This window comes from Cervus elaphus, chromosome 30 (genome assembly GCF_910594005.1).
Source record: "Cervus elaphus chromosome 30, mCerEla1.1, whole genome shotgun sequence".
Taxonomy (NCBI): domain Eukaryota; kingdom Metazoa; phylum Chordata; class Mammalia; order Artiodactyla; family Cervidae; genus Cervus; species Cervus elaphus.
The window spans coordinates 18,586,230-18,658,318 of record NC_057844.1 but is presented as its reverse complement, the minus strand read 5'-3'; the positions used below and the strand labels follow the sequence as shown (position 1 = coordinate 18,658,318).

Below are 72,089 nucleotides of genomic sequence, written 5' to 3'. Positions count from 1 at the left end.
CTACTGTAGTACTTGAAAACTCATCTTGGGTGGAGGTATCCCAGGGTACAGCCTATTTCAGGAACAATGACTTTGGCCTGGAACAAGGGCACTTGCCAGAGCTTCTCTTGAGGGCAGAGACTTTCCATTTCCTTTGCGCTCTATATCCACACCTTACTTCTACTGATGGAAGTATAACGTGTGTACCACTATTTTTGCTCACCCATTTCCCTTCCTTTTTAACATTTTTATCTGTTTATTTGACTGTGTTGGGTCGTCTTTGTGGCACAAAAGATCTTGAGTTGTGAACTCTTAGTTGTGGCAGGTGGGAGCTAGTTCCCTGACCAGGGATCAAACCCCAGGCCTCCTGCACCAGGAGCTTGGAGTCTTGGCCACTGGACCACCAGGCGAGTGCCCCATTTCCTTCCATACTACAACTGTAGTAACAGGAAATTCATTCCTACTTTTAACAAACATATTTCGGGAACTTGCTATCTGCTTGAGATAGTGCTGGGCCCTGGGGTTAACAGGATGCAGCCTGTCCATCCAGGTTTCAATCGAGAGATAAAACCTTAGAGAGAGCTAGTCTTAAGTTTTCTCTTAAGTGAGTGAGTGACTGTTTATTAGACTGTACCCTGGGCTAAACCCTAATCAGTGTTTCTCTGCCATCCCTTCCATCTCCTTGTCTTAACTGAAATCTGACTCTTCCTTAGGTCAGCACTTTCCCAGCCAAGGTCACAGTGAACCTGGAGGGTGCATTTGGCAGACCTGAAAGCCATGCCTTTTGGGCTGATACAGTCCACTGGGTCACAGTTTAGGGAATGATTCTTCTCATGTGTCCCTTTGCCTAGATTAAATGTTGGCTGTTTATGCCTTATACTCCACTGGCCTCAGGAACCAGCATTCCCAGTGCTAAAGAATCCACCTGCCAATGCAGGAGACACCAGCTCAATCCCTGGTTCTATCCCTGGAGAACGAAATGGCACCCCTCTCCAGGTCTCTTGCCTGGAGAATCCCATGGACAGAGGAGCCTGGTGGGCTACAGTTCATGGGGTCGCAAAGAGTTGGACCCACTGAGTGACTAAATTTCTGTCTGTCTTCTGTTCACTGCCTCTTCCAGACCATTACTCCCTCACTCTCCTGCAAAAAAAATTTCTCCTTTACTAAGGTTCATGCCTTTTGATCTGCTCTCCCATCTGTCTTCAAGTCCCTGTCATATGCCCACCTTGTAGTTGTACTCTGTCATTCAATGAAGACTTTGATGCTCAACTCACAGCCTTCTCTACCACATGTGCCATCACCCTCCATGGATGACCCTCCAAGACTCTGGCTTCCTCATTTTCAGTGGCCTTTTCTCCATTTATGTCACAAGCTCCTATAGCCACACCCCAAATCTTACCATCGTTTGAAACTATTTCGAAAGTAACAAATTTAAGCACTGATAAATGTGTGTATGCTAAGTCACTTCAGTTGTGTCCGATACCAGGCTCCTCTGTCCATGGGATTCTCCAGGCAAGAATACTGGAGTGGGTTGCCATGCCCTCCTCCAGGGGATCTTCCTGACCCAGGGATTGAACTTGGGTTTCCTGCGAATCCTGTCTTGCAGGCAGATTCTTTACCACTGAGCCACCAGTGAAGCCCCCTGATAAATGTGTAAGGACCTGTAATTGTGTCCTTCCCTCTTCAACAGCCTAGTCAGGCTCAACACTGGGGAGAAGAAACCTGGGAGTGGGTATTGTGTGGGCTGAGGTCTGGGGCTTATGCTCATGGTTGACAGAGAAGCAAAATCGAAGCTAAATAAGTACAACTCTTAACCACTTTATTGATGTCTTGGCTCTCTGCCTCGTTTTCATGCTGTTTCCTCTAGTATTGTTTCATTATCTCTTAGTGACTATGTTTTGTGGAAGAGGTTCTATGTTTGGAGGATGTGATCAAGGGTAGCTCCCCCATCCCACTGTCTTCCAGGTCTGCCCCATCCTTCCTTCCAGCCTTCTGTTCAACCACTCTCACTGTAGTTGTTCTTCTTCCTCCTTGGGACCTCTGGTCCACTGACACCCCTCCCCCTTTCTAATCCACCAGGCTTCTCTTCTTGGATTCTGTGGTTCCTTAGTTCCGTAACATTCTTAACATTATACTAAATTCCTTTCACCCACTCGCACTTTCTCATCTCCACGTGGCAAAAACCCAACCTGGAGTGAAACCAACTGTATGCTGTCTCTGTCGTTGCCCCTGAGCCTCCATGTCTGCTGGAGAAGATGCCACAATAGGCAGCCTGTTGTCAGTGTCTAGTCACCATCGCCTCTTTCAGATGGGTTCTTCTTAACACAGCCCAGCCATCCTGAGGCTTCTCACTTGACTTGCTTTCCTACAGTCCATGATGAAAACTTCAGACCCTCTCCAGTCTCTTCAGATCTCTGACTTTCTCACCTTCTGCCTTTTTTTTTTTTTTTTCCAGTAGACAACTGTGACTCCTCTCCCTCAGAAAATCCAAGCTTTTGGATCAAACCTCATTCAGTTTTCTGGTACAAAACCTGCCACCCTGCTACTTCCGTATCCACTCTCAATGTTCTCTCTTGTGGCTTCAGAAGAGGCCAGTCCCTCCACGAGGGTTGTAAGATACCCTTTCCAGAAGTGTGATGTTATTTAATTGTCTTCTCTCCTGTATATTATTTAACCTCTTTCACTCAGCTGAATTGTTCCCATCCAATCTAAATATATTCACATCTTTTCCATCTAAAACCACACACACAAATATGAACAGAACATAAAAGACAAATAGTCTAGATCACGGTCCTTTTTAACTGCTCTCATTAAACTGTGCTCCTCATCTTCAAAGCACACATTTTAGTTTCAGTTATTTATTCATTACTGTGGGTATTTAGCTCATGCCTGCTCCTCCAACAGAGTATAAGCCGTATGAGAGGTGATGCCATGTTAATTTTTTGCTCTCCATTGTCTTCCCAGGTGCCCAGATCCACAGCTGCTTGAACAGAGTTGACATTCAATCAATAGTTATTTTGTGTTGAATTCCTTCATCCATTCAACACTTAATTTTTGACTAGCTGCCAGGCACTGAATGAAGCACCAAAGATAAAAATTTGCCTTGCCCCAAAGAATTCAAGTGCAGTGAGGAAAAAAGATCAAACCCTTGAGTGATTTCAGTATAATGTGATATGTACCATGAAAAGTCATACACAGCACAGCAGCTTCAGCTTCAGCCTGGGTGGGAGTGGAGAGGGAGAAAAGGCAGGTAAAGGCAGTTGAGAAAGGGCTCCAAGAAGAGGTACCCACTCTACTGAGTTCTAAGGGCCAATGAGGAGGCAGTTGCCCAGTGAGTGATGAGTAGGACAGGGAACAGCATGTACACTGGCCCCGGTGCCATGACCTTTAATTGCAAAATACCTCTAACTGTAAGTAGTTCAGTGAGTCTCCAGAGTGTGTAAGAATGTGGAAGGAGCTGGGAGATGAAAAGGTTTGGAATGCCAAGGAACCACTGGTGGTCTTTATACTTGGAAACACAACCACACCCATAAAGCTTTTGTGATGCTGTATTTGCTGTATTTGGGCTTCCCAGGTGGCTCGGTGGTAAGGAGTCTGCCTACCAAGCAGATTCAATCCCTGGGTTGGGAAGATCCCCTGGAGAGTGAAATGGCAACCCGCTTCAGTATTCTTGCCTGGGAAATCCCATGGACAGAGGAGCTTGTTGGGCTACAGTCCATGGCTTCAAAAAAGAGTCAGGATGGACTGAAGAGTGACTGGGAGAATCTAGAGACACCTCTCGGGTTCCTCTTCCTTTTAAATTTATTTATGTATGTGACTGTGCCGGGTCTTAGCTGGTTGTGACATGAGAACTCAGTTGTGGCCTGTTCAATCTCTTAATCATTCCTTGACCAGGGATGGAACGCGGGTCCCCTGCTTTGGGAGCATGGAGTCTTAGCCACTGGACCACCAGGGAAGCCCTAAGTTGATCTTTAACTGGCAACATCAGACTAGCTTCTTTCAGGGTCACAGTTAAATCTTCAGCTTGCCATCTTTTAAAATTTATTAAAACCTTAAATGAGAGATAAATGATGTTCCAGGTCAAGAGATAAAAAGACCTATATTCAGTTCACCTCCTAATCCAGGCTCCAAAGTATATCTCTGTACTAGTCTGAGTATTTACATTATCAATGTATTATTCTCCCCACCTCTCCAATGTCTACTTATTTTTTGTTCTATTTTGTTTTTATTTCTTAAGCTAAATTGACCTTTGAATTGAGGGCTACATGAAACAGCTCTATGGGAGTATTAACACTATACTTACTTTAGTTCAGTTCAGTTCAGTTCAGTCACTCAGTTGTGTCCCACTTTTTGCAACCGAATGGACTGCAGCATGCCAAGCCTCCCTGTCCATCATCAACTCCCAGAGTTTACTCAGACTCATGTCCGTTGAGTTGATGATGCCATCCAACCATCTCATCCTCTGTTGTCCCCTTGTCCTCCTGCCTTCAATCTTTCCCAACATAAGGATCTTTTCAAATGAGTCAGTTCTTTGCATCAGGTGGCCAAAGTATTGGAGTTTCAGCTTCAGCATCAGTCCTTCCAGTGAATACTCAGGACTGATTTCTGTTTGGATGGAGTGGTTGGATCTCCTTGCAGTCCAAGGGACTCTCAAGAGCCTTCTCCAACTCCACAGTTCAAAAGCATCAATTCTTCGGCACTCAGCTTTCTTTATAGTCCAACTCTCACATCCATACATGACTCCTGGAAAAACTAGCCTTGACCAGACGGACCTTTGTTGGCAAAGTAATGTCTCTGCTTTTTAATATGCTGTCTAGGTTGGTCATAACTTTCCTTCCAAGGAGTAAGCATCTTTTATTTTTATTTATTTTTTATTTTTTTTATTAGTTGGAGGCTAATTACTTCACAACATTTCAGTGGGTTTTGTCATACATTGATATGAATCAGCCATAGAGTTACACGTATTCCGCATCCCGATCCCCCCTCCTACCTCCCTCTCCACCCGATTCCTCTGGGTCTTCCCAGTGCACCAGGCCCGAGCACTTGTCTCATGCATCCCACCTGGGCTGGTGATCTGTTTCACCATAGATAATATACATGCTGTTCTTTCAAAACATCCCACCCTCACCTACTCCCACAGAGTTCAAAAGTCTGTTCTGTACTTCTGTGTCTCTTTTTCTGTTTTGTAAGCGTCTTTTAATTTCATGGCTGCAGTCACCATCTGCAGTGATTTTGGAGCCCCCCAAAATAAAGTCTGTCACTATTTGCATAGATTCCCCATCTATTTGCCATGAAGTGATGGGACCAGATGCCTTGATCTTAGTTTCCTGAATGTTGAGCTTTAAGCCAACTTTTTCACCCTCCTCTTTCACTTTCATCAAGAGGCTCTTTAGTTCTTCTTCGCTTTCTGCCATAAGGGTGGTTTCATCTGCACATCCGAGGTTATTGATATTTCTCCCAGAAATCTTGATTCCACCTTGCGCTTCATCCAGCCCAGCATTTCTCATGATGTACTCTGCATAGAAGTTAAATAAGCAGGGTGACAATATACAGCCTTTCCCTATTTCGCTCATACTATATACTCCTATTCATCTATATACTCCTTTCCCTATTTCAAACCAGTCTGTTGTTCCATGTCTAGTTCTAACTGTTGCTTCCTGACCTGCATACAGATTTCTCAGGAGGCAGGTCAGGTGGTCTGGTATTCCCATCTGTTGAAGAACTTCCCACAGTTTGTGGTGGTCCACACAGTCAAAGGCTTTGGCATAATCAATAAAGCAGAAATAGATGTTTTTCTGGAACTCTCTTGCTTTTTCGATGATGCAACAGATGTTGGCAATTTGATCTCTGGTTCCTCTGCCTTTTCTAAATCCAGCTTGAACATCTGGAAGTTCATGGTTCATGTACTGTTGAAGCCTAGCTTGAAGAATTTTGAGCATTACTTTACTAGCGTGTGAGATGAGTGCAACTGTGTGGTAGTTTGAGCATTCTTTGGCATTGCCTTTCTTTGGGATTAGAATGAAAACTGACCTTTACCAGTCCTGTGGCCACTGCTGAGTTTTTCCAAATTTGCTGGTATATTGAGTGCAGCACTTTCACAGCATCATCTTTCAGGATTTGAAATAGCTCAACTGGAATTCCATCACCTCCACTGGCTTTGTAGTGATGCTTCCTAAGGCCCACTTGACTTCGCATTCCAGGATGTCTGTCTCTGGGTGAGTGATCACACCATCATGATTATCTGGGTTGTGAAAATCTATTTTGTATAGTTCTTCTGTGTATTCTTGCCACCTCTTCTTAATATCTTTTGCTTCTGTTAGGTCCATACCATTTCTGTCCTTTACTGAGCCCATCTTTGCATGAAATGTTCCCTTGGTATCTCCAATTTTCTTGAGGAGATCTCTAGTCTTTCCCATTCTGTTGTTTTCCTCTTATTTCTTTGCACTGATCGCTGAGGAAGGCTTTCTTATCTCTCCTGGCTATTCTTTGGAACTCTGCATTCAAATGTGAATATCTTTCCTTTTCTCCTGTGCCTTTCGCTTCTCTGCTTTTCACAGCTATTTGTAAGGCCTCCTCAGACAGCCATTTTGCTTTTTTTTACTTACTCTAAGGATATTGTAAAAAATGATTTTCAGAAACAAGCAACAACCAACCCCCACTTCACACACACATACACACCAAACTCATAGAAAAAGAGATCAGTTTTGTGATTTTCAGACGTGAGCAGTGGGATAGGGCCGGGGTAGGGGGGATTGGAGGAAGGTGGTTGAAAGCTACAAACTTCCAGTTAATGTTAAATAAGTACTAGGGCTGTAATACACAATATGATGACTATAGTTAACCCTGCTATATGGTATATCGGAAAGTCATTAAGAGGGTAGATCTTAAGGGTTCTCATTACAGGGAGTGTTTTTTCTTTTTATGGTATCTATATGAGATGATGGATGTTAGCTAGACCTTTTGTGATATCATTTCACAATATATGTAAATCAAACCATCATGCTCTACACTTAAACTTATACAGTGATTTATATCTATTTCTCAGTAGAACTGAAAAAATATGTTTTCCAATATGTCCCATGTGACCTTACAGTGATCCCTGTAAGAAACTCTTGCCTGATCTTAATACCAGATATAAAGGCCCTGAGCAATGGCCTATTTATGTATCTGCAATCAAATTACATAACTCACTAGTTGCCTACAGAAAGGCTTATGGATCTGGTTTGGGTCCATTCTTAATAGGTAGTATTATTGCCAACATACTTTCAGTGCTGTTCCTGACCCAAATGTTGACCTCTCCACTCCTCTTCTTACATTTCACTTGAAGGTGAGAGAGTGAGTCGGGCAGCTTATGGGTGGAGAGCACTCTCAGCGGAAGGAATGACAACTGTCTAAAGCTCCAGGCGGAAACAAGCCTGATGTGTTTCAGGAAGAGCGTGGAGGCTGGCATGCTTGGAGTGGAAGAAACAGGGGAGAGTAACAGGAGATTCAGTCTTAGTGGTTAGTAGGTCTGGACCATGGCTTTGCAGGCCATTTCGAAGAACTCTGGCTTTTACTCTAAGATGCGCAAAGTGGCATCATCTAACTTGTATTTTAATAGGACCAGTTTGGCTGCTGAGAACAAGGGTGGAGCTGGGTTATTAGTTAAGAGGCTGTTGCAGTAATGCAGGTAAGAGATGATGGTGACTTAGACAACAGTGGTAGTTCTTTTTTTAATTTTAGCTATTTGTCTGTGCTGGGTCTTTGTGGCTGCATTGACTTTTCTCTAGTTGCAGCAAGTGGGGGATACTCTCTAGTCGCGGTGTGCAGACTCCTCACTGTGGTGGTGCTTTGTGGCCAAGCACAGACTCTCAAGTAGTTGGGCTTCAGTAGCTGTGGCACTATGGACTCAGTAGTTGCGGCCCCCTGGGCTCTAAAGTGTAGGCTCAGTCGCTGTGGTTCACGGGCTTAGTTGCCCCATGGCATGTGGAATCTTCCTGGGCTGGGGGTTGAACCTGTGTCTCCTGCATTGGCAGGTAGATTCTTTATCACTTGACCCCAGAGAAGCCCAACAGTGGTATTAATGGAAGGACTGAGAAGTGGTGGGATTCTCGATGTATTTCAAAGCGGGGAGTCAACAGAATTTGCTGATGGATTGGATATGCAAGAAAATGTGGGATGTGAGCAACTAGAAAAGTATACTTGACATTAACTTTCAGGAGGAGCAGGCTTGGGAAAGAAACCCAGGAGTTAAGTTTTGAATGTGGCAAATGCTACATAACTTGGTGAACCAGTACTTTTTTTCAAATGGTCAATACATGCTGATACAAAATCATGCATAGGTATTCATTCAACATTCACAATAGATCAGTGGATTTCAAAATAACAGGCTGAGAAATTTACTGATACAGTTTCAGATTCTACATTACAGCACATCATTAAGCAACTATCATCCTTTGAGTTTCAAGGTAGTTTTAAAGGCAAATATCCATAATTATTTGAAAATAATAAAAATAACAAAATACTCCCCTCCTTCCCCAATTACATATCTGTACATATTTTCTTCATACACTTGAACCAAAACACATATTGCAGTAGATTGAATCCAGAAATACATATGAGAATCTTACTGTTTAACATCTACTGTTAAGCCATACATTAAAGAGATTTGCAAAAATGTAAAACATTGCCACTCTTCTCATTAATGCTTTTTGTTTTGGAAATAATTATTTTTCATAAAAGTATACTATTTATGTTAATATGTGATAGGTTATTTTAGTTATTTTTAAAGTAAATAAATCTAAATTTTCTCAATCCAAATTAAGATGGTACAGAACATTGAGAGATAAAACCACACAAACAAAAATTCTTTGGGATCCTCAACAAGTCTCAGGGTATAAAAGCATTTTGAGATCAGACAGTTTGAGAACTGCTGGTTTTGTCTGCTTTGCATAGCTAGCCTAGATTCTTATAATGATTGTAAACTTACCTCCTTTGGAATTCTTAGTCCTCATCAGGACCAGAGCCAAAGAGTTAGGGTTCACACCAGCTGGCTCTGTTACTATTCATAGGCGACAGAGTGGACGCCAGAGACTTTTCCTCCCCTTCCGTATCCTTCATTTAGGGTGCAATGGAGCGAAGAATACAATAGCACTTGATCATGTCCAAGAGCCAAAGGGAAGCCGTTCTTCATGTTTATGAGATGGATTTCAAATCTTCAAACTATTTGGAATTGTCTTATGAAGCAATTTTAGATAAAGTTTCCTAAACAAAATTAATTTAAAGGCTCATTTAGAATAGGATATATGTACAATTTTAATATCCTATACTCCATTGAGAGTTAAGTAAACCTCTTTTGTTCACTTTTCAACTGAGTTGTCTTTTTCTTTTAGTGCATTAGTTACCTATAATATTTGTAATTGTCACGTAAGTACCTTTATAGTTTGTAATATAAATGTGTTAATGTTTCTACAGGTCAATCTACATAATTAAAGTTAAATTTAAGGTCTGAATGGATTTATTTTCAAATGCTGGCTGATATCAGCTGTACAGGAGACAATTCATTTATCAAGTTAGATACAACCTCAGAAAAGTAACACAGGAGATGCAACAATTAATGCAGGCATATACTATCTTGTGTAGATTTGTCATAGAAATGATACTTCTGTTTCATTTGATGCATAAATTCTATGATCAGTTCTTGAGCAATATATAGGATGGCTGCAAACCATTTCTTATCAGTTTTTCACAATGCTTGGATCACACGCTGAAATACTTTGTTTATAATACACCTGCCCAAGATTTTGTAATTCCATGCTAAAAGTGAAAGTTGCTCAGTCATGTCTGACTCTTTGATCCCATGGACTATACAGTCCATGGAATGCTCCAGGCCAGAATGCTGGAGTGGGTAGCCTTTCCCTTCTCCAGGGGATCTTCCCAACCCAGGGATCGAACCCAGGTCTCCCGCATTGCAGGCAGATTCTTTACCAGCTGAGCCACAAGGTAAACCTAAGAATACTGGCGTGGGTAGAACCGGCATCTCCTGCATTGCAGGCAGATTTTTCACCAGCTGAGCTATCAGGTCAACATCCCCATGCCGAAATGTCCTGCTACTTACTAGAATAAGCTTTATAAACTTCTTGCTCAGATAATAAAAGGACAAGAAATTAAAATGACAAATTTCTGTTACCAGTTTCATGATAAAATTCTTAAACTCAAAATTGATATTTATGTTCAAATCAACAATCTGAAAATTACATGCAACCTGGCTAACCTGCTGTTTAGATTAATTTCATTAATTAAGTCACTGACTTATTCAGTGAACATTTATTGAGTGTCTAAAATATGTAATTGACAGTTAAAGGTCCTTTGTGCGGGCAGATGGGCTCAGTTGCTCAGTTGTGTCTGACTCTTCGCTACCCCACGGACTGTAGCCTGCCAAGTTCCTCTGTCCATGGGGTTTCCCAAACAAGAATACTGGAGTGGGTAGCCATTTCCTTCTCCAGGGGATCTTCCCAACCCAAGGATCGAACCTGTGTCTCCTGCTTGGCAGGCAGTTTCTTTACCACTGCACCACTTGAGAAGCCCTGTTAAAGGTCTGAAATGAAAAAGCGTAATGAAAAAGACAAAATTCTTATGCTTATATTCTATATTCTAAGTATAATCATGTAATTCCTAAGTGGGGTATTTATTTGGAAACTGAAGAACTATAAATGAGAATAATGACAACAGCAATAAGTAATATATTTTGAGAGCCATGTACCAGGCACTGTTCTAAATGCTATGTATTTCTGACAAGGAAATTCTTCTAACACATCACTGCACTCTCCTAGTTTCAGCCTCTTTCTAGAGTAACACCCTCATTAAATTAGGGTAGGGAATGGAGGAAAGACAGCAACTTCTTGCTGCTCTTGTTCAGTTGCTAAGCTGTATCTGAGTGTGACCCTGTGGACTTCTTGCTATGACTTCTGCCATTTACCGTGTGTGTGTGTGTGTGTGTGTGTGTGTGTGTGTGTGTGTGTGTGTGTGTGTGTGTGTGTGTGTGTGTGTGTGTGTGTGTGTGTGTGTGTGTGTTGGGCAGGGGTTGGAGAGGAGGGAGACTAGATTCCCTGTTTACTTTCTTCTTGGTAATTTTTGGTATTGTATGTTCTTCACCACGAACTCACATTTCTGGTTTTACTAGTCACCTGGTTCCTTGGGTTTCTCTATTACAGGAAACCCCAAATTAAATTGCTCTTAACACTGCCTAGGGGAAGGGCAAAGAGCTCTCAAGACAACCTGAGTAGAGTTGTTTGTAACAGGCAGCTCCACTTAATAACCAAACACAGAGAAACAACAGCATTGTTCAATCTTGTAGTATCCTGGTACCATACCAGTCTTCTGTTTTGGGGAAGGAACTAAAATATAATCAATTTTTCAATGAAAACCATCCTAACTAAAATAAATATGGATTCCAGAACTATTAACTTTATATTTTCTTTATGTTCCTTCACAATTTGGGCTAACATTTGTTGAGCACTTATTCCAGGCACTCTTTTAAGAACTTTTATACAATTTAACTCATTTTCTACGCATGATGACTTTAGTGTTGGTTTTGATGTACATCTATTTCAAAGGCAGAGAGATTGGACTTCCCTGGCAGTCCAGTGGTTAAGACTTCATGCTCCCATGCAGGACTCACAGGTTTAATTCCTGGTCAGGAAACTAGGATTCCACATGCAGCATGTGCAGAATAAGTGAATAAACAGTAGAGAAACTGAGGCATGAACAGTTGAAGAAATTTCTCAGAGTTACAGAGCAGGCAAATCGTACAGCCAGGATTTGGGTCCAGGCAGTCTAGCTCTACATCCCATCCTTTTACCCACCTGATAGATGCACTGTATAATTGTGTTCTTTTCACACGTGTAATTAATGCACTGACAAAAGGTGCATGTTCAGAAGACAAACTGAAGTTATCATGGAGTAATCACAGAGCAGGCAGACAAAAATGGAGTGGGGAGGCCAGTTCTTCCAGTTCACAAAGTCTTTGTTCTGTTCCCATTCTGCTGTTGAGCCTACCGCCGAACATCCTTATTTCAGTTACTGTATTTTTCATTCCTAAAGTTTCCATTTGGTTCCTCCTTATATCTCCAATGGTTTGCTGAGGGTTTTGATTTTTTTCATCTCTTTCAAGCATGTCTATAATTGCTCACTGAAGCATTTTTTATCATGGCCGCTTTAAAATCTTTGTCAGGTAATCTGATCTCGCTATCATCTCTGTGTTGGCATGTATTAATTGTCTTTTATTCATTCAGTTTGAGATTGTGTGGTTCTTCATAGAATGGATGCCTTCATATGGGTATCTGGACATTTTGTATGATGTTATGAGATTCTGGATTTTATTAAAACCTTCTGTTCAGCTGTTTTTTTGACACTGCTCTGTCAAGGAAAGGGGGTTGCTGCCTAGATACTGCCAGATAAAGGGAGAAGCCGAGGCTCTCATCTAGGCCCTCACTGACCCCCAAGGTGGGGAGCTCCTTATTATTGCTGGGTGGGAATGGGAGTACTGATTTCCACCAGCACCAGAGAGGAGGTGGTTTTGTTAGCACTCTACAAGGGTGAAAGTACTGGCTGTCTATCGGGTCTCTTCTGACGTCCCCCCAGTGGGGAAGGAGGGAAGAAGCTCGTTACTTCTGGGTTGGGGCAGAAGACCAGGTTCCCCAGATGATCTCCACTAAAATTGAGGGCTGAGGGGTCTCACTGTCAGTCAGTGAGAATAAGGTTCTGTGTTCTTTTCTGACACCACCCTTAGTGGGGTGCTGGGGCACCCAGCTATAGGTTGCAAGGATGGAATCCTCCCCCCCCCCCCCCCCCCCCATATTTATTTATTTAGTTGGCTGCACCAGGTGGGATCAAACCCAGGCCCCCTGCATTGGGAGCATGGTGGGGTCTTAGCCACTGGATGGCCAGGAAAGTCCCAAGGATGGAATCCTTGAAGCTCCACTCAGACTTTGTTGGCATTGGTGGATGTGGGGCCACAGTTTTTCTTGTGGTGTTTGGCCAGAGCAGAATGTTGTCTGAAAATTTTCTATCTTGTTAGGCTGTACATTGCCTTTTAGTTACAGGGAACAGATTTGATGGGGGTGCTTTTTTATTTTTGATCTGTACCCAATGGCATTTCTGGCTTGCTAGCTTCTTGAGCACCAATTTGGGATATACAGGACAGAGAAGAAAATCCAGGGAACTCACAGTCATGTTGTTCCTTGGTTCTAGAGATCCCTGGCTGGTTTGTCTCCTTCTCTCCTGCTATCAGAGTCTTGTTTTGATTGTTTTATATATAATGCCTACAGTTTTTAGTTGAACTAATTGGGAAGAATAGGAAAAGTACTCGCCCTCCATATTCCCCACTGTTATTTATTTTGTTGTTCAAATTGTCTCATAACTGGCTACTGGGAGACCCTTCAAACTGGCTTCTGTATATTTCTAATGCATTTCCATCATTCTTTGAATACACCCTAACTTTCTGGGCTAACAGAATATTCCAGGCTCATCATATACTTTCCCTGCTCAATCCTTAAGCAGCCATTTCTCTAAGAAATTAGAGTTCCTTCCAATGGAGAAGGGCAGTTATACATGGGCACTAGATGGGCTTGCTGTTACTGGTGGTTGCTGCTCCCAGGCCTTCTTGGTGGACACAGCACTCATACGTATTTATATCTGTGATGGTCAGTCTTATGTGTCAATTTGGCTGGGCAATGGTGCCCAGATACTTGGTCAACCACTATTCTAGATGTGTCTATGAGGGTGTTTTTGTATGAGATTTACATTTAACTCAGTGGACTTTGAGAAAAGCAGACTGTCCTCCATAGTGTGGGTGGGCCTTACCCCATCATCTAAAGGCGTGACTAGAACAAAAGACTCAACACTTACAAGAAAAAGGGAATTCTCCAACTTGATGGACTTTGGACTTGAATGAAACTATCTCTTTCATGTGTCTACTGTCTGATGGCCTTTGAACTTGAACCACCACATCAGCTCTTCCTAGGGTTTCCTGCCTCATGACTCACTCAGTAGATTCTGGTCAAATCCAGAATCTAGCTCCATTATTGAATGAGCCAGCTCCATTATTGAATGAGCTAGCTCAAATGGTAAAGAACCTGCCTTCAATGCGGGAGACCTGGGTTCTATTCCTGTGTTGGGAAGATCCCCTGGAGAAGGGAAAGGTTACCCACTTCAGTATTCTTGCCTAGAGAATTCCATGGACAGAGGAGACTGGTGGGCTGCAGTCCATGGGGTTGCAGAGTCAGACACGACTGAGTGACTGACATTTTCAATTTACCAAAATGAATCTCTCGCTCTATATTCATATCCTATTGGTTCTGTTTCTCTGGAGACTCCTAACACTATATCTTTGGCGACTCCTAACGCTATATACTCCTAACACAATATTTATACTTATTTATGTACCTATATATTGAAAATCATGAGTTTATGCTAACAATTAATTCCAATTGAGAGAAAACTCTTTCCTTCTATATTCTAACTTTCTTCTTTGATAGAGAAAAACCTGGATCCTGCTATTTTTAATATATTCACTTATTTGCTTAATTCCTCTTACAAGTCTTTGAGAGATGGCGGTATGTATTTTGTTAATTTTCCAACAGGCAGAAGCGAAGTGTCCTGAGGATGGGGTCACTTTGCTTTCTAATTCTGCAGGAGACTATAGACATGGGGTGATGCTGGTTCGACCTCCAGGGAAGATGTCCCAGGAGAGGGGCTGGGAGATTGCCAGGGGCACAGCACACATCCCTGGGGGTTTTAAAAGCCAAGTCATGGAAACTGGCAATAATTTACAGGTTGTACAATATTTGTGTAACATTTTAAAGGAACTTTCACATATTTATTTTTAGTTTGCTCCTAACTGCCTTTACCTTACATATTTTTTTTTTTACCTTACATGGCAAAAAGTACTTGGCCAATATGATTAAACTAGGGTTTTGAGATGAGATCATCCTGGACTGTGGTTGATTTTCAATGTACTTGTGTCCTTGTAAGAAAAGAGCGGAAGGAGATTTGACACGGATTGAAGAGAAGGAGGCAGAGGTTGAAGTCAAGTGGCTACAGGCTAAGGAGAGCTAGTATCCACAGGAAGCTGGAAAAGGGTTCAGAAAGCCCTGGCAGACTCTCCCAAATACTGAGAATATGATTCAGCTCCGTCTGCAGGGAGGCACCAGCCTGCCAGAGGTTCTCACCCTTGTGTTATCCCCGGAGTCAAGGATTCTCAGTCTCCCTCTAGTGCTCCTTGTTTCAGATTCCTGAATCTCTATGGGGGTAGAATTAAATTTTGGCCTGGAGATGATGGCCTTGGCAAGTACACAGCAAGGGGACCTTCCTTAAGGAACCACCAGAGAGTGTCTTTCTTTCCTTCTATGCTCGTCTCCATTTTCTTGGGGGGCAGGATCCTTCCAATTCCATTTCTGAGGCATCAACTTTCCCTGAGTCCTACTGGACTTTGAGGTAAAGTTCAGTATTTTGCAGTTCAAAACCTATCCTCTGCTGGTCTGCACTATCATGCTTTTCTTTAGATGATGAATACTTTTAGCTAAATGGTGTAAGTAGTAAAGGATTAAAGAAAATAGGAGGGTATAAATCCCAGTTGTTCTCTCAAATACTCATCCTGCCACTGAGAATTGGGTTTGAATATTGTGCTGGAACAGCTGAGTAAAAGCTGAGACACTGGGCAAGTTACTTATGGTTTCTGAGCCTCAATTTTCCCTTCTGTAAAATGCAGGATTTGTTGTGAGGATTAATGTGCAAATGTATGTATCTTGCTCTGTTGGCATTGCCATTCAAGGGTGGTCTAGATGAGTGTTCCTCCTTCTAACATTTCTGAGACTTCAAGAGAACTAAGAGAAACCTTGTATAAACATCCAACTGTCTCATGTTGTGTTACTGATCTTCCTTCATCCCCAGACTTTAGTTCAAGAGACTGTATGTATCTGGTTAGTTTCTTTCTCTTGCAGAGGCTGGACGGGTAAATTGGAGTAAGATGAAAACCAGAGAATTCTGGAAATGTCTCATGGCAAAATGAAGGATAGGAGAAAAAAGAAAAGAGAAAATATATAAAAGAATCTGGCATTAGGGACTTACCTGGTGATCCCATGGTTAAGATTCCATGCTAACACTGCAGGGGCCATGGGTTCCATCTCTGGTCAGGGAACAACAAAAGATCTGGCTTTAAAACTAAGTGTTCAGTGAAAGTGAAGTCGCTCAGTCGTGTCCGACTCCTCTTTGTGACCCCATGGACTGTAGCTCCTCCATCCATGGGATTTTCCAGGCAAGAGTACTGGAGTGGGTTGCCATTTCCTTCTCCAGGGGATCTTCCTGACTTAGGGATCGAACTTGGATCTACCACATTGCAGGCAGACACTTTAACATCTAAGCCAAGTGTTCAGTAGATGGCTTTTATTCATCTCAGCCCTCAGAAGTTTAGGTTGAGGTAAGCAGATATATTGCAAGCTGTTTCTATGGCACTTTGTAATTCTATTACTTCTATAGTTAACATAGAACAGTTTAGCCAAAGCTTTGCTCTGGGCATCAAAATGTGGAGGGTATATAACTTTAATGTTTTTAAAGAACTGTTAAAAAATTAAAGCCACTCTCTCTCTCAGGAAATTTCTTTACCCTTTTTTCCCCTGCATACCATCCTACCATTAATTTCCTAGTAGAAGAAAGAGACAGACAAATTAGGAAACTAAACGTTGAGGATTGGAATGCCACTGTACCTGAAGAACAATTCTTCCTTTCCCCGTTCCTCATATACTCTTCCTCCTACCTCCCCCAAGTTAAAAAAAAAAGCAAACCAAAACCCGTTAGTGTCTATTTTACTTAATCATATTCTGCTATCCTTTACTGCCCACTGCGTGCGTGCTAAGTCGCTTCAGTTGTGTCCAACTCTTTGTGACGCTATGGACTGTAGCCCACCAGGTTCCTCTGTCCATGGGATTCTCCAGGCAAGAATACTGGATTGCCATGCCTTCTTCTAGGGGATCTTCACCACCCAGGGATCAAACCTGTGTCTACTAGTTTCTAAAATCCTTGCAGATAAGGACTGCAAAAGTTTTTGCTGTGCAAAAAGTTTCTTGATAAAGTGATTTCATTTTTTAAGGCTGGCTGTGTGGTGGTGAAGCACTTAGGTAGGAGGCCCACCATCACGCTACCTACTCAGTTCTTTAAGGAGGTATCCAGAGGTAGAGAGCTCTGAGCAGAGCCAGGAAGTGCTGTGGGAGGAATCTGCCCCTCTCCCCCTGTGCTGTGTAGGCTTCCAAAAGAGCTGGACCCCAGGGGGCCTGCATGTTCTCTTTCTCACTCCTGCTCCTATTGGGATACTTTTGCTGTTGCTGTCCTTGCTTCTGAGTCAGTATTGCAGAGGGCATGGCAGCGGAGATGTTTCCTTTAATGAATCAACTATGACCGACTTGAAGCTTGTGAAGCAAAGTTAACCCAGTCAGGATCCTAACAGGGTTATAGCATTAGATCTTATTTTAGTATGCTGACTTATTCTGCTTTTCCCCGGGTGCCCTTTAAATAACTGGCCTTGGGCTCAGATGGTGGGTGGTACTTGGTAGCTCAACTTCTGTGTCTACAAATAGTTAAAAAGAGCTGGTTTGACAATGTGCAAAGTCCCTTCGGTCATGTCCGACTCTTTGCGACCCTATGAGCTGAAGGCCTCCAGGCTCCTCTGTCCATGGGATTCTCCAGGCAAGAATACTTGATTGGGTTGCCATGCCCTCCTCCAGGGCATCTTCCTGACCCAGGGATAGAACCTGTGTCTCCTGTGACTCCTGCACTGCAGGTGGATTCTTACTGCTGAGCCACCGGGGAAGCCCCAATAAGTATGTATTCATATCTAATGGGATATGTGTTCCTAACAGAAACTGGCAGGTCTCATTGCTGATTTTTGGGACTGAGTATCCAGATTCATTTGATTTGTTAGATTGGGCAGTAGAAAGGTGGAGCAAGAGACATCTGAACTACTAATGTCTGTTTCCCACTTCCCTGTTTCTAATTGCAAAGAATATCAATTAGTGCTGAGCCTTGAGGTCAGTGCCCCATGAGTGTCAATGAAAGAATAAAGTTCTTAAGACTGTCCTTGCCTTTAAGAACTTAAGAGCTTTGGGGGATGCAGAAAGCTCCTCTCCATTCTCTAAATCGATAGGCTCCTTGTTTTAGATTCACTTTTTCTTTGCATAGTGCCATTCAGTGGATTGGGTCACTATGCATCAGAGGTAGGTGCCAGAGCCTGGTAGATGCCTGTCAGCAGTGCCCACTTGCTCTTAGGTTAACATCTTGCCCACAGAAATCGCTTTGACGTATTTCAAAGCTAGCTGCTCAGAGCAGAACAGACACCCACTCATTTGTCAACTCTGGTGGGGCACATGTCCTCTCAGGGACATGTGTGCCTCCAATTCACCTACAGACTTCTAAGAAATACAGATGTCCTGACCCCGCTCCATAGATGGGTTCTGGTGAAGGTGTTGGTCACAAAAGTCCCCAGGGACTTCCCTGGTGGTCCAGTGTTAGGACTTCACCTTCCAATGCATGGGGTGCAGATTCAATCCCTGGTCAGAAGCTAAGATCTCACATGCCTGGGGCCAAACAACCAAAACATAGAACAGAAGCAATACTGTAACAAATTCAATAAAGACTTTTAAAATGGTCCACATTTAAAAAAAAAGAAAAGCTTTCCAGGTGATTCTGGTATGCCCTCTGGGTTGATCATGTGGAATGTCACCCCCTCATTCCACTTCTAAGGGATCAAGCTATCCTAAACCACTGCAGCCTCGCACAAGCACACACACCTCCTCTCCTTGGTGTGCGCTGAGGGGAAATCAGGATGGCAAAAAACAAAGCATTCCGCGCTCTGGATACTGGCTCTAGATAGTTAAGGGGCTTCCCTGATAGCTCAGTTGGTGAAGAATCCACCTGCAATGCAGGGGAACCCCTCCCACCTCCGCCCCGACCCCCTTCAGTTCCTGGGTTGGGAAGATCCCCTGGAGAAGGGATAGGCTACCCACTCCAGTATTCTTGGGCTTTCCTTGTGACTTAGCTAGTAAAGAATCTGCCTGCAATGCGGGAGACCTGGATTCGATCCCTGGGTCTGGAAGATTCCCCTGGAGAAGGGAAAGGCTACCCACTCCAGTATTCTGGCCTGGAAAATTCCATGGACTGTATGTACAGATAGTTAATATGCATTTCTGAGGCATAATTTCAATAAACTGAAATCCTTACATCTTCCTATACCTAGAAAAGCTCTAAAATCATTAACTTGAGATGTCTGCTTTTTAATTAGCAGTGACTGTTTTAAATTTGACCTTGGAGTACGGAATGAAGCAGGGCAAAGGGCAAAATGAAGTACGGAATGAAGCAGGGCAAAAAATAGAGTTTTGCCAAGAGAACGCACTGGTCATAGCAAACACCCTCTTCCAACAACACAAGAGAAGACTCTACACATGGACATCACCAGATGGTCAACACCGAAATCAGATTGATTATATTCTTTGCAGCCAAAGATGGAGAAACTCTATACAGTCAGGAAAAACAAGACCAGGAGCTGACTGTGGCTCAGATCATGAACTCCTTATTGCCAAATTCAGACTTAAACTGAAGAAAGTAGGGATAACCACTAGACCATTCAGGTATGACCTAAATCAAATCCCTTATGACTACACAGTGGAAGTGACCAATAGATTTAAGGGACTAGATCTGATAGACAGAGTGCCTGATGAACTATGGACGGAGGTTCATGACATTGTACAGGAGACAGGGATCAAGACCATCCCCATGGAAAAGAAATGCAAAAAGGCAAAATGGTTGTCTGAGGAGGCCTTACAAATAGCTGTGAAACGAAGAGAAGCAAAAAGCAAAGGAGAAAAGGAAAGATATTCCCATTTGAATGCAGACTTCCAAAGAATAGCCAGGAGAGATAAGAAAGCCTTCCTCAGCAATCAGTGCAAAGAAATAGAGGAAAACAACAGAATGGGAAAGACTAGAGATCTCTTCAAGAAAATTAGAGATACCAAGGGAATATTTCATGCAAAAATGGGCTCAATAAAGGACAGAAATGGTATGGACCTAACAGAAGCAGAAGACATTAAGAAGAGATGTCAAGAATACACAGAAGAACTGTACAAAAATGATCTTCATGACCCAGATAATCACAATGGTGTTATCACTCACCTAGAGCCAGACATCCTGGAATGTGAAGTCAAGTGGGCCTTAGAAAACATCACTATGAACAAAGCTAGTGGAGGTGATGGAATTCCAGTTGAGCTATTTCAAATCCTGAAAGATGATGCTGTGAAAGTGCTGCACTCAATATGCCAGCAAATTTGAAAAATTCAGCAGTGGCCACAGGACTAGAAAGGGTCACTTTTCATTCCAATCCCAAAGAATGCTCAAACTACCACACAATTGCACTCATCTCACACGCTAGTAAGGTAATGCTCAAAATTCTCCAAACCAGGCTTCAGCAATATGTGGACCATGAACTTCCAGATGTTCAAGCTGGGTTTAGAAAAGGCAGAGGAACCAGAGATCAAATTGCCAATATCCGCTGGATAATCGAAAAAGCAAGAGAGTTCCAGAAAAACATCTATTTCTGCTTTATTGACTATGCCAAAGCCTTCAACTGTGTGGATCACAATAAACTGTGGAAAATTCTGAAGGAGATGGGAATACCAGACCACCTGACCTGCCTCTTGAGAAATCTGTATGCAGGTCAAGAAGCAACAGTTAGAACTGGACATGGAACAACAGAGTGGTTCCAAATAGGAAAAGGAGTGCCTCAAGGCTATATATTGTCACCCTGCTTATTTAACTTATATGCAGAGTACATCATGAGAAACGCTGGGCTGGAAGAAGCACAAGCTGGAATCAAGATTGCCGGGAGAAATATCAATAACCTCAGATAATGCAGATGACACCACCCTTCTGGCAGAAAGTGAAGAGGAACTAAAAAGCCTCTTAATGAAAGTGAAAGAGGAGAGTGAAAAAGTTGGCTTAAAGCTTAACATTCAGGAAACTAAGATCAAAGCATCTGGTCCCATCACCTCATGGGAAATAGATGGGGAGACAGTGGAAACAGTGTCAGACTTTATTTTTGGGGGCTCCAAAATCACTGCGGATGGTGACTGCAGCCATGAAATTAAAAGACACTTACTCCTTGGAAGGAAAGTTATGACCAACCTACATAGCATATTAAAAAGCAGAGACATTACTTTGCCAACAAAGGTCCGTCTGGTCAAGGCTATGGTTTTTCCAGTGGTCATGTATGGATGTGAGAGTTGGACTGTGAAGAAAGCTGAGTGCTGAAAAATTGATCCTTTTGAACTGTGGTGTTGGAGAAGACTCTTGAGAGTCCCTTGGACTGCAAGGAGATCCAACCAGTCCATCCTAAAGGAGATCAGTCCTGGGTATTCATTGGAAGGACTAATGCTGAAGCTGAAACGCCAGTACTTTGGCCACCTCATGAGAAGAGTTGACTCATTGGAAAAGACCCTGATGCTGGGAGGGATTGGGGGCAGGAGGAGAAGGGGACGACAGAGGGTCTGGAACTTCCTGGCTCCTCTTTACCTTTTGGGAGCAGTTCCTCAGAGCTATCTGAGAAGTTATCTCCTGGCTAGGGTCCTCAGTAACTAGTGTTTGATCATCTTCCCTTTGAGGACAGAATCATTCTGTTGTAGGTATTCGGTCAGTTTAGTCGCTCAGCCCTGTTCTACTCTTTGCGACCCCATGGACTGCAGCACGGCCAGGCTCCCAGGTCCATCACCAGCTCCGGAAGTTTACTCAAACTCATGTTCAGCCAGTCGGTGATGCCATCCAACCATCTCATCCTCTGTTATCCCCTTCTCCCACCTTGGATCTTTCCCAGCATCAGGGTCTTTTCCAGTGTCAGTTCTTTGCATCAGGTGGCCAAAGTTTTGGATACTTTGGGATACTGGACAAAGTGTGGGATATTTTGGGACAACGTATTGGATTTGGGATACTGCTGTATCCCAAAGGCAGTATTTGGCACAAAAACAGGGATGCAAGTTCTTGTTTTCTGAACGAACCCCGTTTTACAGATGAGGCACCTGAGACTCGGAGATGTTAAGATCACACAGGTGGTGGCGTTGGTCATCTCTCCATTACATTTCGCTAGGAAAGCTTCGGGTTTCTGAGCGCCGACCGCAGGTCTGGTGTTCAGGCTGCGGTGTCCAGTTACAAAGGTTAAAGTTTGCTCTCTGTCCGCCTACGCGAGCTTGTCAGCAGTAACGCCTGCTGCCCTAGCCCGGGGCCACCACCGCAGAGTTAATCAGAAGCTCCGCCCCATGGGCGGGGCTAGGGGCGGTGCGCGCGTAGGGAGCCGCCGCGTCTCCGGGCGTCTCGAGGTTCTGCGCCTGCGCGCGGCGCCCGGGGACTTGGTCGGGCTGAGAAATGGCGGCCTCCGTGTTCTACAGCCGGCTCTTGGCTGCCGCCACGCTGAGGAGCCACCGACCCCGGACGGCTCTGCCGGCCGCCGCCCAGGTATTGAGGCCCTGCCCGATCCCGCCTTGAGGGTTGGCAGGAGAAAGGGCGAGGTGGAGGGCTGGCTCCTGTGGGCGAGGTGCGAGGGGGCCCGGGGCCCGGCTCCGGTCACTCCGCAGTCGGTGACATTGGGTGACAGGGGGGGTGCCCCGCCGGAGTGGCGGGCGGCTTGCCCGGGAGTGCTGCCCGCCGGGCCTGCGAACGGGCTCATGTTTGCGCCTTTTTACTGCAGCCTAAAATCTGCGAGGAGCTCCGGCCATCTGGCCAGAGCTGCTCACCTTGTTACTGAGAGGGCGGCGGCGGGGAAGACTCCGAAAGGAGAGGCGGGGGGCAGGACACCTTCTTCTGCTTGCTCCTGTCTCCGGCCCGGTGGGCCGAGGCTTCCGCAGCTCTTTGAGGAGGAGTGCATTTCCTTCAGATACACTTTTGTGTCTCTTGGATGCTTCGCAGAACCAGCACTGCTTGCTGACTGGCCTTTGCTGAGACGAGGCCGGGAAGCTTCCCGTTTACCCCAGGTAGTTGTTTAATAGTGAGAATGAGATGATGTTCACCAACTTATCAATTGGGGAAATAAAATAATCTTTTGGATTACTTTTTTTTTCTCTGCATACACAATAGCATCATAGCCTCAGAGTGTGTGTGTGTGTGTGTGTAAGTAAAAGTAACGGAGCAAGGGCTTGTGTGTCCATGGCATAGAAAGCCAAATTCTGACAGGGGTTGTTTGCAGCAAAATAAGGGTTTATTTGCAGGGCGCCAGGCAAGAGAGTGGGAGACAAGTCACAGATCCACTGCAACTTGATCTTTCAGTTAGGAGTTTTTTTTTTTTTTTTTAAAAGAGTTGTATTACAGGGGGAGAACAAAGAAGCTGGGATTAATCATTGGCTTGTGTAATTTCTGTGACATTTCTGATTCTAGTGTCAGGGAGTTGAGTTGTTTATTATTTACGATTCTGTGATAAATCTAAGGCTTGGGGCCTATTAGCTCATCTTGTCATGGAGAAGCAACCTGGGTTTGTTCTTTAATGATGGTATCTGCAGTAGCAGTTTTAGGACATGAATGATGTTATCAACACAGCAGTTTTAGTCATCAGACTGTAGTTGATTAGTGTTCAGATAGCACAGGATTGAGGTAGAGGGGACAAGAATGGGAATAAAGTTTTGGGTAAAGAGATTAATCATAAATTTAGTAAGGGAATTTGGTGGTAGGAGGCATTGGTTTCGTGTTTGTTGAAGCATATGCTGTCTGCCAGGAACTGTGCCAAGGATTTTACATGTAGTCTTTCATTAGGCTTTTGGGCAACACTGTAAGGAAGTCATTAATCTCCATATCACTGATGGAGAAACTCTGGCTAAGAGAACGAGTCATTTGGTCTAGATCACCAAGCAGGTGAGATCAGAACTGGGCCTTCATTCCGGAAGTGTGTAGCTCCAAAGTCTGTGTGTTTGAATCTGCTCTACAGTTTTTTCTAGAGCATGAGAATTAGACAATTCTTCCCAATATATGTTGACATGAACAAACTTGTGGAAGGGTATGATTAGCTTCATAAGTCATTTCTAGAGCTTTTGGTTGTGTTTTGGAAGTAACTTCAGACATGCTGTAAATGAATTTAGACTTTTTTTTTTCTTTTTAAAGCTATTCATTCTTTCAATCTAGTGAATTCTTTGAGTTTGCTTCCTAACAGGAGAAGTGATTTTTTTTTTTTTTTTTTTTAGCCTTGAACTTCCTTCTTTTGGGTCTTAAAGGGTTTTTAGAAAATGAGACTTTGGTGAACAAATCTGTTTCCCTTCTAATCATCATCTTTATACTTTTGGAAATCCCTTTAAAAGTCTTTATTTCTCCTTATAGAGATGCCTAATATATTGTCTTAAACATCTCTTCCACCCTCACTTTAAGAAATACAGCTTTGGAGTTTGAAATCACCTTAGTCTAACCCCTTGCTTTTATTTTTAATTTAATCTTTAATTTGTATTGGAGTACAGTTGATCAATAATGTTGTGTTTCAGGTACAGTTTAGTGATTCAATTATATATATATTATACTCAATTATATTTATATCTATCAATTATATACAGAAATATATATGTGTGTGTGGAATACATATATATACATTCATTCTTTTTCAGACTCTTTTTCCCATCTAGATTATTACAGAATATTGAGTAGAGTTTCTTGTGCTATAGAGTAGGTCCTTATTGATTATCTGTTTTATATATAGTAGTGTGTCAGAGAAGGCAGTGGCACCCCACTCCAGTACTCTTGCCTGGAAAATCCCATGGATGGAGGAGCCTGGTAGGCTGCAGTCCATGGGATCGCTAAGAGTTGGACACGACTAAGCGACTTCCCTTTCACTTTTCACTTTCACTCATTGGAGGAGGAAATGGCAACCCACTCCAGTGTTCTTGCCTGGAGAATCCCAGAGACAGGGGAGCCTGGTGGGCTGCCGTCTATGGGGTCACACAGAGTCGGACACGACTGCAGTGACTTAGCAGCAGCAGCAGCAGCAGTGTGTATGTGTTAATCCCAAACTCCTAATTAAGTGTTCCCCACCCTTTCTGGCACCAAGGACCAGTTTTGTGGAAGACAGTTTTTCCACGGGCTGGGGGGGGGGGGGGGCAGGGATGGTTTTGGGATTATTCAAGTGTATTATATTTATTGTATACTTTATTTCTATTATTATTACATCAGCTCCACCTCAGATCATCAGGCGTTAGATACTGGAGGTTGGAGACCCTTGTCCTAATTTATCCTTCCTCCCCAAGGTTCCCCTTTGATAACACTGTTTTTGAAGTCTGTGAGTCTGTTTCTGTTTTGTAAATAAGTTCGTTTGTATCTTTTTTTTTTATTCCACATGTAAGTGATATCATATATTTATCTTTCTCTGACTTAGTATGATCTTTAGATCCATCCATGTTCATGCAAATGGCATTATCTCATTCTTTTTATGACTGAGTAGTATTCTGTTGTTTAGATGTCCCACATCTTCTTTATCCAGTCCTCTGACAGTGGACATTTAGGTTGCTTCCATTATCTCGGCTATTGTCAATAATACTATGAAGAATGTTGGGTCTAACCCCTTGCTTTAGTAGATGGGGACATAGAGGTGCAGAGCTTAAGCAGTCTTGTTCAGGGTCACCCATTGAGTGTAGCAGATTCTCTTAAACATTTTGTTTAGTGCTTTGACTCTTTTCTTGTTTCTCTGTATCTTTTGTCCAGTGTATATTTGATAAAAATAGTTCAAGTTATGAGCATATTAAACAATTTTAGATATATTCTTATTTGTTGTGAATCATACTCCCTAGTAACTACACTTCCCCACTTTTGAATAAGTATTACTTAAACTCAGTATGGATTGGAGAGGTGGTGGTGTAGGAGTTTGGCCAGGAGTTGGTGGCTTTTTGGCAGTAGGAATCTTCTAAGTGATACATCAGGAAAGAAAAATGCATCAGTGTGGGGAATCTTTGTGATTATGCAGGGATTTGTATTACCATCATGATTTCTAGCTGATGATATTTCAAGTTACAGCTTCTAGTGGCGCAAGGAAAGGATTATCAAAATATTTCTAATATTTTAAAAAAAACCTTAATGTGGTCTGAAAAGCTATCAGCAACACCTTATGAGTACTACTAATTCTTTTAGACATTTGAAAGAAACCATAGAATTTTGTGTCATAAATTTATCATCAAGCTTTTTTGGAAAAATTTCAAACTGATAGGTATGTTTCAACTATACAGTGAACACCCATATCACCCTCACCTTCATTTAACATTTTGCCACATTTTCTTGATCTTTAAAAATTTACATGTTATTCAGTTTATATAATTTATAATTTATATCATTTAAATATTATATAAATTAAAATATTATGTATAATATATAATTTATGTACATATGCATGTATGTATAAATTACATTCATGTATTTTTGTTGAAGTATTTGAGAATAAGTTTCAGCTATCATGGCACTCCATCCTTAGATATTGCAACATATGTCTCTTAAGAATGAGAGACACAAATAACCACAATATAGTTATCATACTTTAGAAATATAAAATTGTCATAATACTAATATCTAATGTATAGGGCAGATTCATATTTCCCCAGTTGTCCCTGAAATGTCCTTTTTAGCTGTTAGATTTTTTTTTTTAAACTGGGATCAAGCCTCTGTAGTATTTTTTCTGGTCTATCTGGATAATTACATTCCACCTGGTGATTATGCCCACTCTTACACGTGTTGCAGCTGTTTATTTACACATCTGTGAACTCTGTGGTTGGGACCAAGTTGATCTCATTCTTTTACTGTTCCTAGTACAGTGTCTGGTATATAGGCATCCAAAAAAATGTTTCAGTGCGTGACTATTTTTACCAAGCTTATGCTAGGTACTCTGCCTTGGCCCCCTTATTTTTTATTATTTTGAGGTATAATTTCTGTACAGCAAAGTACATAATTTATGTACAACTTCAGTTTTTGCTGTTCATTTGCTAAGTTGTATCCGACTCTGTGATCCCATATGGGTAGCTAGATTAATTTGTATGTATGGATCGATCTTTGTAGCTGCTGTTCAAATCGTGTTATATATATGTGTGTTTTTAGCCTTCAGAAGGCACTCTTTATCAGTACTCACCAACAGGTAACCCTCCACTTATTCTGACTTCCATCACTGTATGTTAATTCTGAGTTTGAACTACATTTAAATAATTGTATAAGTATGTATTGTTGCGTCTGGCTTCTTTCCCTTAAAATTGTACTTGTGAGATGAATCCATTGTTGTGTGAGCAATACGTTTTTCCTTTTTTGCTCTGTACCCTTCTATTGATATAGTACATTTTACCCATTCTTCTATTTTTAAAATGATTTAAATTATTTGTTTTTCTATTTTGGCTGTGCTGGGTCTTCATTGTGGTGCTTAGTTGCCCCAAGGCATGTAGGATCTTATTTCTCCTACCAGAGATTAAAACCATGTTCCTTGCATTGAAGGGTGGATTCTTAACCACTGGACACCAAGGAAGTTCCTACCCCTTCTTCTGTTGATGAGCAGCTGGGTCGTTTCCATTTTTTTGTCTGTTATGAATAAGCCTGCTATATATGCCCTTTGATAGACTAAGCACTCATTTCTCTTGAGGCTTCACCCAAGGGTGGGATTTCACAAGGTAGATGTACACTGAAGTTTAGGAGGTTGTTAGTTTTTAATACTGAAGTGAAACTAAATCAGGGAATTGAGCTAACAAGAGAAATTTTATCCAGCATTTTAGCTTACCAAATGAATCAGAAATAGCTTGCTGTTCTATGTGATTGATTTGTTAGACTATTCGTTCTCAAACTGTAGAGTGCTTAAGAATCAACTGAATAACTTTACAAATGCAGATTTTTTGTGGCACAATTCAGAGATTCTGCTTTTATAGATGAGAGTAGGGCCTTGGAACCTGCATTTTGGAGGCATTCCTAGGGAATCTTGATGCAGGTGGTTCATGAACCCTCTTTAAGAAGCAGACTATTTTCTATGAGATTGTTTTAAATTCATTTCTTATGATACTCTGTGTTTCATGTGAACAATGTTTCAGCATTCTTTGTGGAGATAATAGAAATGTATGGATGGATAACATTTAAATGTGTGATTCCAACAGCACTTAATTTGTTCTGCATGTTGCCATATAAAGTTGATAGAACTGAGGAGTCTGGAAAAAGGTTGAGAAGTGTTTCTGTGTGGTGTTAATGATGGTTTAAGACTAGGCTCTAACTTAGGGGGTAGTTTTGGGATCCATAGATGCTCGAGATCTTTCTGATTGCATCCTTCTTTCAGTACTTCTCATTGTTGTGGCCCTGCAACCAGACGCTGACAACTCTCATACTCCTTTGTCTTTCAGCAATGACTTATTTAGTTTGTAGAGGGATATCTTGTTTCTGTTTCCTACTTATTTCTTTTTGAAAAAATAATTCTTAACTCAGCCCACCCCCCCCCACCCCCGCCCCCGCCCCGGACGGATGTTTTAGTGGAGAAAACTCCTGTAACTGTATAAAATAGCACTTCTTATTTTTTAATTTTCTGTCTTTTTACTCTTATTGCTGTTTGGCATATTTTCTTTCTTTATTGTTTGTGCCTCCCCCAACCCCCGACATACAAATACATACTAAATTGTAAGCTTTAGGTGCAAGGATTTTGTTGGGTTGACCTCTCTATTTCCAGTGTCTAGGTGCTCAGTGAGTTTTTGAGTGAATGAATGTTTTACATAGATTGAAAAAGGGAAGTTGGTGGGCGTTTCTTTCTTAGAAGCTTTCACAGTTTGTTTGTGAAGCACGTACACCTAAAGGGGTTTATAAAAGGAATAGTTCAGAAGGAATGCATTAAAGATGATATTGCAGATTGTGATTTGCCAAGTATTCGATGGAGAGTTTCAGGAAGGAAGTTTATTGAGAAGTGATCTCAGGATCAGTACCTGTGGGAGAGTGAAGGAAGGAGGATTGACTGCAGCTCTAGTGTAGTGCAGTGGGACCTCTGCTCTTCTGTGGGAGGTCTGCAACTAGGATGATCCTGAATTGTCCCAAATTGGGGTGAGGTGCCAGGTATTTGGACTTTCCCGGTGCCTTAGCAATAAAGAACCCACCTGCTAATGCAGGAGACATAAGAGACGTGGATTTGATCCCTAGGTCGGGAAGATCCCCTGGAGAGGGCATGGCAACCCAGTTTTTCCAGTATTCTTGCCTGTAGAATCCCACGGACAGAGGAGCCTGGCGGCCTCAGTTCATAGGGTCACAAAGAGCTGGACACGACTGACTGAGCGACTGAGCATGCACACGCACACCAGGTTTTTACGTCCCTACCCTGACTCTCATTGGTCAGGCATTGGCTACAGAAAGGCTCCAGTGAGGGCACTCAGCTGAGGCCTGTCAGCTGCCAGCCCTCCCAGCAGCTGGGGCTATGAATGCCTTGGTCCTGAGGGGGGATCTGGGCGGCACACCACGCTGTGCAGTGCTGATGAAGTCGGGGTTTGAATTTTGAATGTATGAAAGATTGATGGTACCACATCATACAGGTACCTCATGTCTCGTGTCAGGCAATTTGTTAGGTGCTGGAGGAATGATGGAGAGAAGAAAGATGGGAAGGATTTTTGATTTGGTGGAAATAGGAGATTGGTTTTAGATCTGCAGAATTTGGCTTTGAGGTAGAAATGCTCTGTAGATCATTAGGGATATGGAGGTATAGCTCAAATGAAAGTTAAAGACTAGCGATAATGAGGAAAAAGTTAAAACTATAAGGGTCACTTTTGACGTTTAGCTAGTAGATTAGCTGTTAGTTTTGTGCTGTAATTTACTCTGAATATGATATTTTGATGTTTTACTATGACAATTTTGTTATAGTTTTGAAGAATCAAGTACTCCAAAGTATTTTGAAGTGTTTTTAACAAGAATTTCTGCTAAATCACTCTTTATATAAATATGTCCCCAATTTCTCTAGGTCCTGGGAAGCTCCGGATTGTTTAACAACCATGGAGTCCAAATACAGCATCAACAGCAAAGGAATCTCTCTCTGCATGAATACCTGAGTATGGAATTGTTGCAGGAAGCTGGCGTCTCCATTCCCAAAGGACACGTGGCTAAGTCACCAGATGAAGCTTATGCAATCGCCAAAAAATTAGGTACTAAATTAAGAAATAGGTTCTCAGATAAGATATGAACTTTACTTCTGGCTTAATAACAACTTTTGACTTTTCTTTTATATTTTTTAAAATAAGTTTTATTCATGTAAAAGAGAAGGTAGAACTTAGGATTGTTGACATGCTAAAATTGAGATTTTCTGAGCTCCCATAGTGCCCGTAACTTAAGAATCAAAGTTTCAAGAAGCTGAAGTCCTGTGTTTAGTCTTTTGAGCTGAAGTCCTTTAGGGAAGGAAATCTGGCTCTGTTGATTCTTCAGGGAATGGTGAAAGATGTTAGCTGTTTATGTATTTGTAAAGAGAAGTCTGGGGCTTCCCAGGTGGCATAGTGGTAAAGAATCTGCCTGCCAGTGCAGGAGACCCAAGAGACTCTGGGTTGAGAAGATCCCCTGGAGTAGGAAAGGCAACCGGCTCCAATATTCTTGCTTGGAAAATTCCCCAGACAGAGGAGCCTGGCGGGCTGCAGTCCATGTGGTCACAGAGAGTCAGATATGACTGAGTGACTGAGAACACAAGGAGAGGTACAGTGTTTCCCCGTCTTTTTTTTGAACATGAAAAATAGAGAATCAGAAGGAGAAAAAAAGAAGTTCAGCATTAGAATGTAAGCTCTATGAGAGTAGGGCTTCTTTGTCTTTTATTCACTGATAGACCCCAACCTCTTAGAAGAGGGCTTGACACTTAGGTAATCAATATTAATATAAATGTTAATCTTTTTAAATGAATTAAATAGTTGCCCATGTTTATTAGATTCTTTTACTGATAATAGAAACCTTAATAGCTTTGATTAATTTGAATTTATGTTAATCTCAATTAAAAAATAAATTTGGAGTTTGGAGTGGAGTATGCTTCACTTTATATTTTTAAGGATCTAATAGGAGAACATGTTAATGAGTAATGTACTAGCTATACACTGCATTTTCTTTTTAGCAGTATTTAAAATCACACCAATTTTATGTATTAATAATTATCATAATCTCTCTTGTATGTACATTTGACTAATATGCCTTTAAACGTGCTTTGGTGAAAATTTTGCTTTTATTATTTTTTTAGGAAAGATGTGGAACATTTTAAACTGTTGAAAATTGTAAAAGTTTTCGTCTCTATCTGTACTTACTTGTTTCTAGGGTGGGTTTTTGTTTCAAAAGTGAAAGCATGTAGAAGATCAGAAGGTTGTCATATATCATATGATATGTTTTTGAATGGGGGGCACTCTTGATTTCCTTGTCTTGGAAGTATGATTTTTAATTTACAGTTTTGTTTATTCTTAATCAGAAAAACAGTTCTTTTTATTCAGATTACAAGCAAACTTCTTTTTATTCAGTAAAAATCTGATGCAAATTCATACTAATTTTGGTGAAATTTTTGTTAATTAATGGTAACCTGCAGTTTGAACTTGTCCATGGTAAAAGATGTACCTCATTTTAACCTTTAAAACATCATGTATATTAGGGGCTTTTAAGGGTCATGGCTTAAAGAAAACTCATGATTATATTTCTGTAGTATTTCTTGCAAAGGCACTTTTTAATAACTACCTTCTTGAGATTCAGTCTTAGATATATGACCTAAATGTTAATTTCTAAAGACCCAGATAACTAGGAAGCAAAAGGCTTTCTTATTCTACCCTTCTGTACTTAAGGATGAATTTCAGACATTTGACTTTCTTCTTTTAATTTTGTTAGTTTAATGTTTTGAGTGATTAATTTTTTCATTTACTAGTTCTTTCCTTCTTCATAAAGCTGAAGGCATAAAGTGTTTTCCATACACTTTATGTGATAAAAGGGTCAGATTTAATGAAGTCAGTTAAAGCTAGTGTTTCTTTTTCCGCTTCCAAATTATTATAATTGGTTTTCTTAGTTTTCCGTATATTTTCTCATTTAGTCAAATTTCACTGTGTTGTCAAAAAAAAATTATTTGTGTACAAACTTTTGCATAAAACAGGCAGGATTTATTCAGATGCAAGTCTCTTGATTTATTTACTCACTGTAAAAATCTTTAATGATTTCTAGCTGTGAAAGAAAGAATAGTTAATATATAGGATATATTGTAGCTGTGAAATTTCTGACAAGTTCTCTGGATCCAGGACTTGGAAGTAGTAAGGAGCAGATAAGCAGCTCTGATTTTGAGGCCCTTGGAACTGAAGGCATCATGTTTATCTAGAAAGTGTGCTCTTGTCAAAGAAGGCTGCAAAATGATGATTGTCATAGGGAGTGGGATTAGTGACAGATAGGACCTTTAAATCTAAAGGATCAGAAACACTACATTTTAAAAGATGCATTTCATAACTACTTTAAGAATGTTGAAACAATTTTGTTTTTTGTGGTGAGTCATTAATATCAGAAGATACCGATTATGGGATGTAATTGTACAAGTTGTGTTATGAGGTGCCCTAGAAATACACCTGATTCTTTCCATTTAGCTAGCAATTTTCAGTGCTGATTTTGGCTAATTTTCGCTTCTCAGTTACTCCAAAATTCATAGAATGTTAATTCCCATTAAAAAAAAAAAGTCTTACCTCACCAACTGATAAACTAGGGCAAAAATGTGTTACAGATGTGACAAAGTATTGCTTCCCTTCAGTCCGGTGGGTGGCAAGAGAAGTTTAGTTAGCATGAGGCCTGGGGCCACTGAGCCCTGTAGCTGGTAACTCCTTCCAAAAGAGCTCTGACCTCTTTCCCCAGTATTCCCTACAAATTCTATTATTTTCTGGCATTATCATTATCATGACATCTGTCCTGATGTGATAAAAGTTTGAAAACACTGCCCTAGGGGCAAGTTTTACCTATTGTGAATAATTGAAGTTAGGGATAGGAGAATGGTTGGAAAGAAAGCTAATTCCGGTATTTTAAGACTCATAGGAGTCACACAATGAAGGGTGACGGAAGAAAATGGCATGGAATGGATTATCAAAGGGTTGTTAAGCACAGAGAAATGAAATAGTTATAATTTGGGGTCAGTTCTAAGAGCAGTTAACTGCTTCAAGAAAACATGGTTTCACTAAGGCATTTGGTAGAATTCTTATGATTTCCCTGTTGATTTTAGAAATACAGTTTGGATTCTAGTATAGTTGAGATAGAATTTCTCTCTGGTTAAATAAACATGCAGAGGGTGCAGATTAGTGAATGTCAGCCTGGAGGCAGATTTCTATTGGCCTCCTTTTCCTTTTTCTGATGTCTTATTAGATGACTGTGTATGAGGAGTGCTTAACTACATTTGTGAATGACTAAAGCTAGGAGGGATGGTGAATATACTTTAAAAATAATCTTGGTACCCACAAATTTTGCTCTTGTCTGACTAGAGAAAGGGCCAAATCCAGTAAGACTGAGCTCTCTGCTCATTGTTGTATCAAGAACTCTAGCATAGTATCTCCTATGTAGATGTAACTGTTGATTGAATTAATGGAATTGAATAAAATCTTTCTTTCAATCATTTGTCCTCAGATTTATCTTCTAATACTCCCTGCTTTGCTAGCTGATGAGATTGTATGTCATTACTTGTGTTTCTTTTTTTGCTCTTCTTTTGTTGTGAAAGACTTTTTTAGAAGGAACTTTTGAAGAATCTTTTGTGCCCTTAAGGAGTTTATTTTCCTAAGAAAAAGAAAATTGACACTGGGGGAAGAGCTTTCTGTTTTGTAAAATGTTTTTGAAGAAATAGAACTTCATTACTCTTACTTAATAGATCAGTATGTTAAGTTCCCAGCTTGATGAATAGGAATGTTTGAATTTAGCCCAGCAAAGCACCAGTTTAACCGTTGTCCATTTTTATGTTACATTTATACTGTTTGGATTACAGATATCCTCTTTGGATTTAAATGAATATTTAAGTACTGGAAAACTGACTCGACAGGTAACCAGAAACAGGTAAAATGACTAGTGGCTGCTGCTTTTGTCAGTAATTTGGGCATGAACTCTAATTTGCCGTAGTCCCTGAGGCTGCCTGTTGTCTTCTCAATAAGGAAATTATTGTCAGTTTTAAGGAAATTTCTAAACTTTCTCTAATCTTTATCTAAAATTAGTTGTTACATTTGAGAATGGTGGGGACTGTGGCAAATTGAAGTAATGTCTTGTGTAAACAAAACACTTTTTAGTCATTTCTGGTTGTAGGGCCCAAGATTTCCAATTCAGATTTTTCAAGAGCAGTGGAAAATCTGGATTCATAAGAATTCTCTTGGCTTGTAAATGTTCTTTTATTCATCATTCAGAATATATTGTGTACTAGGAACTCTCCCAGGACCTTGTAAATATCACTGAGCAAGATTCTGCCCTTCTGGAGTCTATATTTAGTGGGGGAGCAAAACAAAAATGATAAACATGAGAAAATTATGTTTGAAGGTGATGACTTCTATAAAAAAAAGAACAGGGTAAGGTGGATTGGTCACGGGTGGGCAGTCGCAGTGTTAAGTAGAGTGATCAGGGTAAACCTCATGGACAATTTAGACTTAAAGAAAAACTGAAAAGGAATGGGTACCTTTCCTAAGATACCTGTATGCAGAGTATTCCAGGGAGAGAGGTTGCTGGGAGCCAGATCCTGAAGGAAGACAGGAACATGCCCAGGACCAGAGAGACCAGAGTAGCTGGTGTGTGAACAGTGAGGAGGACGTGATACAAGGGCAAGGATTCTGGGGGATTACACGGAGCCTTGAGGCCATTGTAGGGACTCTGCCTGTAACTTCCGGGCAAGTGGGCATTCAGTGCAAGGTTTTAGGTAGAGGAGTTTCATGCTTACTTTGGCTGCGCCAAGAATATCCTCTTGGGGATGAGAGTAATCTAGGTGAGAGGTCCTGGTGGCTGGGATCAGGGCCGAAACTCGAGGTGATGACAAGTTGTCCAGAGACTGGATATATTTTGAAGGTGGAACCAGTATGATTTCCTGACTGAATGTTTGGTGGAGTGTGAGAAAGGACTTTTTTAAAAAACACTGCCTGAACTGACTCGCAGGGTTGTCTTCTGACTTGTGTACATTTCCAGTGTGAACACATGCATATCATTAGTGAAAGTTGCTCTGTCGTGTCTGACTCTTTGCGATCCCATGGACTATATGGACCATGGAATTCTTCGGGCCAGAATACTGGCGTGGGTAGCTGTTCCCTTCTCCGGGGGATCTTCCCAGCCCAGGGATCGAACCCAGGTCTCCCGCATTGCAGGCGGATTCTTTACCAACTGAGCCACCAGGAATGCCTGAGAATACTGGAGTGGATAGCCGTTCCCTTCTCCAGGGGACTTCTTGACCCAGGAATTGAACTGGGGTCTCCCGCATTGCAGGCGGATTCTTTACCAGCTGAGCTAACAGGGAAGTCTAAACATTTTGTAGTAATTGTTCCAGTGTAAACTTTTGATCATTTCTTATTTGATCACACTCTGTATTTGTTACCTCCTTGATTAGGTGAGGGTGCCCTCTCATCTGGCTTGGTATATGCCTGTTAGAGACTGGCCTTTCCTGGTGGTAGAATTCCCATCTTTAGCGTATTCAGATAGACGTTTATGGAGTGGTCGTTACATCCCAGGGACCTCTTTGTGCTGGGGATACAGCAAATAAGATGACAGTGTCCTTAATCCTGACCTCAAAGGTTAATTGTTTTTCATAATGTAATAGTGGTGTTGCGCTGCTGTAACTGTGACTGAGCACACATCTGTGCTCAGTCATGACTGACTTTGAGACCCTGTGGACTGTAGCACACCGGGTTCCTCTGTCCATGGATTTTTCCTGGCAAGAATACTGGAGTGGTTGCCATCTCCTCCTCCAGGGGCTCTTCCCCACCCTTGTCTTCTGCAGTGGCAGGTGGATTCTGTAGATTCAGGCGGTAACACTGCACCACCCGAGTATGGGCAAAATACTGTGAGAAGCAAAATGAGGAGGCTCTGAAATTCTGCCTGTCTCGGGAGACAGAATGTTCCTTTAAAAAGTGTTGCTCGGGATCGTGAAGAGCAGTACCTAAGCTAAACAACTAGTTTGATAATTTTCTTCATCATGTTAGAAAAGGAAGGAAGGAAAAGAGATCAGTTTACCTGTTAAAGAAGAAAAATTCAGATTATTTTCTGAAAAAATGTCTTAAAGACTTGGAAGCATAACATTCCGGAATCTTTGGATAAACATACCTTAATTCCTGTCATCCCTCTCACAGCAGTACAGCTGGAGAGTGTAAGTGGGACAGCGTGAACTGGTATCAGGAGTGGAACTTCCCCTGAAAGTCACGGTACATTTCTACTCAAAGCAGCATTTATACCTCAGATTTTCATAGGATAGCAAGTTTACATATCAATAGGGAGGGAGGAAACTGTTAGGAAGGTATTTGACTCTCAATTTTGTAAATCTCGTACCTTGCAGAGTAATTAATATTTAAAGTACCAAATAAAGGTAAACTTATTTTCAGTATGCTTAAGAAATGGTTTAATATGAGTGGCTGATTTTTTTAAGTTTGTGAATCTGTAGGTGGTGAATATTTTAGTGTCCTAATCTAGAAAATCTGTGTACATGGAGTACACCCTCATTTTTCAACATTGTGGGTAAATGGATCTTTAATTTACTACGTTTAGTAAGATTGCTAATTATGTATGTTTAATAGCAAATTATTGTGTGTTGTGTGCTGCTCCATGTGTTGTTTCTAATAGAAGTGCTTTTCTTCTAGGTTCAAAAGATGTTGTGATAAAGGCACAAGTTTTGGCTGGTGGCAGAGGAAAAGGAACATTTGAAAGTGGCCTCAAAGGAGGAGTGAAGATAGTTTTCTCGTAAGTTTTTTTTTTTAAATCATCACTATTAAAGAAATAATGAATATTATAAAAGATGCCCTTGTTGAATTGATAAAAATACTGAGATTTAAGTAGTAGGTGAGATAAGGTTTTGGCTGTCATGTGCTTGTATTTATCTCACTTGGAGGAGAAAAGAGTTTGAGTTCTTTTTCTTATTTTAGTCCAGAAGAAGCAAAAGCTGTTTCCTCACAAATGATTGGGAAAAAGTTGTTTACCAAGCAAACAGGAGAAAAGGGCAGGATATGCAATCAAGTATTGGTTTGTGAACGAAGATATCCCAGGAGAGAATACTACTTTGCAATCACAATGGAAAGGTCATTTCAAGTGAGTAATTGTAGACATGATGCATTTAGGATGATCTTATTACACTCAGTTTCATAAGTTGATTATTATTTCTATTTGTATGGGAAAGATTAAAAAGGTATGGTCCATAATCTATTTGTATATGTCAGGAGAACAATGTTTTTGTTTAAAGGAAACAACATGATTAATGCCGTAAAACTTAATAGAATCTTGTGTAATAAAAACTGTAGGTAAAACCATGCTGAAATAAAACCCACAGAATTTCTAAATTGTTAATTTGCTAAGAGCAGCTTAATTCATCTCTGATTCACCTTTAGATTCCATAAACTGAGAAAATAACTTCTAGCACAGTAGAATAGTCTAACCAAAGAGAAAGTTTCTGGATCCACTAAGAGAGTGTGTACCCCTGGCTTCATCTTTGTCTTTTTCAACTTCTTGGAATTTTTATACTTTGAGGTTTGTTTCATAATGACCTGCTACTGGGTAAGTTCAAGGAAGACATTCAGTAGCAAACAATATGCTTCTATGAAACATAACCTTATTCTGCCTTGCTTTCTTTATGGAACTTAATATGCTAGCAGTGAATTTAAGACATCACAGGAAGAGAAATTTCTTTTGTAGACCTTGTGCTTGGAGAGGGTGTTGACAGTCATTTTGTAGTATAATTGTCTGGCTTTTTGAGTGCATTGGTTAAGTTTTATGAGCTGAATCTGTATGCTAACTAGCTTGTCTTTTGAAGCAGACTGGGTTCATATTTGGTAGCCCTGGTCAAGATTTGATGTAAAGCATCACTAAATTATATAATTGGTAATATGACAGAAATTTTAAGAGTCATGAAACTCTTTTCTTATATAAAACATCTTTTAAAAAAATAGCTGTTTTCCATACTGTGTTGTTTTTTTTTTTAACATTTAATTAAGTCTTCTAATAATTTTTGAGTGATATTATAAAATGTCTTTTGTAACTTTTAATTTTTATCAGAAAGTATTTCTTAAGGTATAACACTAGATGGTGGTAAAAACCCACCCAGGATATAAGATAAAAAGCATTGTTTTGTTTGGAAGTGATGTCTTTACCTCTAGGTTTCTTCATGTGACAGAATTTACTTTTGTAAGTTGCTTTAGAAATGCCGTGACAGTAATCTTGTATATTACAAACATTTATAAAAACTATGTTTTTACAAATTCATTTATGTTTTCCTACATTTTCTTTTCCTTTTCAGTGATGTTATATATCAACATCTATCATTCTGTTAGTTATTATGTTTTTACTTTTTGTTATAGCCAGAAACAGGATACATGTGCCTAAACAGTTTGAGATAATGAGTCCTGTTATATTGCACATTCAGAGTAGCTCATTTTGATGGGAATAAATGTAGCAAACTGAATATGTTTTAAAGATACAGCTATAACACTGTGAATGTGTTTTATTAAAGATACGTTAAAGCAATAGAGAAAATGATCAAATTTGAATTCATTTTAAGAACTTGAATTTTCAGAGAACTTAGAGTCTCATTAAGGAAAACTGTTTATTTCATTTGTACAAGTAATATATAGTTGTAGTAATTCGTGCTAAAAGTTCAGTAGTGCTGGTTGAACCACTCAGCTAAAGACATTATAATGTGCTTTGATACTATCGTGTTAGACCAGTGTGGAGTTGGCTGGTGTTACTTTTGGGGGTAAGATGAACTATTTTGGGAATCCCTGTTAAACAACAAACAATAAGTCAGCCATTTAAGTTAAAAAGAAAAGCACATTTTGATTGAATTAAAGTCATCTGCTTCTGAGTCAGTAGGTCTTTAAAAGTTGATTTGGTTGCTTATCTGTTTTCAGGAGATGAATCATAAGCTCTACTGGTCTTTAGTGTGTATCACATAAGGAAGCCTGAGCAGATATGTACTGTAGGGTTGATGTGCCCCCAAAAATTGATTTTAAGTTCCTCTTCAGTATTTTGGCACTTTAAAAAAATCAGCTTTCTTAACATTTGCCTAGTGCCCGTTGGGTACTTTTGGGCTGAGACAAATCTAATTCAACAAATCATATTTGCTACTTAATTTTTCTAGTAAAACACTGCAGGCTGCTGTAAATGAATGGTACATTTAACTCTGTCAGTTTTTTTTTTTTTTTTTTACTTTCTTGGATTAGATTTAAAATGTGCTGCAAGAATTCCAAATGTTAATTTTCCATACTTTTATTTCTTTAAAAAGAGCTATATAAAGTGGCTTCTTTGTCATATAATTTTAAATTCAGTCCCATTTTAAAGCAAAACCTTTCATAAGACCAACAAGAAAAGAGAAATTTAGGCTAAGAATGTGAAAATAGCATTATTAATTTATTTGAAATTACAATTCTTTGCCAGAACTTACTGTTCTGAAAGTTTATCACTAAAATTTCAGAGTTAAAAAGCAGATTATTTGAATTACCAGTTCATTCAACAGGCATGACCACATGCAAAACTACAGCCATTGTTTTAACAGATCTCTTTCTTATTTTCCTACGTAAGCTTTCTTCTGAATAGTTGGCTACAGATTTGAGGGTTTCTGTCTAATTAATTAGTCAGGGAATTAGTACAAAGAGCAGTTAACTTTCTGTTATATATTTAATTTCATATGTATTTTTTTAGATTTTTCTCTAACTTACAGCCAACTCTTAGAGATCTAATCATTACTTTAATGAGAATTTAATGTTAACTATTTTCCCCCAGTAGTGCTGCCTTTTATGTGGCTCTTCACTTCTCTTATTAGTAGATATGAGAAGAAAAGGACAGTAAAACTAAAATAAAATGTTCAAATAAACTCTAAAAAGTTTATTCATTCTACCTCTTCTTTTGAATAAAATCATATTTGGGAGTTATCTGTAGATTAATTCATCTATATTATTCTTCAGTAGCATGACAGTAATAGATAGACTCTTAAATCTGAACTTTTTCCTCTCGCTTTAGATCTTTTAAAAGCTTATAATTATGAATTGCCTTTCTAGGGAGGAAATGAAGAATGCCTTTTCATTTGAAGTTTGTAGAGAAAGTAAAAATTATCCTTTTAATTTCAAACATTTCCCTTTACTTGAGCTTGCTTCTGTTTTCTTCTTTAGTTTCAGAAAGGCGCAGTGAATTTTTTTGTTAAACTGTGTATGTGTGTGTGTGTTGCAGTGAGTTCTGACACCAGGGTACCCAGAGTTGAGCCAGACTTCACAGGTCAAGGGCTCATTCCTCTGCATGACTGACCTCACTTCAGACATCAGTTGCAAATTTAGCTTTCCCAGGTCACCCTCACTTCTGACTAACTGGCAACAAATTTAGGGATTCCTAGTATCCCTCATTCTGTCATTTTTGAGATTGCATCCAAGTACTGCATTTCGGACTCTCTTGTTGACCATGATGGCTACTCCATTTCTTCTAAGGGATTCCTGCCCACAGTAGTAGATACAATGGTCATCTGAATTAAATTCACCCATTCCAGTCCGTTTTAGTTCGCTGATTTCTAGAATGTTGACATTCACTCTTGACATCTCCCTTTTGACCACTTCCAATTTGCCTTGATTCATGGACCTAACACTCCAGGTTCCTATCCAGTATTGTTCTTTACAGCATCAGACCTTGCTTCTATCACCAGTCACACCACAACTGGGTATTGTTTTTGCTTTGGCTCCATCCCTTCATTCTTTTTGGAGTTATTTCTCCACTGATCTCCAGTAGCATATTGGGCACCTACTGACCTAGGGAGTTCCTCTTTCAGTATCCTATCATTTTGCCTTTTCATACTGTTCATGACCAACAGACTGGTTCCAAACAGGAAAAGGAGTACGTCAAGGCTGTATATTGTCACCCTGCTTATTTAACTTATATGCAGAGTACATCATGAGAAACGCTGGGCTGGAAGAAGCACAAGCTGGAATCAAGATTGCAGGGAGAAATATCAATAACCTCAGATATGCAGATGACACCACCCTTCTGGCAGAAAGCCTCTTGATGAAAGTGAAGGAGGAGAGTGAAAAAGTTGGCTTAAAGCTCAGCATTCAGAAAACTAAGATCATGGCATTTGGTCTCATCACTTCATGGGAAATAGATGGGGAAACAGTGGAAGTCGTGTCAGACTTTATTTTCTTGGACTCCAAAATCACTGCAGATGGTGATTGCAGCCATGAAATTAAAAGACGCTTACTCCTTGGAAGAAAAGTTTTGACAAACCTAGATAGCATATTAAAAAGCAGAGATATTACTTTGCCAACAGTGGTCCGTCTAGTCAAGGCTATGGTTTTTCCAGTGGTCATGTATGGATGTGAGAGTTGGACTATAAAGAAAGCTGAGCACCGAAGAATTGATGCTTTTGAACTGTGGTGTTGGAGAAGACTCGAAAGTCCTTTGGACTGCAAGGAGATCCAACCAGTCCATCCTAAAGGAGATCAGTCCTGGGTGTTCATTGGAAGGACTGATGTTGAAGGTGAACCTCCAATACTTTGGCCACCTGATGGGAAGAGTTGACTCATTGGAAAAGACCCTGATGCTGGGAGGGATTGGGGGCAGGAGGAGAAGGGGACGACAGAGGATGAAATGGCTGGATGGCATCACCGACTCAATGGACATGAGTTTGAGTGAACTCCGGGAGTTTGTGACGGACAGGGAGGCCTGGCGTGCTGCGATTCATGGGGTCACAAAGAGTCAGACACGACTGAGCGACTGAACTGGACTGAAGTATCCCTCAGGTTCATAATTTGCTAGAATGACTCACAGACCTTAGGAAAATACTGGATTTGTGACTACAGTTTTATTATAGCCAAAGGATAAAAGCCAGAACCAGCCAAATGGAGATGCACAGGGCACAGTCTGGGAGAGTCCCACACATAAAGTTTCTATTTGCTTTAGGGTTCTGTCACCTTCCTCACATACTTGATATGTGATATGTTGATACGTCACTTGTTGAAATGTGACAACACGCAGAGTATTGTGCAACCTCAGAAGCTCACTGAGCTTGTGGTCTAGAGCTGTCATTTTTTTAAGTTGTGGTCAGAAACATAGAATATGAAATTTACTGTCTTCAGCTGCTTTTATGTGTATCATAACTAAGATCATGGCATCTGGTCCCATCACTTCATGGGAAATAAATGGGGGAAAAATGGAAACAATGACAGACTATTTTCTTGGGCTGCAAAATGCTATGGATGGTGGCTGCAGCCTTGATATGAAGACTCATGCTCTTCGGAAGAAAAGCAATGACAAACCTAGACAGCGTATTAAAAAGCAGAGACATCACTTTTCTGACAAAGGTCCATATTGTCAAAGCTATGGTTTTTCCAGTATTCATGTATGGATGTGAGAGTTGGACTATAAAGAAGGCTGAGCACAGAAGAATTGGTGCTTTTGAATTGTGGTGTTGGAGAAGACTCTTGTGAGTCCCTTGCACAGAAAGGACATCAAACCAGTCAATCATGAAGGGAATCAACCCGGGATATTCATTGGAAGGACTGATGCTGAAGCTGAAGCTCCAGTACTTTGGACACCTGATGCAGAGAACCGACTTATTGGAAAAGACCTTGATGCTGGAAAAGATTGAGGGCATGAGGAGGAGGGGACGACAAGCAATGAGATGGTTGGATGGCATCATCAACTCAGTAGACATGAACTTGATCAACCTCCTGGAGATAGTGAAAACAGGGAAGCCTGGCATGCTGCAGTCCATGGGGTCACAAAGAGTTGGAGACAACTTAGCCACTCAACAGTAACAACAATATTGAAATCTAGTCATGTAATATTACATTTAAAAGGTACAAAGATGTACAGAGAAGTATAAATCTTCCACCCACACAGTTTTTTTTCCTTGAAGACTGATACTTTTTAAAAATCTTTTTTTGCCTAGGTATAATAACTCTCTTTTAAAAAAATAATAAATACTCCCAGCTGTATCTCTTTTGGCTATTGCTGTATTTTGAGGATTTGAAACACTGTATTGTTTTCCAAACAGTAATGAATATTTTGGTTTGGCCAAGAGGTTCATTCAGTTTTTTCTATTAAGACAGCTGTAGTAGTGCTTAGTTGTTTTTAACTTCATTTGAAACACTTTTGTTGTCACAGTCTAACTGCTGTCAGATCAGTGAGCTTTAAAAAAAAAATACATCACAATTGGTGAATTTTTGTATAGCCATTTTAATATTGAAGATGGAAGAAAAAAGCAATGTTTTTGGCATATTATGCTTTATTGTGTCAAGAAAGTAAAAATGCAACTGAAATACACAAAAAAGATTTGTGCAGTGTATGCATAAGGTGCTGTGACTGAGTGAATTTGTCAGAATTGGCTTGTGAAGTTTTGTGCTGGATATTTTTCACTGAACAATGCTGCTCGGTCGAGTAGACCAGTTGAATGAAGTTGATAGAGATCAAATGTGCCTTTTATTTTTACTTAAAAAACCGGACGAAGATTTTGGCCAACCCAATAATATTATTTCTTTACCTTATATCTTGAAATGAATTTGTTACTGAAACATTTAAATGCTGGGGTAGAAAAGTGAAATTAGTCTTTAGGTTTGTTTTTCTTTCCTGAATTAAGAATTGTATATTCACTGTAGAAATTTTCTTTTTTTAGAAAATGTTATTGTTCAGTCGCCAAATAGTGACACAAATAACAAAATAACAGAAGCCTTATTTAATGTTTTATTTCTTATCTTTCTGTTTGTCTGTGAATAGTGGGAGGGTGCACATTTAAGCACACTTTATGTTAAAAAAAATTGAGTATAGAATCTAGGGTTTTGTACCTTTTTTCCCGCAGATAATACTACTGAATCATTTTCCTTTCCAGAAGCATTAAATAATCTTCAGTAGAATGTTTTTACCATTTCCTATCTTTGCAGGTTAAGATTATTTCCAGTTATGTGCATAGTTTGGCAAATCTATTAGATAATTTCGCTTCAAGGTTTTTTCCTTAACTGATCTTAGGAGACTCAAAAGTTAACTTAATTGGTTAGTATTTATGTCTTACCTTATTATATTCTTCATGATAATAGCCAGAGCTCTTCTTTGAAGGTAGATAGCTTTCTTTTTCACTGACCTCCAGTAGCCTAGAGATTATAAATCGGAAGGTTTGTTCATTAGACTTTCCCTTTTAAATATCAGTAAACTGTTTCTATTATTTTTTTAAATGTTGTTTAAACAATACTTTAATGTTCCTTCAGTTCTTGTGAGAAATGTAGAGGTTGTATTTCGCATATACGTGTATGTTTATATTGTTTGGTATACATTTTGTGTATATTTTTAATCCTTTTCCCCTCACAGGTAAGATAGTGTCTTCCTCCTCCTTTTCATTTCTTGTCCATTATTTCAATTGAACGTTTAAAAGAGCACTATAGGAGATGCAAGGATAAATTCTCAAGGGGGTTTAAATATAGTGGGGAGTGACAGATGTATAAGTTCGATAGTATGCATAAATAGATTTTAAGATTTTATTGATGGGTCCAAAATAAAATCTAGCTGTTTTTTGTTTCCCTTCCTGCTAGGGTCCTGTATTAATAGGAAGTTCTCACGGTGGTGTCAATATTGAAGACGTTGCTGCTGAGACTCCCGAGGCCATAGTTAAAGAGCCTATTGATATTGTAGAAGGCATCAAAAAGGAACAAGCTGTCCGGGTATGTTGTGTTTTGAAATATTTCTAGGTTTTATTTGGATAATTGCAACACTTAAAGAGAATTAACTTTATGTAAGTGAAGTGCTTGATAAAACTTCTGAAAACTTTTTTTTTGAGTGTCAGAGTATGTTAAATCTTATTTGAAATGGAAACTTTTTAGAAGTATCTACAGCATTTTACTTCATGTCCTCCATAAGTATTTTAATATGTATTTTTAAAAGATAAGGATTCTTTCAAAAGAGTCACTATATGTACCATAGCCATACCTAGTAAAATCAGTATCTTCACTTACCCAGTCATTCCAGTTCCCTAGTTGTCTCATGTTTTTTTTTTTCCTTAGAATCTGTTTGAGTTGGGATCCATGTAAGTTCCTTCATTGCAGTTGGTTAATAGGTCTCATAGGTCTTCTGTTAATAGTTTATAGATTTCCTTTTTTTCATTTTCTTCATCCATTTTATTTCATTTGTTGGAGAACCTGGAGTAATAATGCTTTGTTTTTCATACTTTGGATTTTCATCTGCATGGTGGCATTTAATATGTTCCTGTCCCCCCCTTTATACCCTATACACTGTATGGAATGGTAGGGACACTGTCTCATATATCCCTATGATAGATCAGTGATTTTATTTTGGGGATTTTATGGGTGCTTTTAAGAATCTGATTAAAGCTGTGGGCTTTCTCTCAGTGTATTCACATGCACAATAAATTTTGCTTGCAATTTCACTAGTTTTCCATGCCATCCTTCTTGTGTGCCTCTTCCTCTCATTACATTCCCCCTCAAAAAAGAGCTCTCCAAGACAAAAACTTAAGTATGAAGTTAATTATGGTGTGTGAGAGTTGCTTGGTAATGTTTGTAATATTGCTATTAAATTGTTTACTTTATATATAAAAAATAAGTGACCCATCTTAAAAAGAAGTTTGAGTATTAAAGTTTGAATGAAATTAACATCTCTTATCAGGAAACTGTCAGATGAAGCTAATGGTATTGAAGTACAGTAGAGCAGGAATTTTGACTGATACAGAGAACTCCCTGATAAAGCGTGAAGCAAGTCCTTTAGGCAAGTGAGTGGTATAAATGTTTAAAGGGGACAGAGATGTGACTCATTAGATAGTTATATGAGAGTGGTAACTAGAGTCTTGAATTTAGATGAGAGAGAAAACACTTGGTTTACAACAATATTTGAAGGAATAATCTAAGTTTGTAGCTTTCTGAGTGATGGGTGAATGGAAGTACTACTCAGTATAATGTGAGACAAACTGATGTCATACTGTTCTGATCAGAATTTTTTTGCAATTCTCAGATGTTTAAATTTAAAACAGTAGATTGTGACCTCTGAAACTTTTCTAAATGAAATGGTATTTTTAATTTTCTTATTCTTTTATTTTTTTGAAATGTCTTAACCCCAAATGGCATTTCTCAATTAGATCATCCACTTTATTTTATTTGTATTTAATTGTTTGCATTTGACTTCTTGGAAGAATCACATTCACTTTCAAAGAATTTAATATTTTCTATTAAAAGTTAAATGTATTGTAGCTTTAGATAACAATTGGAAAATAGGAGAAAACTCCTCCAGAGGGTTCCTGAGCAGCTGTGGCAGTTAGGATGATTAAAAAAGAGACATGTAACTTCCATATATGTAGCTTCTTCTGTAGCTTCAAAATTGCTTATAAAACTTTAAAAAATTATAGATCTTTGATAGCCTATAGAACTTGTGAACCACAGCCTCTGGGTTGAGACCTTGCTGTATGTATTTTTTAAAAAGCTCTTCAGGTATATTTAGCAAGAAATCTTTGCTCAAGACTGTGAACTCTTCTCCTAGATTAGAAGCTTGAAAGTGAACGTCGCTCAGGCATGTCTGACTCTTTGTGACCCCATGGACTACATAGTCCATGGAATTCTCCAGGCCAGAATACTGGCGTGGGTAATATTTCCCTTCTCCAGGGGATCTTCCCAATCCAGGGATCAAACCCAGGTCTCCCACATTGCAGGCAGATTCTTTATTAGCTGAGCCACCAGGGAAGTTTAAGTACTTTTGAATCTAGCGTTTATTAGGTGCTCAGTAGATTTTGTAATGAGTAGGATAATACTCATTTTACTAGTCATTTTACTGAATGTGTCTTCATTGGTTGGTAGACACTCTTCATAAATTACCTAAAAGGTAAAATAGGGTTAGTATTTTGGCCATTGTTTTCAGACCAGTGGGATTAGTAGTCTACCTTTTATATGTAGTTTTAATAAAATATAAGCCTCTTTTTTCAGTTTAGGTTGGCTGTAAGGCTCAGTGGCAGTATGGAGGCTATGGGATAAACACGAGAACAGGAATTGAGGTGAATGGCAAGTCATTTGACCTCTCAGAATCTCTTTCTTTGTAAAATGGGCATACTGCCGGCTTTGTGAGGATTTTGCATAGTTTTGTTTAACTATTTATGGATAGTAGTGATTCATATTTGACCGTAAATGATTTGTGCTTATTATTTAAATGATAAACTACAAGGTTATTTATTTGCAACAATTTAATGTTGATTGGATGTTATGCAGCATTCCTATAATAAAGAGACATATTGCTTTCAGCTTGCACAGAAGATGGGATTTCCAGCCAGTATTGTGGATTCTGCAGCAGAAAACATGATCAAACTTTATGACCTTTTTCTGAAATATGATGCAACCATGGTAGAAATAAATCCAATGGTAGAGGATTCAGATGGAGCTGGTAAAGTATCTTCTTTCATCAAACATTGATTATCTATTTAGCCCCTATCATATGCTTCACTGAGGAAGTGAACTCATTCCTATGTAGAAGCTTGTTTTATAATGAAAACAGTGAATGTGAACATTTGAAAAGAATGAATGTGAACAAAGAGACACATTAAACAAACACTTTATATATTTACACACAGAGGGATTAAAGCTGCGCTGTATGGCAGCTAACAGTCACATGTGGCAGTTAAAATGAAGTGGTATAAGATGAAAATATTTCTCAGTTGCACTGGTTACATTTCAGGTGCTCTTTAGCCTCGTGTGGTTAGTGCATTAGCACACATACAGAACAATTTCATTCTTGCAAAAAGTTCTGCTGGGCAGTGTTGGATTAGAGTATTTAGCGCGGTAGTGGATAAATAGTTGTAGTTTGGGGGAATTAGCCATTTTAATCTCCCCAGGTTTCAGACTTCAGAGACATGATTGTTTTTATACAAAGAGTATATTTTGTTACTGGAGTCCTTTTAATATTAAGGAAAAAAGGTTGGCTTATTACTTTGACAGCTTTCCTTTTATATGTGTTTAAAAGGTAAGTCAGATTTTGAATTATCATCCCTTCCCTGTATAGATATTCTAAAAATATAAGCTGCTTTATTGTAGCCTAAGTTTTTCTTGATATTTCACGTTAATTGCTTCTCTTGCTGTGATTTGTTAGATTTTGTTTCACATTTCTTAGGACATTTCTAATCTCCTTAAGCATTTGTAGAACTCTTTCACTTTTGTACTTCTAATGAGTTCTGTTTATTATTGTAGAAATCAATTTTTAGGTGGTCATTTATATGGTTGCATAAAGACAAAGGAGTAAATTCTCTTGTGATTATAGAGGTAGTTTATAAAACTAAAATTACTTAAATTTTTTAAAGAGTGAGGGCTGATACACATTTTAAAAATGAAATTTTAATAATTTGTGTAGGAGAATTAATCTGTATAAAACTTTTTTTTTTCCTTTTTTTTATTAGGGAGGCAGTTCTTAACCTATTTATTCTTTTAGATTGGCATTACTTAACCTGTTGTGGGTCAAGGACAAATTTTAAGAAATGCAGTGAAAATTGTATGAAAGCAAGTAACAGTCACCAAGGAATCTGAACCAGTGTTCCCATGGGTGTGTGTGCCTACGCACTGTAGAAGTCTAAACTTTCATGCGGTTTAGAAATTCTCAGATCTTTAAAGCCTTTAGTCCTGCATTTGGTACTTGGATGTCAAATTACTAATTCCTATTGCTAGGCAATCTTTAGAATCTTTTTTTCATGTTTCAAAACCAATCATGCTGGAATTTTATTGGAATTGTATCATCCCTATAAATTGTTGGGGAAAATGGACATCTTTCTAGAAGTCAGTTTTTCCAACTAGAAATACAGTTTTTTTCCATTTATATTCTTTTAAAATAAGGCATCTTTTGGAAGGTATTTCTTTTTGGACTTATTTGTAGAAATATATTTTTTGTTGCTATTTTGAATAGGATTTTTTCTGCCATTGTATTTTCTTACTGTTTATTGCTGCTCTGCAGAGACTTTTGATTTTGTTCTTAATTTGTTGATTTTAATTCTGTCATTATATTTGTTTTCCTTAGTCTGTGAAAAATATCTCTACTGTGTTTCAGCTTGTCTCCCATGTTTTGGTTTGTTTTCAGTTTCTTCTTTCATAGTACTTAGTTTTGAATTTTGACCATACAAAAGAGACATTTTAAGTATACTTTCGTTTCCTACAGTAAAGTTTTTTCTTTTTTAAAAAATATTTTCCCTCTATTTAACAAAAACATAGCAAATACTTTGTGCCAGGCACTGTTGTAAGAGCTTTTCAAATATAGACCCTGTAGTTCATTAGATGTTTATAACAGTTCTGTGAGGGTAGGTACTATTACTATCCTTACTTTATAGGGTAGGAGACTGAGTTATCAAGAGGTTTATGTGACTTACCCAGGGACACATGGCTAATGGTAGAGCTGGACTGCAGAATTTGTACTCTTAACATATGACACAGTTGTATGACAGGGATGTTTTGGGTAGAGAGTAGTATATCAGCATTGGAGTAGTAAGGGATTAGTTGTTAGGGTACTCTTTTAGGCTGGGACTTTCCTGGTGGCTCAGTTGTAAAGAATCTGCCTACCAATGCAGGAGATATGTGTGCTGTGTGCTCGGTCCAATTCTTTGTGACCCCATGGACTGTAGCCCACCAGGCTTTCCTATCCATGGGATTTCCCAGGCAAGAATACTGGAGTGGGTTGCCATTTCCTTCTCCAGGGGATCTTCTTGACCAAGGAATTGAACCTGCATCTCCTGAGTCTCCTGCATTGGCAGGCAGATTTTTTACCACTGAGCCACCTGGGAGGCCAGGTTCAATTCCTGGGTCAGAAAGATCCCCTGGAAAAGGAAATGGCAATACACTCCAGTATTCTTGCCTGGGAAATTACATGGACAGAGGAGCCTGACAGGCTGCAATCCCTGGGGTTGCATGACCTATCGACTAAACAGCAGCAGTCTTTTAGGCTAAGAAGCTTAGTAGTAGTCCAAACAGAAGGTAACAGAGGCAGTGGGAGTGGAGAGGAGAAGGGTTTATTTTACAGACGAGTTCAAGCTCAGGCTCTGGTAACACATCTACATTTCTCACAGTACCTTCTTTTATGTATTTTGAATGGAGGGTTTGGATCAGTGTACTCTGGGTAGTTCTAAACATCTACAGATTGATATGTTTTATTTATGAGGTACATATTGAGTTTTGAAAGTAATATTTTAAAAAATAGGAAATACAGATATTTGTCTGCTTTTGTACTAAGTTACCATATGACAAGATAGTATGTACATTTGGGGAAATTATTATAGTATTCCTTAAAATAGTAGTTTAAGGACATTTTAAATAAGACTAAATTTCGAATTATTTCCTTTGTGCACAGTTCTTTTGGAACATGTCTGCTGCATAGAATTGAAGTATACCTGTTAATTGGTACGGGTTTAATTGTTTGAATAATTTTAAGAGGCAAGCTTGTAGACTGTAGACTTACTTTCCTAGTAATGCTCTGAAAACTTAGGGTAATATAAAAATATACATATTTATTTGAATAGAATTGCTTAAATAGCTTGTCATACCATTGCTATCATTGGGGTTTCTGAGAGATCTTCCAGTGACTGCCCGTCTTCCCTGCCTGAGTTCTAATTAAAATGGATCTGACAGCTAAATTACAATTAGACAGACTTAATAACTATTCACATATGAGGCTTTAACAGGGCAGTACTTTCAGGGATAGGCTATGCCTTGGGAATAGCAGTTGGAAATCCTTGTTCCCTGTGGGAAGCTTACTCCCAAAAGGAAGAAAGATTGAGCTAAATTATGCATGTCTGGTTTTATAATATCTAGATTAAGTAGACAGTTAATTTACTTCCTTTCCTCTGGGAAGAAGTAAGTAAAGAGACAGTGATGGGACAGATGTTACACTAAGTGAGCCCTTTGAATGTGAAAGGAAACATCCAGAGTGGGGGATTTGCTCACCTGCTCGCAAACATTCCACGTATTTTCTTTACCCACTGAACTCAGCCATTAAGCCTGTGATCTATCAGGATGGATGTGGAAGTTTTGAGGGACAGCGATTAGCTGTTTGCATAGTCTTGTTCTGATTTTGAGGCTGTCATTCCAGTCCCAGCCATGTTCCTTTGGATGTTATGGGAGCACCTATAGGTAGTTTGAATTTTTACCCCCAGAAATTTCCAAAATGGGTCAAAACAGTATACCAGTATCAGCCGTTTAAGAAAGTGTTAGGCTTAATTCTGAAAATTTACTCTTTTCTGTTTCTGACTCCAGATTATGTCTATTGGAGTATCAGAAGTTCATGGGTAAGATTAGATTCAGTTCAGTTCAGTTCAGTCACTCAGTTGTGTCCAACTCTTTGCAACCCCATGAACCTCAGCACGCCATCACCTATCCCTGTCCATCACCAACTCCCGGAGTTTACCCAAACCCATGTCCGTTGAGTCAGTGATGCCATCCAACCATCTCATCCTCTGTCGTCCCCTTCTCCTCCTGCCCTCAACCCTTCCCAACATCAGGGTCTTTTCAAATGAGTCAGCACTTCGCATCAGGTGGCCAAAGTATTGGAGTTTCAGCTTCAACATTAGTCCTTCCAGTGAATATTCAGGATTGATTTCCTTTAGGATGGACTGGTTGGATCTCCTTGCAGTCCTAGGGACTCTCAAGAGTCTTCTCCAACATCACAGTTCAAAAGCATCAATTCTTTGGCACTCAGCTTTTTTTGTAGTCCAACTCTCACATCCATATATGACCACTGGAGAACCATAGCCTTGACTAGACAGACCTTTATTGACAAAATAATGTCTCTGCTTTTTAATATGCTGTCTAGGTTGGTCATAACTTTCCTTCCAAGGAGTAAGCGTCTTTTAATTTCATAGCTGCAGTCACCATCTGCAGTGATTTTGATTGCAGAGATTAGATTATATAGCATTAAAATTCTCTGAAATACTTTAATAGTAAACTGCATAAAGACACACCTGAGACATAAGACACAAATGTGATAAAGTCCAAAGGACGTAGAGAACTGAAGTCCCAAGTCAGATTCTTTTATCTGAGTTAGAAATTCAAAGAAATTAATGTTCTTGCTAATTTCTTGACTATTTTCATTGAACAAGAGGTTGTGAATTCTAGATACAGTTTAAATTCTTTCAGCCAGGGCAGTTTGGATTTTTTTTCATAGGAACAGGTAGAGTTTCTCTGTAGTCTCAGAAGTTGCATTATTTGAACTTCAGATCTCTTATGGGCCTCAATTCTGGTGTACAAAAGGTTAATAATACATGTAAGTTTATCACAGCTTTGACCCTCCATTACCAGATTTGGCGGGGGGAAACCCAAACCCAGGCCATTCCCACTGCCAGGAACAGTGATCTCAGGCACAATTATTTCTCAGAACCATGTACGTCATTTTATGAAGGGTCATGGCAGAAACTCAGGCTTCCCTGTGGCTCAGACAGTAAAGAATCTGCCTGTAATGCAGAGAGACCTGGGTTCAATCCCTGGGTTGGGAAGATTCCCTGAAGGAGGGCATGGCAACCCACTCTGGTATTCATGCCTGGAAAATCCACATGGACAAAGGAACCTGGTTGGCTACAGTCCGTGGGGTTGCAGAGAGTGGACACGACTAAGTGACTAAGCACTGCACAGCACATGGCAGAAACTCAGTGAAACCTGAATAAAGGAGAGTGGATTGATTTTAGTCTCACCAGGATGCCAGGTGATTATTTTACCTGTGGACTTTAAATCAGTTAAAAGAAATCTCTGAGCAGAAAATTAATTTTGCCCTAGTGATTTTGGCAATTAATTTGGCATTTGTGATTTCTAGGGGGAAAAACCAAATATGTACATCTCTTAAAAGCTTTCCCTCTCTTGAACACTATGAATTGGGTGTGGGCTCTGTTTACTGGTATTACACATACCCTTGCTTAGTTAGCAGAGTTGTCAGTGGCTGGTTCTACTGACTGTTACAGAGCTCAGGCCTAGGAAATGTGCTTCCTAGGTATTTCACCTCAGGTTGTTTTTATTGGAGAATCACCCTCAGCTGAGTGAACCTGTCTTGATCTTCTTGAGTCTGTATGCCTCGGAGGCCTACTAAGGATTAGTTACTTGGCCATGTCATCCTCATTAAAAAAAAAAATAGATACACAGTTGATCATTGAAAAACATGCATTTGAACTGTGAGGGTCCACTTATATGAAGATTTTTTTTCCCAGTAACTAATACAACAGTACTACACAGTCTGTAGTTGGTTGAATCTATGGATGCAAAGCTGTAGATATGGAGGGCTGACTATAAAGTTATACGCAGATTTTTTTGCTGACGTATCTTGAGCACTTTTTGTGTTTACTGAAATATTCTTCTAAAACATTTACTTTGATGTTTTAATCCTGGCATATATAGATATGCCACAATTTGTAAATTTGTAAGTGATTATGAAAATACAAGGGATCTGAATGAAGCATTACAGTCTAAGAAACATACATATTATCATTCGCCAGTGATTTCACATATTGTACTTTTCAGTTTAGATTTTCAGTATGGTTCATTTCATAGTTTTATTTTCTGCTGATATTTTTACCTAGTGCTTTATTATGAACATATTTTCCTTTAGGTCATTTTAAATGTGTTTAAAAATGCTGTTTCACAGTTCTCTGATAATTTAAAATTTGGGTCATCTTGGGTTTTGTTTCTTTTGACTGCTTTTCCTTTTTACCATTGCTTACGTTTTCCTGTTTCTTCAGAGATCTAGCAGTTTTTATACTGGACATTTTGGGAGGCTGAATTCTGTCTTCTTCTGAAAGAATGCTTGGCTTTTGTTGTTAGTTAACTTGGCTGACTCCAAACTTTGTCTCTTGTTTTGGGCAGCAGCTGAAACTGCTTGGTTCTTTTCACCTCTGTCCATTCAGGAGTAAGGAGAATGTTGTAGTTAGATTGGAACAAGGAAGGGATAAAATACTGAAAGATGAAGTCAGACAATTAGCCTTCATAAGGACCATTTTGGTAGAGTGCTGCAGGTAAAAGCCTGACTAGAGTGAATTTAAGAGAGAATGGCAGCAGGAAAACTTGGTACAGTGAGTTAAGCAGAGGTATTGGCAGATAATAACTATTTCAGGCTTTGTGGGCCATGTATAGTCTCAGTTGCTGCTGTTTTTCTCCTTCTCCCTTCCTTTTTATTCTTTTTAACTTTTTATTCATAAAAATGTTAAACCCTTTGTTAGCTCACAGGCCATTAAAAAACCAGCAGAGGCTGAATCTGGCCCATGGACCATAGTTTGCTGACCCCAGGTTTAAACAGACAACTTTTTCTGTGAATAATGCTGTATAGGAAGAGGAGAGTAAGTGGGGAGGTAGCAGGTAAAAGAGTTTCTTCTTTCTATTAGGTGGGGGAAGAGAATGGCTTTTTTTGCAAGCCAGTTTAATTTAGCCCATGGAAAAGTAGAGTGGAATTTATGGTGCTGGAAAAGCAGAATTGCTGTGACAGTGCCCTTGAGTTGGGACCCAGAACCCAAGCAATGGAGTTAGCTAAGAGCATGGACTGTTATTTCTTGGTAATTAAAAAGAACATTAAATGCTTTTGAGGTTTTTCTTTCTTCTTTATCTGTTGCTTAGGACAGATGTAGAAGCAGTAACTTTGATGGGATAGTTTTAAATTCTGACATATTCTTATTCAGGTGATAGTTAGAATCAGTTGTGAACATGAGTTGAAATACTTTCAGTAAGTAACAAAATGTGTTTTTCCCCTAAAGTAAAAAAACATTTGATTATTATATAGTGTTTTTTTTTTTTTGTCTATCTTGAAATTAAAATCACTTTCTTTTTTTCCTTTAAAGTGCTGTGTATGGATGCAAAGATCAATTTTGATTCTAATTCAGCTTATCGTCAGAAGAAAATCTTTGACCTGCAGGACTGGACCCAGGAAGATGAAAGGGACAAAGATGCAGCTAAGGCAGATCTCAACTACATTGGCCTTGATGGAAATATAGGCTGTCTAGGTACCATGTGTTCTTATGTTAGAGTTGGATTGGTTAATCTTATTTTCTTTATGTTGCTTATACACATCATTTTCCTCTCTTGATAGTGAACGGTGCTGGTTTGGCTATGGCTACAATGGATATAATAAAACTTCATGGAGGGACTCCAGCCAACTTTCTTGATGTTGGTGGTGGTGCCACAGTCCATCAAGTAACAGAAGCGTTTAAACTTATCACTTCAGATAAAAAGGTAAGGGCAGAACCTATGTTTTAGATTTGAATGGTAAGAAGTAACTTGATTAATTAGTAGAGTACATAGTTTTACTTGTTGAGCATACATAGGTCATTAATAAATGTTTGTTATTGATAGGGCTGTGTATTTTTTCTTGGTGTTAGATTCTAGAATTATTTAATAAAATTGTTTTTTTTTTTATTGCTCTTTCCCTTTGAGTCTATGGACTTATTTGCCATATTCAACTTTATAAAGAGCATTAAACTAAAATGAGATACAAAATGTGCTTTGTTTCTTTAGTTTTATAATTATTTTTAAAAAAATAAATTTTATTAGAACTATATTCCTATAGCTTCCTTTGGCAAAAACTCTAAAAGCAGAGCATTATCTAATTACCTAACTGTTGACTACTTCTCTGAGCCACCAGGGAATCCCAATAATGTGAACTAGAATTCTAATTCTATTTCTAAGCATGGCTTTTTAGGCCTGTGTACAAGAATGGAGAAAAGCATATGAAGAGTTCCTATGCTGGGGCATTGGAGTTGGAAGCAGGCCAGGAGCCCAGGGTGACAATGTGGATAGCACTGAAGTAGCTGTATACATATGTCCCTTTGTATTGGACACTGTGCTTGGATTTAGGAACACATGGTTTTTTCCTTTAAGGCCTTTTATAGTGTGATGAGGCTGATGAATTGAATGTAGTGCTATAAAAGAACAGAAGACAGAGCTGATAAACTGGGAGAATCAGAGTGGCCTGACTATCCGTGTGATAATGAAAGAATGCTGACCCAAATAAGCCCTGAGGTTTGAATGTGACATGTATTCAGGAGTGGCCACACTTTTTGAGTGCTTTGGAGGACCTGGTGTTTGTAAAAAGTTGGTAGAGTTGATGGGGAAAAATGAAGAGATGATAATGAGGACTAAGTTGGAGATCTTGCATATAATGTTGTCTTACCACATGGCCTGGGCTAGTCATGTTGCTAATGGCTATGCTTAATAGGAAACAAGTAGATGGAATCAGGAGGTCTTGTTAATGTGGAGCAGGGGAGAAGAAACTATGGACTAGGTGTTGAAATTACCCAAGGAGGGGAAGGAAGTTTTGGTGGGTGGTGGACTGCCAGACTTCAGTGATGAGAGCTGCATGCAGAGAGTATGGCTCTTTGGTCTGAAAATGTTTCCGTGGAGTTAACTTCTATAAGGCACAGATAGGGCTTCCCCAGTGGCTCAGCGGTAAAGGATCTGCCTGCGATGCAGAAGACACAGGAGATGCGGGTCCGATCTCTGGGTTGGGAAGATCCCCTGGAGAAGGAAATGGCAACCCAGTCCAGTATTCATGTCTGGAGAATCCCATGGACAGAGGAGCCTGTGGGCTGTAGTCCCAGGGCCTCAAAGAATCAGACATGACTGAAGTGACTGAGCACACGCATAAGGCACAGATATGAGTGTGTTCTTGAGAAGGAAGGAAAAATAGTCATTCCTTTAAAATTTTAACCTCCCCAAACATTTTATTGACAGGTACTGTCTATTTTGGTCAACATTTTTGGAGGAATCATGCGGTGTGACGTTATTGCACAGGGTATAGTCATGGCAGTAAAGGATTTGGAAATTAAAATACCTATTGTGGTGCGGTTACAAGGTGAGTGTAAAAGGCATCTTGTAATTGTTTCACTAACTCTAGAAGTTAAAAGTTCATAATTAAACTTCTATTTAAACTTTTAAAAGTTCGTTATTAAAAGTTCATAATTCCAAGTTTAGTTCATTTAAATTTTAGTTTTAAATAGCTGTATTTTTAAAATGAGAGTGTATAATAGAGAATTTTTTAAATGTGAGTTTAAAAAAATCTAACATTGGGACAAAATTGTTGATAGTTTTGTTTGGTATAAGTTGATACATTATTTGCTATGCATTGTCTTGAGTTCTGACTTGTCTGAATTACCATTAATGTGATAAGGCAAAGTATTTTATAAGATAGCTCCAGACTTTTTACAGTATTTTCTTTGGTTTAGAAGCATTTGTATTAAATGACAGAAGTTGGTTGAAATTTTATATTTTTAGTATATTGTGACAAACATTTTAAATGATTTTGTATATGTTTTTAAAGCATCTTTATATTTGTGTAAATCATTTCCAGGTACACGAGTCGATGATGCCAAGGCACTGATAGCAGACAGTGGACTTAAAATTCTTGCTTGTGATGACTTGGACGAAGCTGCTAAAATGGTAAATGGGTTATGTTGATCTAAGGAAAAATTTGCAGTGTCTGAAAGGTTTATAAGCATTGAGATTCTAAAGTGAACAGCTAATACTGCTAATAATTAGTTTTTCACTTAAATTTTGGGAGTATTGAATCCCATATACCTATCATATCCCATATCCCAACATCCTAAACAGTTACCAACTCATGCCCAACCTTGTCTCATCTAATTTTTACCTACTTCCTTCCTTGCCCATGATTTTTTTGAAGCAAATCTCAGACACTGTATCATTTCATACATACCATCATGTACCTATAAAAGACAAAAGTATTGATGATATAAAGTAATTATTGTTATTTATTTCAGATGGGGTAGTGGTATTATGTTTATATTTTATAAAAAAGAATCAAGTCAGTGTTGAAACGTTTCTGATTTTCTTAAATATATTTTGCCTACGTTTTTTGTTAGATTTAGGATCAAAATAAATCTATGCTTGCAATTGGTTAATATATCACTAACTTTCTCCTTATAGATTCTCCCTTGCCCCCCCCGCCCTTTTTTGAAGTTTATTTGTTGAAGAAAAACAGGCTGATGGGCTAGTCGTGTTTCCTATAGTCTGGATCTTAATGATTGTGTCTATGGGGTGTCACTTAACAGTTTTTTGACCAGAGGTGTGTTAATACATTGTTACCTGAGCATTATTTGCTGGAATGTTTCAGTATTAACGTACCTAACATATTGCTGGCCACAGGCATTAGTTTCTGCAAAAAATCCCCTGGTCAGTAATGCGTTAACACGTTTCTCTGCTCCTATACTTCCTATAAACTGGTAGTTCAGTCTATAGGCTTGATCGTATATGTATTTGATTTTGAGGAGCGGGGAGCAAGAATATTTTATTGGTGATTTTGTATAATTCCATAAAGAGGTATATAAATGTCAAGTAACTTATCAGATAATACTAGCAGTCCTTGACACTCATAACTTAGATGCAGCATTTTGTGCAAAAGTGGTGATTTTCTAATTCTGTGATTATTTGTTATATAGAATACATATAAAAAGTGAAACTTTCTTGTATCAGTTATTTTATTGTCATGGTGCACATTTTGCCTAGAAAAAGCTGGATACTTACTTGATTCTTTGCTTTTATTGATAAGTAAATTTTAAATGATTTTGCGTAGATATTTAAAACATCTTTGAATTTGCATAAATCGTTTGAGGTATATGAGTTGATGATGCTAAGGCACTGATAGTATCAGTGCCTCCATTATGGCCTATGAAAGTGAGCCAGGCTTTTTTGTTTCTTAGTTTTTGTTTTTAGGTGTGTGTTGTGTATTACATGGCATGCATGCATACACATCCTGTTTTGAACTCATGGATTTAAATACATTTGACGTGGTTCAGTGCATTTTAGTTATTTTTACTGATTCTTAGATTATCCCATCTGTGGTCAGTGAGAACCTCTTCACGTTGACTTCTGAGTCCTCACGTGTCCTATGATGTGCTTTCCGGTGTAATGAGATGTTTCAGGCTCATCTTTACATTTCTTCCTGCTGACCTGAAATCAGCCAAATGGTGTTTAGACATCACAATTTAAACCTTAAGGGTACTTATAACTTTTGGGTTGTTCATGGTTTCTAGATTTTTTTAAGTTACAAGTCTAGAAAAATATGTGTTTTTTAAAGAGAGAAATACATGAGTACATACTGATATTTCCAAATCCAGGAGTACAGTTGTTTTTTTTTTCTTATCTAATATGTTTCTTTTTTTTTTTTTTCCATTCCATGCTAACAAATATTTATTGCTTTGTCCCTCAATACAAACAAAACAGTTTTAGAATAATAATACAAACAATATATCTACTGAAAGTAGAGTAGTAGAATTGTATCTACAGTTCTTTTTGTCCTTTGAAGTATTTCCCAAAATTTGCTGGATTCTAAAATTCCTGTGAAATAGTTCTTTGTTTTATCCCACTCTGAAGCAGTTTCATTTCTTTATTTTAAAGTAATTGCTTAATTTTTTTTGTTAAAAATATTTGCATGGTTCCAAAATCAAACTATAAAACAAGATATATTCAGAGAAGCTAGCCTTTATACCTATTACTGTTTCTTCCTTCCCCATAGGTAATCAGTTTTTTTTTTAAATTAGAATTTCTTAGTTCATCTTTTCACTTTCTTTAAAAACACAAATACGGTATGTATGTATGTGTATGCATATATCTCTCCACTTTCCCACATTACATCATGGTAACATGTATTTTACCTCATTTCTTTGATTTAACACTATATCTTTCTTGGTGAATACTCTGCAGTAGAAACAGAGATGTTTCTAAATGAGAACTTTTGATTCTTTATCTGAAGTTCACAGACAGTTCATTGTGCACTTATACACAATCCTGAGTTTAAATTAAGATTTTGAGTAAGGGTCTGGTAGGGAGAAGGTGTTTCAGAAAGCCTGTTTTGACATTGAGATGTGAAATCAATTGCTGAAGGAAAGAGTGAGGGATAGTAGGAGTCTGGCTAGTTCAGTAATTAGATATGAGGTGAGGTGAAGGGAATGAATAGGTTAGAACTTTTCTCTGAAAATATGCTTGTTTGCAGTGAGAGCCTGAATTAGGAAAAGCTTTTTGGACATGGAGAGGAAGGATAAGTATCAGTAGGAGCTTGAAATAGACTGTGAAAGATCAAAGTGAACAGTTGATTTAAGTTGTGTCTGTAGTGTTTTTCTAGTGAGTAGGAGGTTATGGACGTCATGACAGTATTAATAATATGATAATGTCAGCAATCGCTACCTTTTATAATTTATTATGCATGCAATGCTAGGCCTTTTTTCCCCCTTCCCCTATTACCTGACTTAAGTTTGGTGATACAATATCCACTTTTATAGATAAAGAAACAAAAGCTCGATACATTAATCTTATTTAGGATCACATGTTGTAAACATCAGAGTGGGATCTGAACTCAAGGTGTTTAACTTTAAAACCTTCTCTTAACTATTCTGCTGGAGAGGAGAGAAGCTAAATTTGTTGTTTGGTTTTAGATATGTTTAATTTGTACATTTTGTATGGTACCAGCTGAATATTCTCAGATAGATTTATATAGAGAACATTGGAATTCAGGTTGATAATTGTTAACTTACTGACAGAAAGTAAAATAGTAACTTCCAGATTCAAGCTCCTATCCCAACATTCTAGGATTATATACATATTTTTTAAATAAGCTTTTATTTATTTATTTATGGCCATGCTATGTGGCTTGCAGGATCTTAGTTCTCTGACCAGGGATTGAACTTGGGCCCTGGCAGTGAAAGTCCTAACCACTGAACCACCAGGGAATTCCCCAAACTTTTATTTAAATGTGCTTTGCATTGTGTAGTATCCAGCTAAGACAGTCACTATTTCTATTGTCAAAGATAGTTAAGGGCAGCAGATGGAAATAGACATTTCTCCAAAGAAGATATACAGATTGATGGCTAACATGCACATGAATAATTGCACATCGCTAATTATTAGAGAAATGCAAAACTACAATGAGGTGTTACCTCACACCAGTCAGAATGGCCATCACTAAAAAGTCTATAAATAACAAATGCTGAAGAAGGTGTGGAGAGAAGGGAAACGTCCCACAGTTTTTCGGTGGGAATGTAAATTGGTGAAATCACTATGGAAAACAGTATGGAGGTTCCTAAAAAAACTAAAAATAGAACTACCATATGATCCAGCAGTCCTACTCTTGGATATATCTGCAGAAAACTGTAATTGGAAGAGATAAATGCACCTCTGTGTTCATAGCAGCAAATTTACAATAGCCAAGACATGGAAGCAACCTAAATGTCCATCAACACATGAATGGATAAAGAAGATGTAGTATATATATATATATACACACATACATTCAATTGAATACTACTCAGCCATAAAAAAGAATGAAATAATGCCATTTGCAGCAACATGGATGGACCTAGAGATCATCATACTAAGTGAAGTAAGTCAGAAAGAGAAAGACAAATACCATATGATATCACTTGTATGTGGAGTTTAAAATATGACACAAATGAACTTATTTACAAAAGAGAAACAGACACAGATATAGAAAACAAGCTTAGGGTTACCGAAGGTGAGAGGGAGGGGGAGAGGAATAAATTAAGAGTTTGGGATTAACATATATCCACTATTATATATAAAATAGATAATCAGCAAGGACCTGCTGTATCACACAGGGAACTATATTCAATATCTATAAGGGAAAAGAAACTGGGAAAGAATCTATGTATGAATAACTGAATCACTTTGCTGTATACCTGAAACTAATACAACTAAACTTCAATTTAAAAAGAGGAAAAAATTAAGATAGATATAATTTGGGCAGTGAGAAAGAGGTAGATACATATATCAGATATGTATCTATTTAATACCTTCTGATTTTATATACGTGAATAAAATCTAGTGTGGGTTATAATATGCAGGTTATGAAGTGTTAGATTTGACTATCCTCCTAGGAGTGGGCTTCCCATGTGGCACTAGTGGTAAAGAACCCGCCTGTCAGCGCAGGAGAGGTAAGAGATCCCTGGGTTGGGAAGATCCCCTGGAAGAGGGCACAGCAGCCCACTCCAGTATTCTTGCTTGGAGAATCCCACAGATGGGGGAGCCTGGCGGGGTGCAGTCCATAGGGTCGCAAAGCGTTGGACATGACAGAAGCAACCTAGCATGGATGCATGCCAGCGTGGCAAATGCTTCTGAGACTGTGACGTGGTTTATAACAATGTCAGAATAGCCCAGATGTTTTAAATGAAAAGGATTGAAGATGCTGTTAATTTCGCATTGACCGATTGTCCTGATTCTGTGTTTTTGTGAAAATAGAGACAAAGATTGTTTTCTTTTCCTTTCAGGTTGTGAAGCTCTCTGAGATAGTGACCTTAGCCAAGCAAGCCCAGGTGGATGTGAAATTTCAGTTGCCAATCTGATCTGAGAATCCAGTGGTTGACTGAGGATGTTAAATGTGTTATAATTGTTAAAAATACTGTGTTCTGTATTACTATTGTTCCTTTTCTCTTCAGCGTGTGAAGCTTTGTAATTACCACCTAGGCATAAAAACTAAAAGCGTTTGGTCTGTGTTTATTTCTGTTCTAAAGGGGCTGTTTGTATAAAGAATGTGTAAGGCAGTTATCTAGTTTGTTCTGTTGCAGCTTTTCTTTTTCACTTTTACAGAATATGCCAGTTTATTATTGCAGTATGCCAGTTTATTATTGTTGGGTACAACATTCTTCATTGATAAGAGTCTTATGAATAAAATAAATATGAAGATAAAGCTTTATTCTTTAGTGTTAGAAATGTATTATATCTGATAAACTAGTTTCATCAGTAGAGCAATGTATTAAAACAATGTTTTATATAAGAAGTGTTTATCTTCAGCACCAAATACTTAACTAAGTATATCAGTCACTATTTATAAGCAGATCTTTCAAGCACTCCCCAGAATATTTTAAGTATTTCGGTGAAGTAACTTGTGCATTATTTGAACATTATTTTAATCATTACAATACTCTTGATAACTTCTAGTCATCATGATGATCCTGTTATTGAGAGCCTGTAAATTTGTATGAAATAAGGGTATGTTTACTAAGGACTTGGCAGACAAAATTAATAATGTCAATTTAAATTAATAAAGATCTCCCAATGTGATTTGGATTAATTTTTTTTTCCTTTTTAAGTAAACACAGTAAAAAGTGATGTGTTTATCATTGCACTAAATACCTCTGAGGAACTGATTTGTAGATTGTGTACTAGGCATGATATTTGCATATAATAAAGCGATCTAAAGATATTTCACTTGAATTCCACTGTTTATGTGTGTGCCATCTGGTACTCTTCTTCAGAAAAGCCTACACTGTCCTTTGTGTCCCAATTCATATATGTGGGTGTGTGTAGATGTCCATCTTCATTGCATAGAACAGTTGATAATTTAACTATTAACAGGTTAAGTGCCATGGGAGGAAATATCAGCCATGGAGTAGACTATGTATGTAAACATACTGGTGAATTTGAGAACTTCTGCCTGTTTCTTGAAATGTGATCACACACACACACTCCGAGGGGCAGCATAGCAGAATGATTATGAGCACAGAATTTGAAAGTAGCCTGTCTGGTTTGAATCTTGCTTCCACTCCTTACTAGCTATATAAGCTGATCAAGTTTCTAAATTTCAGTGTACCTCAGTTTCCTTAGCCCCTTTCTCATCCTCGCTAAAATTACTTAGTGGGAAGAGGGAGATAGAGGCAGAGAGAGGGAGGGAAGGCAATTATATAGACAGAACACATGAAATATTCACACATTTAAACCACCTATATCATATGATCTGTCTTCCCAGCCTATACATTAAAAAGACTAAATCAGAGCCATTAAACCATTTAGAATTGTGATAAAGTTATAATTAAAAGTCCAAAGCCTTTAGCTTTTAATTAAAAAAAAGAAATTTCAAAGAGTGCCAGCCAGTGATTAGCTCAGAAAATACTGGCGTTTGTTTTGGTTGGGTCTAGTCAGGAATTAAAGACTGCTCATATTTCAGAGAGGATGTAAAACAGGCTCTGTTTTTTCTTATCTATTCTTGCATAATAGATCATCCCCAAACTAGTGATTTTCAAATAACAAAATTGTAACCTCACAGTTTGTATGTGTCAGAAATTTGGAAGTAGTTTATCTGGGTGGTGGTCCTGGTGATACACTTGCAGGTTTGAGGACTGCTTCCACGATGGCCTCCATGCATGGCTGCTGGCCTCCACTTCTCCCCGTGTGGCCTGTCCTCGGGGCTGCTTAAGGGTTCTTGTGACAGGGCAGCTGGCCGCCTCCAGAGCATGTGATCCAAGGGAACAAGAAGGAAGTCGCACTGCTTCTTGTGTCCTCACCTCAGATATTTGTGTTCTGATCTCATTGTCCCTTCTGTGACACACTATTAGAAACGAATCAGTAAGTCCAGGGACTTCGCTCGTGGTCCAGTGGCTAAGACTCCGAGCTCCCAACACAGGGGCCCCAGGTTCCATCCCTGGTCAGGGAACTAGATCCCATGCACAATTAAGTTCTCATGCTGCACGCAACTAAAGATCTCGCATGTTGCAACAAAGATTAAAAGATTCTGGATGCCGCAACTAACACCCAGCACAGCTAAATAAATAAATTTTTTTTTTTTTTTAAAGACCTTAAGAAAAAAAGAATCACTAAGTTCAGTCTACAAGAAGGGAATTCATCTCCATTCTTGAAGAGGGAAGTATCAAGGAGTTTGTTGACATATTTTAAAACCATCACAATATGTGCTGGGTACTGAAAGCAAACCGTGCATGCTGAGTTCAGAGATCCATAGCTGCTCAGACTGAGATGTAATGAGCATCTAGGATCGTTTTTTTTTTTTTTTTTTTGATAGGTAAGAAGTGGATTTATTCAGAGAGAAACACTCCACAGACAGTGTGGGCCATCACGGAAGGTGAGTGCGGCCAGCATCTAGGATCTTGGAAGAGTTCTGAGGCTTGGAGCACTGAGAGGAGAGTGTCTTGGCTGCTAATGTTCAAACCCTGCTTGAATGGTGGACCCTGATAGTATCAGTTACAGCTGAGAAGTCAGGTAACAGGACAAAAACTAGTGGAACTGAAGCAGCAGGCTATAACTAATCTTGGTAAGAATGATTATAATGTAATGGTGGGGGAGGAGGTCAGTTCTGTGGAGAAGAGAGAGTGGAAATAACTGACTGGTGCCTACTTACACACCCTCCTTCCTCATCCCCCAAGCACACATGCAGGCACACCTTGGAGATAATGTGGGTTTGGTTCTAGAATACTGCAATAAAGCCAAAATCCAATAAAGGGAGTCATACCAATTTTTTGTTTTCCCAAGATATCTTTATACTGTGGTTTGTTAGGTGTGCAATAACATTATGTCTGAAAACCAACGTACATACCTTCATTTAAAAAACTTTTATTGCAGGGACTTCCCTGGCGGTCCAGCAGTTAAGACTTCACCTTCCATTTCAGGGGGTGTGGGTTTGATCTGAAACTCCAATACTTTGGCCACCTAATGCGAAGAGCTGACTCATTTGGAAAGACCCTGATGCTGGGAAAGATTGAGGGCAGGAGGAGAAGGGGGTGACAGAGGATGAGATGGTTGGATGGCATCACCGACTCAATGGACATGGGTTTGGGTGGACTCTGGGAGTTGGTGATGGACAAGGAGGCTTGGCGTGCTGTGGTTCATGGGGTTGCAAAGAGTTGGACACGACTGAGTGACTGAACTGAACTGGGGAGCTAAGATTCCACATGACTCGTGGCCAAAAAGCCAAAACATAAAACAGAAGCAATATTGCAACAAATTCAATAAGGACTTTAAAAAGGGTCCACATCAAAAGATTAATAAAAATAACAAATTTTTATTGCTAAAAATACCATTATCTGAGTCCTCCATGAGTCATACTAGTGACTTCAAAGATCACTGATCACAGAGCATAAAGACAAATATAATAAAAATGAAAGAGTTTGAAATATTGCAAAATTCCATAATGTGACACAGATTCTAAGGGAGCAAATGCTGTTGGAAAAATGGCACCCATAGGCACGGATGCCACAAACCTTAAACTTGTAAAAATCATGGAATCTGCAAAACACAATGAAGTCAAGTATAGTTAAGTGTGGTGCGCTTGTGAAACTCATGAATGTTCTCTGCTCAGTCTTGAGACTTCCTTCCCTACAGCCCTACTTGCTTCATGTGGAAAGAAAACCTACCTTAATATTTGAATTCTCTAAGTTACAATTGAGTAGATCCATTTAAACTTCTCCAGTTTCTACATAGAATATAGCCAATTTTGACTATTATATCAACTTTATAGCTACAGAACCTGGGGCAGTAGGCTTGATAGATACTGGTGCTTTGTAGCAGATGGGATTTTAAAAACCCACACATGTTAATGGAGAAAGCAAGCAAAAACCAAAAAGAAGCGACACTCACAACTCCAGCAGGACATTGAAGCTATTCACATTTTAGTGAGTTGTTTAGTGAGTCCTTTGCCTGGCAGAGAATTCTATTTAAAGAAAAGTTAAAAATCATGGGCGTAAATGTTAGCAGGCTGTGGGTCAGGTGTGCAGGGCTGTAATTAGAATCATGCTCTTTGGTCATGTTGAAACGTAAAGGGTGAGAGAAGACCTTTGGAAAAATCAATTTTCAGGTGTATGTAATTTATCGTGTGGTGATAACCTGAAATGAGATTTAGAGGTTTGCAATATAAAATGAGGAAGGATGAAAGGTTGGGAAATCAATTTTTGTTTCACGTTTGATTTAAAGTGAAGTGGTGAACGTGAAGGGATAAAATAATGATGTAAAAGTTGGTGTCTGAGTCACAGCCTGGAGAGGAGAGAACTGGTCTGTGAAGGCTTTTCTGCAGTGATGTAGGAGACACGAGAGAAAGCTGAGTGTCCTTGGGCACCAGGATTTGACCTGTCTGAATGTTCTCGCAATCAAGGTTGTGGCGGTCTTTGTTCTCCTTCTCAAGCAGCCAGCTCCGACAGCATCTTTTTCTGCTCTGAAGTCTTTGGAGGACTTTCTTACTCAGAACTTTGCCTCATAAGGAGGTAAGATCATGGAAAACTCTTTGTTTCCTCACACATAACCAGCTTCTTTCCATTTTCCACTTCTCTCAGTTGTGTGTGTACATTGCTGTGTTCCTGCGTCTTGCCTGCCCTTCAGGTAGTCAGGGGGAGCCACCCCCATTTGCCTTCCTTCACTCAACGGTTCCACTGCTGGTGCAGCGGCAGCAAACTGCTCAGTAAGCAGCGATCTTGGAAACACAAGACTGCTAGCGTCCACCTTGTCAGGATCCGGTCAGTCAGCGTCCTGTAGGAGTTTGATGTGTCCTCCACAGTCACCTCCACTGTTGGTCATTCCTTCATTAGAGTTTATTCCTTTCACTTTAGCCTTTCGGTTCTCTGCTTGAAGAACAAATATGTGAGGTCTCTTGGACTTCACCTTGCCCTGTCTATGTCAGCAGAAGAATAGCCCCTCGCAGATGTCCACATCCTAATCCCGCTAACCTGTGTCTATGTTACATTACAAAAGGACTTTGCAGATGAGATTAAGGCTGTGGCTTTTAAAGAGGAAGATTATCCAGGATTATCCCTGTGGGCCTCTTTTAGTCCATTTAGGCTTCTATAATGAAATGCCATGGGCCAGGTGGCTTATAAACAACAGAAAAGTGTTTCTCACAGCTCTAGAGGCTGGGAGGTCTAAGATCAAGGCACCAGTAAATTCAGTGTCTGGTGAGAGCCTGTTTCCTGGTTCATAGTTGATACCTTCTCCCCATGTCCTCACATGTTGGAAGGGGTGAGGGAGCTCCGTGGGGTTCCTTTTATAAGAGCACTAATCCCTTAGTTCCTGGGGGCTCTCTACTGATGACCTGAGCACTTCCTAAAGACCCCACTTCCTAAGACTATCACATTGAGCATTAAGTTTCAGTATGCGAATTTTGGGGGAAACAGATACTCAGTCTGTAGCAAGGCCCAGTCAGTCAAGCCCTTAAAAGCAGAGAATGGCCTCCAACTGGAAGCAAGAGAGATGCATTCAAAGGGGAAGCTGAGAGATTCTAGGCATGAGAATAATTCAGGGCACAAGGACCAGAGAGGAGCCTTTAACTGAAGATGGCCCTGAGCTGACAATCAGTGAGGAAAGGAACTGGATTTTGCTAATAGTTGGATGCATTCCTAATGAAAGTGTACATAGCTGGCTGGCACCTTAATTTTGGTTTTGTGAGGCTGAGCAGAGAAACCAGAAAAGCCCGTAGAACTGGGAGATAATAAATTTGTATTGTTTTAAGCTGCTAAAATTGGTGGTCATTTGTTATGGCAGCAATGGGAAACAATATGCTAATATATTCAGATTGCTGGAAATGAGTTTCACCCCTGAAACTGAGGTGAAGGAGCTTTCTTTAAAAATTAGAAATTTATAACTTTCAAATCTATCATGGACTGATTCTTTTATAACACACTATTAATAATAAAAACTATTACTGGAGAAATAAAATTTTAAAAGCATACAAAATATAAGCCCTGATTCTTTTACTTACTTATTTTTTATTCAACAGCATAAAATTGCTCTTTCAAATCGCTGTAAGTGTTTCTCAATGCTTACTCTATAATATCTGCTTCTGTCTTTGAGGTTTGTGAACTGTTCATGGATCAGCATTAGTTCACACAGGTCACATTTTCAGTAGGACCGAGAAAAGCTCCATCACATCCAGTTTGTGAGGATGTAAACACACGAACTGAAAGTAGGATGTTAAGAAACATCTAGGGTTGAGAGGCTTAACACTGAATAGTTTCTAGTGAACATTATGATACTCACAGCTTTGAAAATCTCTGAAGCAATTGCAGTTCATCAAAAAAGCCATGTGACTTCTTTATGCCCTAGAATCTAGTTGACTTTTATGTAGAAATTGGTCTGTTTAGTGAATTAGAGGGGAATGCAATGAAAGGGCCAGGAGTATCCTGAGTTTCATGATGCTAACTGAGCCCTGACATTATCAACATCTTTGGTAGGAATTACTTGACCAGCTGAGATTGTGCGTGTTCAGGCAACATGCTCCGGGTTGATGGGGTGGACATTTCATAAGAAGGAACCTGGAGACAAACCTTGAATACTGCATGATTTCTCTGATGAACTCCAAAAGCAGAAAGCATCCTTTCATTCTGTTTTTGATATTATGTGCTTGATGAAACTAGCATTTTCTTAACAAAAAGAGACCTTTGGTTTAGTGAAAATGATACACACTCATTGTAAAAACAAAAACCCCCAACAATACAGAAAGTACAAGACAAGTAAAAACTTAATGACAAATCCAGATCCCAGAGACGACTTGTTAACAGTTTGGCAAACATACCTCTGGTCTTCTCTACATATGAACATTTGTGCGCGCACACACACACACACACACACACACACACTTTTACATAAATGGGATCAAATTATATATAATGTTCTACAATTCGCTTTTCTTCAGTAAAACACTTGGGCCGCTTTCCCTGGTGCCCGATATAGGTCTGCATCACTTTCAATGGCTACACACACAAAAGAATGCACATACTATCGTTTTACATAACCTAGTCTTGTATTATTGACATTTACTTTCTACATTTAAAAAACAGTTTTATTCATTTACTTATGACTCTGCTGCACAAGCTTTGCTCTAGCTGTGGTGTGTGGGCTTCTCTTTGCGGTAGCTTCTCTTGTTTCAGAGCATGGACCCTAGGGTGCTCGGGCTTTCGTAGTTGCAGTTCCCAGGCTCTGGAGTTCTGGCTCAGTAGTTGTGACACGTGGGCTTAGTTGCTCCACAGCACATGAGATCTTCCCATACCAGGAATGGAACCTGTGTTTCCTGCATTGGCAGGTGGATTCTTTACCCCTGAGCCACCAGGGAAGTCCAGTTTTTGCATTTTTAACATTATAAATAACAGAGGCGAATGCTCTGGTGCATATGTTCATCACGTGGCTAATTCCGATAAAAACCTGTAGGTGGAATAGCTGTGTAAAAGCATAACTGGTGGTGGTTTCGTGGCTCAGTCGTGTCCAACTCTTGCAACCCTTTGGACTGTAGCCCACCAGGCTCCTCTGTCCATGGGATTCTCCAGGCAAGAATACTGGAGTGGGTTGCCATTTCCTTCTCTAGGGATCTTCCCAATCCAGGGATCAAGCCCGGACCTGCTGCATTGGAGACAGCTCCTTTACTGACTGAGTCACCAAGGGAGCCCCAAAGCATAACTATATGTAATATTTTCATGGCAGTTACTGAGCTGCTTTGCAGAAAATCTGTACTGGTTACTCTCCCATTTGCAGTGCATATGGTTTTTCCAAGGTTTTGACAACTGCATCCCTAATTCCAAATGGGCAAAAAACAGATTCTTCCTGTTTAATATTGACTGGACTTTCGTCTGTTTACTAGTCCTTTGTGGAGAAGCTTGTGTATGTGACTTCCACTTCATGCTCCTTGACTATTTTTCCAATGATTGTTCATTCTTACTGATATTTAAAAACTTTTTACGTATTTGAGATTAACCATTTGTTATATACTGCATATGTTTCACCATATGTAGTTTTTTAAATTGTGGTGAGAACACAATAGGAAATCGACCCTCTCAACAAGATTTTAAGTACATAGACAGTATTCTTAACTGTGGGTACCGTGTTGTTCAGCAAATCTCTAGAACTTGTTCATCTTGTGTAACTGAAGCTTGACACCTGTTGAACTCCTCATTTCCCCTCTCCTCATTTCTCCTCATTTCCCCTCTCCCAGCCCCTGGAAAACCACCATTCTACTCTGTTCCTGTGAGTTTAACTATTTTAGATACCTCATATAAGTGAAATCATACAGTATTTTTCTCATATGTACTTTTTAATATACTCAAATGTACAGTCTTTGTGGTTTCTGATTTTCATGACATATTTTGAAAGACTTAATTTATAATATAACTTCATTTATTTGGTATAAGGTCTGAACTTGAGTTATGAATGCAGATATTTATTCCCCCTAAATTGTTGGCCAACTTTGCAAACACAATTTGTTTACTATTTCATCCATTTCCCACCAATTTTGGAATGTTGTCTTTATAACATACCAACTTCCTATGTGTTCTTGTGTGTATATGAAGTGAAAGTTGCTCAGTCATGTCCAACTCTTTGTAACCCCGTGGACTGTATAGTCATTGGAATTCTCCAGGCCAGAACACTGGAGTGGGTAGCCTTTCCCTTCTCCAGGGGATCTTCCCAACCCAGGTTGAACCCAGGTCTCCTGCTTTGCAGGTAGATTCTTTACTGGCTGAGCCACACAGGGGAAGCCCAAGAATACTGGAGTGGGTAGCCTATCCCTTCTCCAGTGGCTCTTCCCAACCCAGGAATCAAACCGGGGTCTCCTGCGATGCAGGCTGATTCTTTACCAACTGAGCTATGATGGCCTCAGCATATATATATATATATATATATGTATATCTATATACATGTATGCATATGTGTGTATATATACATATACATACATATATGTATGTGTATATGAAACTAGCATTTGAAGACATGCTCTTTATTTAATTTTTATTTGGGGTAGGAAACCATGGCACAGGGTGTCACAGGCAAAGGAGTTTCCCTTCAGTCATTTACTGTCAAAGTCATCACTGTTTATTTGTGAAAATTTTGACTTTCCTCTTTCTGATGATTCAGATTCTACTAGAGGAAAAAAACTGTTAATATTTGACACCAAATGTATAAGACTGTGTGGGCTGACAAGAAGAAATGGAAATACTGGTTTGAGTGATGAGTTACTTTGTGTCTGATCGGCCAAGACTCTTGTGCAGGGGGAAGACATAGATCTGAATCTTTTTTTATCTAATCCTTTTCTTCCAAGAAGACGACATAAGGAGCCACATATGACGCCTTCGTCTGACCCAACATTCCTAACATTCGATGCCTGTTATGGTTCCTTTCCCTCTTCCCTGGTGGCTCAGTGGTAAAGAATCCACCTGCCAATGCAGGAGAGGCAGGTTCAATCCCTGGTTCGGGAAGATCCCCTGGAGAAGAAATGGCAATCCACTCCAGTATTCT

General features: G+C 39.3%; 1 protein-coding gene across 1 annotated transcript; it reads left to right on the top strand.

The window, feature by feature from the left end:
* Positions 1–22,354: 22,354 nt before the first annotated feature.
* SUCLA2 (succinate-CoA ligase ADP-forming subunit beta) lies at positions 22,355–63,300 on the top strand. Its single transcript, XM_043892143.1, has 11 exons — positions 22,355–22,503; positions 29,954–30,134; positions 36,774–36,873; positions 37,056–37,218; positions 44,679–44,807; positions 47,382–47,520; positions 54,914–55,075; positions 55,162–55,304; positions 56,802–56,922; positions 57,418–57,506; positions 62,366–63,300. Exons 1-11 carry the CDS (start codon positions 22,414–22,416, stop codon positions 62,438–62,440), a joined length of 1,392 nt encoding a protein of 463 aa, XP_043748078.1. The 5' UTR covers positions 22,355–22,413; the 3' UTR covers positions 62,441–63,300.
* Positions 63,301–72,089: the final 8,789 nt, after the last annotated feature.

Bases quoted from the DNA above. Each gene is read 5' to 3' on its own strand.
- SUCLA2 (XM_043892143.1), top strand. From the start codon at position 22,414: ATGGCGGCCTCCGTGTTCTACAGCCGGCTCTTGGCTGCCGCCACGCTG. The intron at 36,874-37,055 runs GTAAGTTTTTTT...TTCTTATTTTAG, and splicing joins GGAGTGAAGATAGTTTTCTC to TCCAGAAGAAGCAAAAGCTG. The intron at 37,219-44,678 runs GTGAGTAATTGT...CCTTCCTGCTAG, and splicing joins CAATGGAAAGGTCATTTCAA to GGTCCTGTATTAATAGGAAG.